The 72,089-nt window shown below is 44.7% G+C and overlaps 1 protein-coding gene across 1 annotated transcript; it reads left to right on the top strand.

Annotated features, from left to right (window-relative positions):
* Positions 1-23,264: 23,264 nt before the first annotated feature.
* Positions 23,265-34,661, top strand: LOC135051155 (protein IWS1 homolog). Its single transcript, XM_063957290.1, has 10 exons — positions 23,265-23,390; positions 23,637-23,739; positions 24,319-24,469; positions 24,792-24,874; positions 25,145-25,274; positions 27,772-27,889; positions 31,498-31,609; positions 31,987-32,055; positions 32,643-32,754; positions 34,387-34,661. Coding segments are annotated over exons 2-10 (864 nt in total). The 5' UTR covers positions 23,265-23,390; positions 23,637-23,737; the 3' UTR covers positions 34,474-34,661.
* The last annotated feature ends 37,428 nt before the right edge of the window (positions 34,662-72,089 follow it).

The raw sequence follows: 72,089 nt of genomic DNA, 5'->3' as shown, positions 1-72,089 counted from the left end.
GCTGTGGCTACCTCTGTGTCGGCAGTCGGCACTCGGCAGGCAGTCCGTCCATCCATAATTGTATAATTATATACCACCTAACCGTGGTATTTTTTTTTCTTTCTTTATACCGTCGTCATAGTCATACTAGTTGTTACGAGTATACTACTATCTCTTTATCAACCAGTGTACAGTGCGGTAGTTCACGGCTGTGGCTACCTCTGTGTCGGCAGTCGGCAGGCAGTCCGTCCATCCATAATTGTATTATTATAATATATACCACCTAACCGTGGTTTTTTTTTCATTCTTTATACCGTCATAGTGTCATACTAGTTGTTACGAGTATACTACTATCTCTTTATCAACCAGTGTACAGTGCGGTAGTTCACGGCTGTGGCTACCTCTGTGTCGGCAGTCGGCAGGCAGTCCGTCCATCCATAATTGTATTATAATATATACCACCTAACCGTGTTTTTTTTTCCATTCTTTATACCGTCATAGTGTCATACTAGTTGTTACGAGTATACTACTATCTCTTTATCAACCAGTGTACAGTGCGGTAGTTCACGGCTGTGGCTACCTCTGTGTCGGCAGTCGGCAGGCAGTCCGTCCATCCATAATTGTATTATAATATATACCACCTAACCGTGGTTTTTTTTTCATTCTTTATACCGTCATAGTCAGTCATACTAGTTGTTACGAGTATACTACTATCTCTTTATCAACCAGTGTACAGTGCGGTAGTTCACGGCTGTGGCTACCTCTGTGTCGGCAGTCGGCAGGCAGTCCGTCCATCCATAATTGTATTATAATATATACCACCTAACCGTGGTTTTTTTTTCATTCTTTATACCGTCATAGTGTCATACTAGTTGTTACGAGTATACTACTATCTCTTTATCAACCAGTGTACAGTGCGGTAGTTCACGGCTGTGGCTACCTCTGTGTCGGCAGTCGGCAGGCAGTCCGTCCATCCATAATTGTATTATAATATATACCACCTAACCGTGGTTTTTTTTTCATTCTTTATACCGTCATAGTGTCATACTAGTTGTTACGAGTATACTACTATCTCTTTATCAACCAGTGTACAGTGCGGTAGTTCACGGCTGTGGCTACCTCTGTGTCGGCAGTCGGCAGGCAGTCCGTCCATCCATAATTGTATTATAATATATACCACCTAACCGTGGTTTTTTTTTCATTCTTTATACCGTCATAGTCAGTCATACTAGTTGTTACGAGTATACTACTATCTCTTTATCAACCAGTGTACAGTGCGGTAGTTCACGGCTGTGGCTACCTCTGTGTCGGAACTCGGCAGGCAGTCCGTCCATCCATAATTGTATTACAATATATACCACCTAACCGTGGTTTTTTTTTCATTCTTTATACCGTCATAGTCAGTCATACTAGTTGTTACGAGTATACTACTATCTCTTTATCAACCAGTGTACAGTGCGGTAGTTCACGGCTGTGGCTACCTCTGTGTCGGAACTCGGCAGGCAGTCCGTCCATCCATAATTGTATTACAATATATACCACCTAACCGTGGTTTTTTTTTCATTCTTTATACCGTCATAGTCAGTCATACTAGTTGTTACGAGTATACTACTATCTCTTTATCAACCAGTGTACAGTGCGGTAGTTCACGGCTGTGGCTACCTCTGTGTCGGAACTCGGCAGGCAGTCCGTCCATCCATAATTGTATTATTATAATATATACCACCTAACCGTGGTTTTTTTTTTCATTCTTTATACCGTCATAGTGTCATACTAGTTGTTACGAGTATACTACTATCTCTTTATCAACCAGTGTACAGTGCGGTAGTTCACGGCTGTGGCTACCTCTGTGTCGGCAGTCGGCAGGCAGTCCGTCCATCCATAATTGTATTATAATATATACCACCTAACCGTGGTTTTTTTTTCATTCTTTATACCGTCATAGTCAGTCATACTAGTTGTTACGAGTATACTACTATCTCTTTATCAACCAGTGTACAGTGCGGTAGTTCACGGCTGTGGCTACCTCTGTGTCGGAACTCGGCAGGCAGTCCGTCCATCCATAATTGTATTACAATATATACCACCTAACCGTGGTTTTTTTTTCATTCTTTATACCGTCATAGTCAGTCATACTAGTTGTTACGAGTATACTACTATCTCTTTATCAACCAGTGTACAGTGCGGTAGTTCACGGCTGTGGCTACCTCTGTGTCGGCACTCGGCAGGCAGTCCGTCCATCCATAATTGTATTACAATATATACCACCTAACCGTGGTTTTTTTATACCACCTAACCGTGGCAGTCCGTCCATAATTGTATACTAGTATCCAATCCATCCATCTCCATTGTTTACCTGAGGTGCCTTTTAGTTCTGCCTATAAAATATGGAGAACAAAAAAGTTGAGGTTCCAAAATTAGGGAAAGATCAAGATCCACTTCCACCTCGTGCTGAAGCTGCTGCCACTAGTCATGGCCGAGACGATGAAATGCCAGCAACGTCGTCTGCCAAGGCCGATGCCCAATGTCATAGTACAGAGCATGTCAAATCCAAAACACCAAATATCAGAAAAAAAAGGACTCCAAAACCTAAAATAAAATTGTCGGAGGAGAAGCGTAAACTTGCCAATATGCCATTTACCACACGGAGTGGCAAGGAACGGCTGAGGCCCTGGCCTATGTTCATGGCTAGTGGTTCAGCTTCACATGAGGATGGAAGCACTCAGCCTCTCGCTAGAAAACTGAAAAGACTCAAGCTGGCAAAAGCACCGCAAAGAACTGTGCGTTCTTTGAAATCCCAAATCCACAAGGAGAGTCCAATTGTGTCGTTTGCGATGCCTGACCTTCCCAACACTGGACGTGAAGAGCATGCGCCTTCCACTATTTGCATGCCCCCTGCAAGTGCTGGAAGGAGCACCCGCAGTCCAGTTCCTGATAGTCAGATTGAAGATGTCAGTGTTGAAGTACACCAGGATGAGGAGGATATGGGTGTTGCTGGCGCTGGGGAGGAAATTGACCATAAGGATTCTGATGGTGAGGTGGTTTGTTTAAGTCAGGCACCCGGGGAGACACCTGTTGTCCGTGGGAGGAATATGGCCGTTGACATGCCAGGTGAAAATACCAAAAAAATCAGCTCTTCGGTGTGGAGGTATTTCACCAGAAATGCGGACAACAGGTGTCAAGCCGTGTGTTCCCTTTGTCAAGCTGTAATAAGTAGGGGTAAGGACGTTAACCACCTCGGAACATCCTCCCTTATACGTCACCTGCAGCGCATTCATAATAAGTCAGTGACAAGTTCAAAAACTTTGGGTGACAGCGGAAGCAGTCCACTGACCAGTAAATCCCTTCCTCTTGTAACCAAGCTCACGCAAACCACCCCACCAACTCCCTCAGTGTCAATTTCCTCCTTCCCCAGGAATGCCAATAGTCCTGCAGGCCATGTCACTGGCAAGTCTGACGAGTCCTCTCCTGCCTGGGATTCCTCCGATGCATCCTTGCGTGTAACGCCTACTGCTGCTGGCGCTGCTGTTGTTGCCGCTGGGAGTCGATGGTCATCCCAGAGGGGAAGTCGTAAGCCCACTTGTACTACTTCCAGTAAGCAATTGACTGTTCAACAGTCCTTTGCGAGGAAGATGAAATATCACAGCAGTCATCCTACTGCAAAGCGGATAACTGAGGCCTTGGCATCCTGGGTGGTGAGAAACGTGGTTCCGGTATCCATCATTACTGCAGAGCCAACTAGAGACTTGTTGGAGGTACTGTGTCCCCGGTACCAAATACCATCTAGGTTCCATTTCTCTAGGCAGGCGATACCGAAAATGTACACAGACCTCAGAAAAAGAGTCACCAGTGTCCTAAAAAATGCAGCTGTACCCAATGTCCACTTAACCACGGACATGTGGACAAGTGGAGCAGGGCAGGGTCAGGACTATATGACTGTGACAGCCCACTGGGTAGATGTATGGACTCCCGCCGCAAGAACAGCAGCGGCGGCACCAGTAGCAGCATCTCGCAAACGCCAACTCTTTCCTAGGCAGGCTACGCTTTGTATCACCGCTTTCCAGAATACGCACACAGCTGAAAACCTCTTACGGCAACTGAGGAAGATCATCGCGGAATGGCTTACCCCAATTGGACTCTCCTGTGGATTTGTGGCATCGGACAACGCCAGCAATATTGTGTGTGCATTAAATCTGGGCCAATTCCAGCACGTCCCATGTTTTGCACATACCTTGAATTTGGTGGTGCAGAATTTTTTAAAAAACGACAGGGGCGTGCAAGAGATGCTGTCGGTGGCCAGAAGAATTGCGGGACACTTTCGGCGTACAGGCACCACGTACAGAAAACTGGAGCACCACCAAAAACTATTGAACCTGCCCTGCCATCATCTGAAGCAAGAAGTGGTAACGAGGTGGAATTCAACCCTCTATATGCTTCAGAGGTTGGAGGAGCAGCAAAAGGCCATTCAAGCCTATACAATTGAGCACGATATAGTAGGTGGAATGCACCTGTCTCAAGTGCAGTGGAGAATGATTTCAACGTTGTGCAAGGTTCTGATGCCCTTTGAACTTGCCACACGTGAAGTCAGTTCAGACACTGCCAGCCTGAGTCAGGTCATTCCCCTCATCAGGCTTTTGCAGAAGAAGCTGGAGGCATTGAAGGAGGAGCTAACACGGAGCGATTCCGCTAGGCATGTGGGACTTGTGGATGCAGCCCTTAATTCGCTTAACAAGGATTCACGGGTGGTCAATCTGTTGAAATCAGAGCACTACATTTTGGCCACCGTGCTCGATCCTAGATTTAAAGCCTACCTTGGATCTCTCTTTCCGGCAGACACAGGTCTGCTGGGGTTGAAAGACCTGCTGGTGACAAAATTGTCAAGTCAAGCGGAACGCGACCTGTCAACATCTCCTCCTTCACATTCTCCCGCAACTGGGGGTGCGAGGAAAAGGCTCAGAATTCCGAGCCCACCCGCTGGCGGTGATGCAGGGCAGTCTGGAGCGACTGCTGATGCTGACATCTGGTCCGGACTGAAGGACCTGACAACGATTACGGACATGTCGTCTACTGTCACTGCATATGATTCTCTCAACATTGATAGAATGGTGGAGGATTATATGAGTGACCGCATCCAAGTAGGCACGTCACACAGTCCGTACTTATACTGGCAGGAAAAAGAGGCAATTTGGAGGCCCTTGCACAAACTGGCTTTATTCTACCTAAGTTGCCCTCCCACAAGTGTGTACTCCGAAAGAGTGTTTAGTGCCGCCGCTCACCTTGTCAGCAATCGGCGTACGAGGTTACATCCAGAAAATGTGGAGAAGATGATGTTCATTAAAATGAATTATAATCAATTCCTCCGCGGAGACATTGACCAGCAGCAATTGCCTCCACAAAGTACACAGGGAGCTGAGATGGTGGATTCCAGTGGGGACGAATTGATAATCTGTGAGGAGGGGGATGTACACGGTGATATATCGGAGGGTGAAGATGAGGTGGACATCTTGCCTCTGTAGAGCCAGTTTGTGCAAGGAGAGATTAATTGCTTCTTTTTTGGGGGGGGTCCAAACCAACCCGTCATATCAGTCACAGTCGTGTGGCAGACCCTGTCACTGAAATGATGGGTTGGTTAAAGTGTGCATGTCCTGTTTTGTTTATACAACATAAGGGTGGGTGGGAGGGCCCAAGGATAATTCCATCTTGCACCTCTTTTTTCTTTTCTTTTTCTTTGCATCATGCGCTGATTGGGGAGGGTTTTTTGGAAGGGACATCCTGCGTGACACTGCAGTGCCACTCCTAGATGGGCCCGGTGTTTGTGTCGGCCACTAGGGTCGCTAATCTTACTCACACAGCTACCTCATTGCGCCTCTTTTTTTCTTTGCGTCATGTGCTGTTTGGGGAGGGTTTTTTGGAAGGGACATCCTGCGTGACACTGCAGTGCCACTCCTAGATGTGCCCGGTGTTTGTGTCGGCCACTAGGGTCGCTAATCTTACTCACACAGCTACCTCATTGCGCCTCTTTTTTTCTTTGCGTCATGTGCTGTTTGGGGAGGGTTTTTTGGAAGGGACATCCTGCGTGACACTGCAGTGCCACTCCTAGATGGGCCCGGTGTTTGTGTCGGCCACTAGGGTCGCTTATCTTACTCACACAGCGACCTCGGTGCAAATTTTAGGACTAAAAATAATATTGTGAGGTGTGAGGTATTCAGAATAGACTGAAAATGAGTGTAAATTATGGTTTTTGAGGTTAATAATACTTTGGGATCAAAATGACCCCCAAATTCTATGATTTAAGCTGTTTTTTAGTGTTTTTGGAAAAAAACACCCGAATCCAAAACACACCCGAATCCGACAAAAATAATTCGGTGAGGTTTTGCCAAAACGCGTTCGAACCCAAAACACGGCCGCGGAACCGAACCCAAAACCAAAACACAAAACCCGAAAAATTTCAGGCGCTCATCTCTACTATATATGTGTACTGCTGGTCACCAAAATGCTGCACTGTCCTACTATATACTGCTCACAATAATGCAGCACAGAGATAGTATACTTGACACAGAGCACAATGCAGCACACTGAGCACAGATATTTGCAGCACACTGAGCACAGATATGGAGCGTTTTCAGGCAGACAACGTAGATATTTTCAGCACACTGAGCACAGATATTTGCAGCACACTGAGCACAGATTACGGAGCTTTTCAGGGAGAGAACGTAGCCATGTCCCCTCCGTTCAATCTCCAATGCACGAGTGAAAAAGGTGACGACGCGCGGCTCTTTATATAGAATATGAATCTTGCGAGAATCCGACAGCGGGATGATGACGTTTGGGCGCGTTCGGGTTAACCGAGCAAGGCGGAAAGATCCGAGGCTGCCACGGAACCGTGTAAAATAGGTGAAGTTCGGGGGGGTTCGGATCTCGGAGAACCGAACCCGCTCATCTCTAATACTAACAGCTCAGTATTATCCCTTTCACATCGCAATGCCAGGTCGCACTCGGGAATCGGAATCGGGTCCTTCCCGGTTGCAACCCGACATTAGACCCTTACACACTGGCTTTGGGGGCGGGGACCACGGCGGCATCGGGGACGGGTGCAGAGGTGGCGCTGGAAGATGAGGTCATCTTCACGCTGCCTCTACCTATACTGTGAATGGGTCTCGGGTCACATCGACTCAGCAACCTGTTCACACTGCACCTGACCCTGTATTAAACCCGGGAATAACCCTTCTTTATTCCCGGGTTGATATACCGGGTCAGACGACCTGGGAATTTTGGGGGTGACCCCTTTCACACTGCACAGCCACCTGCGTCAACCCGGCAATATGCCTGGTCAACACCGGGTTTTATATATATATATAAATATATATATATATAAATATATATATATGCAGGTTGAGTATCCCAGATCCAAATATTCAGAAATATGGAATATTCAGAAATACGGAATTTTTTGATTGTGAGTGAGATAGTGAAACCTTTGTTTTCTGATGGCTCAATGTACGCAAACGTTGTTTAATTCTGAAAGTTATTAAATATATTGTATTAAATGACCTTCAGGCTGGATGTATAAGGTGTATATGAAACATAAATGAAATGTGTGAATGTACACAAACTTTGTTTAATGCACAAACTTATTAAAAGTGTTGGCTAAAATGACCTTCAGGCTGGGTGTATAAGGTGTATATGAAACATAAATGCATTCTGTGCTTAGACTTAGGTCCCATCCCCATGATATCTCATTATGGTATGCAGTTATTCCAAAATACGGAAAAATCCGATATCCAAAATACTTCTGGTCCCAAGAATTTTGGATATGGGATACTCAACCTGTATGTATGTGTATGTGTATATATATATATACCCCATCCTCAGGGCCATTTGTCTGGCCCTGAGGACGGGGTATATCCCCGAAACATGTCGGCCCAATGGCTTAATAAACTGAAACAGTTTTAAGGAACTTTGTACAAGTCTGGTGAGTGCCGCCGTTACCCTACTGCTACATTGTAACCCACAGTCACCTGGAGTGCACCCCAGCCTCTCGTCTATTGGCCCCAGGAGTGCCGGGACTTTGCTTGGTATATATATATATATATATATATATATATGTGGAAAATGGAATGACACAGCGCCACTTGTGGGGTGGGTTCTCAGTATAGTATATAAAAAAACAGAATTGCTGATAAAAACACACGTAACCTCTCTGGAAGGTGTCTGCCAACCCTTAAGAACGCAGTAGTGGTACAGTACTGCTGGGAAAAGTATAGAAATGGGGGGAATAAGGGTACCGGCGACTAGTGTTGTTTAAAATGCAATAGTTAAAAATACTTAAAAATAGATTTTAAAAGCCAAAAGATATGTAATAATACAAGCGAGCTTTAATATCACATAAAAGCGTGTTACAACATAAAACGTACTCCAGAATATTAATAAAAGCATAAAAACATAAACATAAAAGGTCTTTGTAAAAAGGTAAGGAAGTTCTGACTTAACTCTTTAAAAATAGGCAAGGGAGTCACCACAGGGAGCCCAACGCGTTTCGTCACAACTGACTTCTTCTTTGAAGAAGTCAGTTGTGACGAAACGCGTTGGGCTCCCTGTGGTGACTCCCTTGCCTATTTTTAAAGAGTTAAGTCAGAACTTCCTTACCTTTTTACAAAGACCTTTTATGTTTATGTTTTTATGCTTTTATTAATATTCTGGAGTACGTTTTATGTTGTAACACGCTTTTATGTGATATTAAAGCTCGCTTGTATTATTACATATCTTTTGGCTTTTAAAATCTATTTTTAAGTATTTTTAACTATTGCATTTTAAACAACACTAGTCGCCGGTACCCTTATTCCCCCCATTTCTATATATATATATATATATATATATATATATATATATTTTATTTTTTATTTTATTTTAATGTGGTAATTCCCATGTTTTACAGGTATTCTTATAAATTGAAGTTAAAACACTACATACTATAGCCATTAACAGCTTCTAGATCCGTCATTGATGGGAGTAGCTTTTTTGACACACAAAAAAGTGTCCCTGTCTCAAAAATGTATCCATTAGTTAAAGTCAGATGGATTATATGGAGCCCAAGATGTCTCCATTATAATTACATTTAGGAAGAGTCGTCTGATGATAGAGATCCTGACAAGACAGAATCATAACCTCTTTTACCCCTTTCAGTGTATGTTTGATAAAGTAATTTCCAATTTGTTCTTCAGAAATCTAATTGCGGATATTTTTGGAGAATCTGGTGATGAAGAGCAAGAGGAATTTACAGTAGGAAAAGTTTGATTCCTGTACCTAAGTGGGGGTTCTATCTGAAATTCAGTGTAAACTGGTGTGAATAAATGTTTATATAATTTAATTTTAACAAATTAACGTTGACCATATGCTAAATTCTTTCTGTGACACTCAGCTGGCTTGGGAAGTCCACAGCCTATATGTATATACTATAGTATAGCAAGTCAGCTACACTTTCCTTAACACATTGAAACTGATCTTCAACTTTACATCATTATCGCCTCAAGGCCTGATTCATTATAGATCGCTATAGAGGCTGAGATAGCGATGTTCACAAATCTGCTATTGCTAAAATCTGCATGTGCAGAGCCGCCCAGAAAGGATAAAAGATGCCCTTCGATGCATTCACAAATCTGCATAGGCATTAGCAGATTCACAATGCATACGCAAAAAGGGAAACTATTGTCATTTGTTGCTGACCCCAGCATACTGAAATCAATGAGAATTCAGTTGCACTGGGCGCCATGTTTTTGAACGCAGCATTCGCAGTTGATGTCGGATACATGCCCCGAAAATGTCCATGACACGCCTGCGTTTTCCCAACCACTCCTCACAACCGCCATGTTACCACCCACAAATGGTCACTACCTGTCAATCAAAATGCGTTCACTTTACACTTAGGCTGCATACGCAAGGTGATCGTATTTTTCTCTTCACGCACGTGCAATGCAATCGTAGCACATGCGCAGTCTGCCGATAATCGCTCACTGCGTGCACTCTCACATTTGCAATTGGCAATGAATCAAGCCCTCAGACAACAGTACTGTTAAATTACACTCAATGCACTGTTCACGAGGAACTTCTTTTGACATCATTAACTTGTTCAGTTATTTGTAGGAATTATCTAAATTGTGCATTGAGGCATTTGGTTGTAAATTGCTCATTGTGTTTCTATAATGGGTGCAATGTGTGCAGTGCACACGGGACCCTGGGTCCAGGGGGGGGCCACGCCGTACACATTGCACCCATATTTCATACTTACAGGTAGACTACTACTTGCAGCTAGAATCTATTTAGCTCAGGGGTGGGCAATTATTTCAGCTGAGGGGCCGCTTAACACTTCCAGTGAGTATTCGAGGGCCACACACAAAATATCTTGTATAATACAATACAAGACAATTTTACACATAACGACAGCAGAGTCCCCCTTTTTACACATTACGGCAGACAGCGTCCCCCTTTTTACACATTACGGCAGACAGCGTCCCCATTTTTACACATTACGGCAGACAGCGTCCTCCTTATTACACATTTCGGCAGACAGCGTCCCCCTTTTTACACATTACGGCAGGCAGAGTCCCCATTTTTACACATTACGGCAGGCAGAGTCCCCCCTTTTTACACATTAGGCAGGCAGAGTCCACAATCTTACCTGGAGGAGAAGGAGCCCAGCAGAAGGCAGACACAGTCGCGCACAAACAGCCTGCTCTGACCCGGCCTGGGTGCTCCTGCAGGGGATCTGCTAGTGCAGGAGCGCTATAAGGGCAGCCGGGGAGAGTAGAGCACACAGAGGCGCGGGAGCGGCATTAAGGAGGAGCCCCTGAGCAGTGGCATGAACGCTGTCCGACTATGGATGCAGGGAGCCCCGGAACGGGTGCGTGACACAGCGGCGGGCATCTCAAATAATGGTGCCGGTTTGTGAGCCAATCAATGCTCGCGGTCCGGCAGCCAATCAGGAGCTGCCGGTCCGCGAGCTCTGATGGGCTGAGGACTCTGCACCATATTTGAGACTCAGTCTCAAACACTCAGTGGCGGCTGGAAGATATTGTAGCGCATTGACAAGCAGCAGGTCAGGCCGCTTGTCATTGCTCAGTGGTGTGAGGCAGTGGGCCGTAGTTTGCCCACCCCTGATTTAGCTGTTAACATATAGTATATGTTCAATGTGCCATTACTGTGTCACATATATAGAGCACACTTGCCGTTGTTATAAATCCCTCTGCCGGGTTATTATTAATTAGCAGTAGCTTTTAGCAGCCTTACCCTCTTTCATATGCTCAGTCTGTATAGATGTGGAATTACAGATGTAGCCATGCTCATCTTGCTGCAATGCGGTATGCTGCATCACGGCAAGGTCGCAGCCAGCAATCGCTCCATTAATTCCATTATTAATTAGTGGCGTGATTGCCAGCTGCAAATAGTCTCAGACCAGCATGCCACCATGCAGCATTCCGCATCTCAACAAAGATGAGTATGGCTACATCTGTAGCTTAACTTCACTAGCCGGGTTATTTTGAGCCCCTTTGGGTTATATTGGGTAAGTCCCCATCTGATAACCGGACCAGTAATACTTTGTGGACAAAGATGTATCTATTGTCCAGCATTGTTTGGACATCTCCTGCGAGGACTTCTTGCTAAGTAAGGCCCTACAAATCGGCTTTACTATCAACAGGGTAATGTTTATCCACCGACTTGTAGATATACCGGTACAGTTTACCTTGTTGCACCTCATCATATTTACTGGTGCTCACTAACTGTGCTTTAAACCAACCACCAACATTATTTATATCCTGGATAATTATTCGGACATGTTAAGCAACTGCTTACCTCAGAGTCCATGGGCGTAATTCTGAGTTGATCGCAGCAGGATCTTTGTTAGCAGTTGGGCAAAACCATGTGCACTGCAGGGGAGGCAGATATAACATGTGCAGAGAGAGTTAGATTTGGGTGGGGTGTGTTCAATCTAAATTGCAGTGTAAAAATAAAGCAGCCAGTATTTACCCTGCACAGAAACAAAATAACCCACCCAAATCTAACTCTCTCTGCACATGTTATATCTGCCTCCCCTGCAGTGCACATGGTTTTGCCCAACTGCTAACAAAGTTCTTGCTGCGATCAACTCAGAATTACCCCCCATGGCCCTCATTCCGAGTTGTTCGCTCGCTTGCTGCTTTTAGCAGCATTGCACACGCTAGGCCGCCGCCCTCTGGGAGTGTATCTTAGCTTAGCAGAATTGCGAATGAAAGATTAGCAGAACTGCTAATAAATAATTCTTTGCAGTTTCTGAGTAGCTCCAGACCTATTAACAGGTTGCGATCAGCTCAGCCCGTTTAGTTCCTGGTTTGACGTCACAAACACACCCTGCGTTCGGCCAGCCACTCCCCCGTTTCTCCAGACACTCCCGCGTTTTATCCTGACACGCCTGCGTTTTTTAGCACACTCCCGGAAAACGCTCAGTTACCACCTAGAAACGCCCCTTTCATGTCAATCACTCACCGATCAGCAGAGCGACTGAAAGGCGCCGCAGGATCCACAGCAAATCTACTAAGTTTTTAGTTAAATAACTAAGCGCATGCGCCCTGCGTGCCTTGCGCATGCGCATTTTGCAACAATTCGCAGCATAGCGAAAATTGGCAACGAGCGAACAACTCGGAATGAGGGCCCATGTGCATTACTGAGGAATGAGATTGGTTTTATTACACCCTGAGTGCATGACTGGTCTAACTTGCTTATTGCTATTTCTACAAATAAATGGTATTACTAAAATATTGCATTATATCTACTAAGCCATATTGCAAATTTGTTTTTTGTTTTTTAAATGAGAGATTATTTATGCATTGATACTCATACCCGCCAGTGCTGTTCTCCTTTTGTTTGTATTTCACTAGTTGGGTTAGGCTGCTTTACTCCATACAGCAAGGTATTGCATGAATAATAAGATTACTGGCAGGTTTCAGTTAGCTAGTGGTACATGGCAGAGATGTCCGCTTTCACCTGCTTATTGCTTTGGCTATACAACCATTAGGGATAAGAAAATAAATTAGATGGGAAAAGGAAAAAAATATGGAGATAAAAGGTAGGAAAAGAAGAAAAATATGAACAAAAATATGTTTTTGTTCTATTTTGTGTGTGAGCATACTAGGTACTGCCCAGGATGCTGCCGGTGGGGAAAGAGCCTACCGCTGCTGCCAGCAGGTACTACCAGGGACCCACAATCGGCCTGCGGGGTCTGAATCAATTGCTGAGCTGCACAAGGGGGCAAGGAAGACTGCTGCTGCAGACATCCGAGGAGAGGACGGAAGGGAATGGAGACTGATGAATAAAAGTGAAGGAAACAAGGAAACGGTGACTACTGCTGCATAAAAGTGAAGGATTAGGGGACGCAAAGGATAGATAAGTATATGCCCAACTTCATTATTGTATAGTGAGTGTTTTGCCTAGATTGTTTTGCTTCTCTATTTCTTCTTGGGTAACAGGGAGGTAGACCTTACAAAAATATGGGTGGGGCTGGGATTGAGGATTTCACTCAGTGCATGTCGTGCAAGATGTACGCGCACCTGGAGCAACTGTCCCAGTGTGAGTACATCTGCACGAGGTGTGTGCGAACGGTTGCCCTGGAAGCCCAGGTAACTGATCTAAAGCAAACCGTTACGCGACTGAGGGAGATTCACAATCTCGAGCGAAGTTTAGATAGAACGGTGTAGGCAGAGCCGGCCATAGGCATAGGCAAACTAGGCAATTGCCTAGGGCATTTGATATGCCTAGGGGCATCAGCAGCATCTGCTGATTAAAATGATATGCGGCATGCCTATATTCTGTGTGTAGCATTTCTTATGAAGATACAGCCACAGTCTCACACAGTATATAGGCATGCTGCATATCATTTTAATCAGCAGAATCTGCTTGTGCATCCTAGCCACATAGCATTGCAAATAAGATGCATTTTCATTAAAAAAAGTGCCCGACGTTAGCATTGAGACAAGATTTATGAGGACACATCTGTATCCAAGCAGAGGCAGAGGTCACAGTGTTAGCGGCAGTGTGAGTGCTGTGTGCATGTGAGTGGGTTGGTTGTGCAGTAGTGTTCGGAATATGTGTAAGGAGCATTATGTGTGTCATGTAAAAATGCATTAATAATGTGCAATATATGTGTAAGGGGCACTATGTGTGTCATTATGTGTATAAGGGCATTAATAATGTGCGGCATATGTGTAACAGGGTACTACTGTATGTGTGTCATTATGTGTATAGGGGCACTAATAATGTGCAGCAAATGTGTACGGGGCACTATGTGTGTCATTATGTGTATTAGGGCATTAATAATGTGTGGCATATATGAAAGGGACATTATGTGTAAAAGGGCATTAATAAAGGTTGTCATAATGTGTAAGGCGCATTATGTTTATAAGGACATTAATAATGTGTAAGGGGCATTACTGTGTGGAATTATGTGTATAAATGCATTACTAATGTGTGGCATTATGTGTATAAGGTGTCTACTATGTGGCATTGCGTATAGAAAGGGCACTACTGTGTCATTTAATATGAATAAAGAGCAATAGGGTGTGCTGTAATGTGCATAAGGAGCAATTCAGTGTGATGTAATGTGAATAAGGGGCTCTACTGTGAGGAGTAATGTTCATAAGGTAAAGTAATACTACTGTGGGATGTAATATGAATTATGGACACTATTGCATGATCAAATGTGAATAAAGTTGCAGTACTGTGTGGCGTAATTGGAATTGAGGTTACTATTGTTGGGCCATGCCCCTTACCAGCAAAAACACACCCCTTTTTGGGCTGTGCGCCAAATGTGTGAACTGTTCCTATTTAAAATATAGGGGATACAAACCCCAAAATAAGGACTGCTATGGGTAAGGGGTGATCGTGCTGGGAAAGAGGTGCAAGGTCAGAGGCGGAACCAGTGGTGGTGCTAGGGGGCACCAGCCAAAATCTTGCCTAGGGCATCATATTGGTTAGGGCCGGCTCTGGGTGGAGGAGTTGAGGGAGGGGTCACTGGTAGATGAGGATGACCAGGCAGTTAGCTGGGTCACAGTTAGAACTAAGAAAAAGAGGGGAGGCTCGACATCTCTGAACTATCAAACCCGAATAAATTTGCACGACTGGACGAGGAATCGGAGGATGATAGTGAGGAAATGACGGTGCTGGAGGAGACTGTTCCATCTAGCAACCAGAGGAGCGGTCCCTCTGGTGCAGTTGGGATAAAGGTTAGTAAGGTACCTAGTCAGATTGTGATGGTAGGGGATTCCATTATTAGGAAGACAGATAGGACAATCTGCTACCGGGACCGTGATCGCCGTACGGTCTGTTGTCTCCCGGGTGCTCGGGTGCGTCACATCGCGGACCGGGTAGATAGATTGTTGGGAGGGGCTGGGAATGATCCTGCGGTCTTGGTGCACGTTGGCACCAACGACAAAGTTAGTGGAAGTTGGGATGTCCTTAAGAAAGACTGTAGGGAATTAGGCAAGAAACTTAAGGCAAGGACATCTAAGGTAATATTCTCCGAATTATTACCCATGCCACGCGCTAGCCCAGGGAGACAGAGGGAGATTAGGGAGGTAAATGTGTGGTTTAGGGATTGGTGCAGGAAGGAAGGGTTTGTGTTCCTAGAACAATGGGTGGACTTCTCAGTCAGGTGCCATATTTTTTGTCGCGATGGATTGCACCTGCATGAGGAGGGGGCAGCGGTGCTGGGGGGAAGGATGGTTAGAAAATTGGAGGAGATTTTAAACTAGGTGCCTGGGAGGAAGGTTTATCAAGAAATCACGGGTCATTCAGTAAGAATAGCAGGGTTGGCGTTAGTGCACAAACGGGGGGAGGAGTAGGGGGGAGGAAAAGAGCAGACAGCAAGGGTAGTAACATGGGAGCTAAAAAGGGTTTTAGAATAACAGTAACCAATGATGATTACGGGTCATTTTTGCTGCATAAGAATTATGATGTCCATACCATAAGGGGAAATACATATCTCAATTGTATGTATGTAAATGCTAGAAGCCTTACAGGTAAAAAGGGGGAACTAGAAATCCTCGCAGCAAGCAAGGAATATGATATTATAGGCATTACTGAAACGTGGTGGGACAAATCTCAAGATTGGACAGTCAATCTAGAGGGTTACACGCTGTACAGGAGAGACAGACTAAATAAACGGGGTGGAGGGGTATGTCTCTACGTAAAGCCATTTCTGAAACCTGTTATACGGGAAGATATTCAAGAAGGGACTGTAAATACCATTGAGACGTTATGGGTAGAAATTGCATGCGGGGGTAAAGGAATAAAGAAGTTATTACTGGGGTTATGCTACAGGCCGCCTGGTATTAATGTGTCTGACAAGAAATTGTTACTGAATCAAATTGAAAGAGCAGCAGGAGTAGGAGACATAGTAGTGATGGGAGACTTTAACTATCGCGAGATAAACTGGAAAATCAATTAATGTGATACTGCTAGGGGCAATATGTTTTTAAACACGCTAAATGATAATTACTTAGTTCAATTAATCGAGGACTATGTACAATGCAATCTTAGACCTGGTATTAACTAACAATGGGGAATTGGTATCAAATATTGAAGTAGGAGAGCCCATAGGTAACAGCGACCACAATATGGTCACATTCAATATCAGTTTTCGTAAGCAGTCCTATACTGGCTCATCTAGGACTCTAAACTTTAGCAAGGCCAACTTTGACATGATGAAGGAAGCGTTAAGGGACATTGAATGGGAAATTCTGTTTCAAGGAAAAAAATACTACAGAGAAATGGGATGTATTAAAATCACTGCTAATTAATAATACTCGTAAATTTATTCCCACCAGCAGCAAAAAAAGGAATAAAAATCCCAAACCAATGTGGTTTAACAAAAATATTAAGGAATTATGGACAAAAAAGGCGAGCATTTAAAAAATACAAATCTGAGGGGGATGCAGAGGCATTCCAGCACTATAAAGACTGTAACAAAATATGCAAAAAAGGAATAAGAGTGGCTAAAGTAGAAACTGAAAAACTAGTAGCAAAGGAAAGCAAAGCGAATCCCAATTTTTTTTTAAAGTACATCAACAGCAAGAGACTAAAGAAGGAGAGTATAGGCCCTTTAAAGGACAAGTTGGGAGTCTTAATCAAAAATGATAATGACATAGCAAACAAACTAAACAAGTTTTTTTCAACGGTATTTACCAGAGAGGACCAAATGCTGGGTCTAACACAAAATCTCAACAAAGATAATGCCCCACTGCTAAATGCTTATTTATGTGTTATGAGTTAGTCTGTGACCGATTAAAAAAGTAAAAGATTAATAAGTCACCTGGTCCAGATGGAATTCACCCGAGAGTTCTTATGGAGCTGCACGCTGAACTAGCAAGACCTCTATTTTTGATCTTCATGGATTCGGTTAAATCGGGTATGGTTCCCAAAGACTGGCGTATAGCGGAGGTAGTGCCGATATTCAAAAAGGGGAGCAAAGCTTAACCAGGTAATTATAGACCAGTTAGTCTTACATATATAGTGGGGAAAGTATTGGAAGGTATTCTAAGGGACAGTATACAAAAGTTCCTTGAAGCAAATAAGGTCATTACAAGGAACCAACATGGACTTGTGAAGGACAGATCATGTCAAACCAACTTACTTGGCTTTTATGAAACAGTAAGTGCGAACCTTGATCAGGGTAAGGAGGTGGATGTAATCTTTTTAGACTTTGCCAAAGCTTTCGATACTGTACCACACATGCGTCTTATCTATAAGCTACAAGAAATAGTGCTAGGGAGCACAATATGCACTTGGGTTAGTAATTGGTTAGATAATAGGGAGCAGCGCGTTGTTGTCAATGGATCATTTTCATATTAGACTAAAGTACTAAGTGGTGTGCCACAAGGGTCTGTACTTGGACCACTTTTGTTCAACATTTTCATCAACGACCTAACAGTAGGTCTAGAGAGCATGGTGTAAATTTTCGCAGACGACACCAAATTGTGTAAGGTTATAAATATGGAGGGGGATGCTGATTCTCTTCAGAACGACTTAACTAAACTGGAAGCATTGGCGGCAAAATGGAGAATGAAATTCAACACAGACAAGTGTAAGGTAATGCACTGTGGGGGCAAGACCAAAAATAACACCTACATACTAAATGGGATAATATTAGGGGATTCTGTACTGGAAAAAGACTTAGGGGTTCACATAGATAACAAATGAAGCAGCAGTACCCAAAGTAGGAGTGCAGCAAAGAAGGCAAATAAGATATTAGCATGCATAAAATGGGGAATTGATGCAAGGGACGAGAGTATTATACTCCCATTATATAAATCACTAGTGAGGCCTCATCTTGAATACTGTGTGCAATTTTGGGCACCATATTACAAAAAGGATATCCTGGAGCTAGAAAAGGTTCAGAGGCGGCCGACCAAACTAATCAAGGGTATGGAGATACGAGGAAAGGCTTGCAAGGCTAGGCATGTTTACATTGGAAAAGAGGAGACTAAGAGGGGACATGATCAACATCCACAAATATATAAGGGGTCAATACACAGAGCTTGGGAGGGACCTGTTTTCTATAAGATCAGCACAGAGAACATGTGGTCACTCGCTTAGGTTAGAGGAGAGGAGTTTCCGCACATTGGGGTATATTTACTTAAATTCGTATTTTTCCGAATGAGGTTAAAGTTCAATCACGAATGACATTGAAAGTGTAAAATTGCAACTTTTTGAATTTACTACGACTAATTTACTAAGCTGTCGTATTTTTCATTTTCGTATTTACCAATGTCGATGTCATTCGTATTTTTTTGCAGTATTTTACGTGAGTGAATTGTAAAACACTGCCGACTTTAACACAATGAATCTCGGCCGGATCTGTGAGATCCGTGCTGGGCTTCATTGTGCACCTTTCGTAAAAAGTAAAACATTGTTAAAATAAAAAAAAAATAATGCGTGGGGTCCCCCCTCCTAAGTAAAACCAGCCTCGGGCTATTTGAGCCGGTCCAGGTTGAAAAAATATGGGGAAAAAATTGACCGGGGTTCCCCCATATTTAATCAACCAGCACCGGGCTCTGCGCCTGGTCCTGGTTCCAAAAATATGGGGGACAAAAAGCGTAGGGGCCCCCCGTATTTCAGAAACCAGCACCGGGCTCCACTAGCCAGATACATAATGCCACAGCCGGGGGACACTTTTATATTGGTCCCTGCGGCCCTGGCATTACATACCCAACTGGTCACCCCTGGCCGGGGTACCCTGGAGGAGTGGGGGCCCCTTCAATCAAGGGGTCCCCCCCCTCCAGCCACCCAAGGGCCAGGGGTGAAGCCCGAGGCTGTCTACCCCATCCAAGGGCGGCGGATAGGGGGGCTGATAGCCTTTTTGTCAAAATTTGAATATTGTTTTTAGTAGCAGTACTACAAGTCCCAGCAAGCCTCCCCCGCAAGCTGGTACTTGGAGAACCACAAGTACCAGTATGCGGTGGAAACCCGGGCCCGCTGGTACCTGTAGTACTACTACTAAAAAAATACCCCAATAAAAACAGAAGACACACACCTTGAAAGTAAAAGTTTAATTCATACATCCACACCTCCAAACATACATACTTACCTACCTATGTTCACACGAGGGTCGGTCCTCTTCTCCATGTAGAATCCATGGGGTACCTGTTGGAAAAATTATACTCACATAATCCAGTGTAGATCGGTCCTCTTCTGTTCTATTGTAATCCACATACTTTGCAAAATAAAAAAACGGACACCCGACCACGCACTGAAAGGGGCCCCATGTTTTCACATGGGACCCCTTTCCCCGTCTGCCAGGAACCCCCCTTGACTTCTGTCTAAGAGGGTTCCTTCAGCCAATCAGGGAGCGCCACGTCGTGGCACCCTACTGATTGGCTGTGTGCTCCTGTAGTGTATGTCAGGCATCACACGGCAGTGATACAATGTAGCGCCTATGCGCTCCATTGTAACCAATGGTGGGAACTTTGTGGTCAGCGGTTGACCGAAAGTAACCTCACCGCTGACCACAAAGTTCCCACCATTGGTTACAATGGAGCGCATAGGCGCTACATTGTATCACTGCCGTGTGCTGCCTGACATACACTACAGGAGCACACAGCCAATCAGGAGGGTGCCACAACGTGGCGCTCCCTGATTGGCTGAAGGAACCCTCTTAGACAGAAGTCAGGGGGGGTTCCTGGCAGTCGGGGAAAGGAGTCCCATGTGAAAACATGGGGCCCCTTTCAGTGCGTGTCCGTTTTTTTATTTTGCAAAGTACGTGGATTACAAATAGAACAGAAGAGGACCGATCTACACTGGATTATGTGAGTATAATTTTTCCAACAGGTACCCCATGGATTCTACATGGAGAAGAGGACCGACCCTCGTGTGAACATAGGTTAGTATGTATGTTTGGAGGTGTGGATGTATGAATTAAACTTTTACTTTGAAGGTGTGTGTCTTCTGTTTTTATTGGGGTATTTTTTTAGTAGTAGTACTACAGGTACCAGCGGGCCCGGGTTTCCACCGCATACTGGTACTTGTGGTTCTCCAAGTACCAGCTTGCGGGGGAGGCTTGCTGGGACTTGTAGTACTGCTACTAAAAACAATATTCAAATTTTGACAAAAAGGCTATGAGCCCCCCTATCCGCCGCCCTTGGATGGGGTAGACAGCCTCGGGCTTCACCCCTGGCCCTTGGGTGGCTGGAGGGGGGGGACCCCTTGATTGAAGGGGCCCCCACTCCTCCAGGGTACCCCGGCCAGGGGTGACTAGTTGGGTATGTAATGCCAGGGCCGCAGGGACCAATATAAAAGTGTCCCCCGGCTGTGGCATTATGTATCTGGCTAGTGGAGCCCGGTGCTGGTTTCTGAAATATGGGGGACCCCTACCCTCTTTGTCCCCCGTATTTTTGGAACCAGGACCAGGCGCAGAGCCCGGTGCTGGTTGATTAAATATGGGGGATCCCCGGTCAATTTTTTTCACATATTTTTTCAACCAGGACCAGCTCAAAGAGCCCGAGGCTGGTTTTGCTTAGGAGGGGGGACCCTACGCATTTTTTTTTGCCAAATTTAACTCTTTCCCACCCCTTCCCACTGATAAACATGCACGGATCTCATGGATCCGTGCATGCCTATCAGAACACGGTAAAAAAAAGCAAGTCTGTTTTATTTTAGCACTTTTTCACGATTGGTATTTTTTCACGGCAGTGTTTGGCTATTGTGGGCAGTGTTTGTGAATTACACTTTTTAGTAAATGACCGTGTTCTACCAAATTACAGGCGAATTCGACCGATGGTGTGTTCATTCGTATTTTTTTACTTGGACTTCCAAAAAAATACGAATGCCCTCATCACTGCCGTGATTTGAGTTTAGTAATTCCCGAGATGACACTTTGAAGAAAAAACACCATCTCGGTCAAAATCGGGACCTTAGTAAATATACCCCATTGAGGTGAAAAGGTTTTTTCACAGTAAGGACAATACGTGTTTGGAAGTCCCTGCCTGAGAGAGTAGTAACAGCGGACTCAGTCAACACCTTTAAGAATGGAATAGGAATATATACAGCGCTATAAAAACTGGATATGGAAAAATAATAATCACAATTTATTATAAAAAATTGTTGCAACAAATAAATTCATATATATAAAAACATTTCTTTGTCAATTAAAAAAGTGTCAGAATAGGGCAGGCACAGCAGATTTGTTTGGTAAGTTACCACACGAGGAAGCCGGGCATGATACACTGGTACGAGTCCCTGGAATAGTAGCCACAGTCCTGGGTGCAGTTTTCAATTCTAGCAGATGGAGTCCAAGTGCAGAGGCAGACCTTTATGTGCTTAATTCCGGACTGGAATGGGTCCTATTTGAAAGCTGGATCTATTACGCCTTGATGGACTTCTGCAGTTTTCCCAATTTGCTGGTGGACTTCTAGGCTGGTTCCAGGTATCAAGAGTAATTCCAGTGGTGTACGGCTCCTCAGAACCAACGCGTTTCGCTGTATCCACAGCTTTATCAAGGTATATATCATACCTTGATAAAGCTGTGGATACAGCGAAACGCGTTGGCTCTGAGGAGCCGTACACCACTGGAATTACTCTTGATACCTGGAACCAGCCTAGAAGTCCACCAGCAAATTGGGAAAACTGCAGAAGTCCATCAAGGCGTAATAGATCCAGCTTTCAAATAGGACCCATTCCAGTCCGGAATTAAGCACATAAAGGTCTGCCTCTGCACTTGGACTCCATCTGCTAGCATTGAAAACTGCACCCAGGACTGTGGCTACTATTCCAGGGACTCGTACCAGTGTATCATGCCCGGCTTCCTCGTGTGGTAACTTACCAAACAAATCTGCTGTGCCTGCCCTATTCTGACACTTTTTTAATTGACAAAGAAATGTTTTTATATATATGAATTTATTTGTTGCAACAATTTTTTATAATAAATTGTGATTATTATTTTTCCATATCCAGTTTTTATAGCGCTGTATATATTCCTATTTCATTGTCTATCCAGGGACTAACTTATCCCTTTAAACAGCAGCTTAAAGGTCAAGCATATCTTCTTAACAGCGCCGGACAAATTACCTAGGTAATTTTGTCTTCTGCACCTTTAAGAATGGGTTAGATAAATTCCTATTGGATAAAGATATTCAGGGTTATGGTGCGTAGTCACGCATTATAGTTAATATAACTAGTCCTAATAAAAAAATAACTAGTCCTATAGTAGGACTGCATAGGAGACCACAAATAGGTTGAACTCGATGGACAATTGTCTTTTTTCAACCTTAGTTACTATGTTACTATGTTACTATAGCAGGGCAAAGTGAAGAGATGAGAAAAGGAAGAAGGGGGAGAAGAATGTATAATTAGGAGAGAAATCCCTTTCATTAATCCATATCCCCATAACACACTCACTGCAGTGTCACTTATTCACCAATACAACAATGGGATATCGTTCTTTATCTACGGCAATACTCTTTCCCCATTATCACTTTTATACATTTTAAATGTAATTCTTTTTTCTTTCTATCTTATCAGTTATTGACACTATTCCTTTCTCACGTATTTGACCATTGACTCATTCGATATTTTCTTTTTAGCGACATTTCTTTCATTGACCAATGTCCCTAAGTGTCACTTACTGCAATTTCTGTCGGCCCCTAACACTTTGTGATGTCATAATGCAGCTATGGTGTCACCCCATTCTAGTCACTACTGACACTAGACCTCAGATACTGACAGATCATTTAGTACTCAGACTTGTCTGATACAGGACCTTGTCCATTGATTGTTCTTATTTATCATTATTTTGTGATAATATACCTTATTTTTGGTATATCCTCACCATATATCCCTTGGGATACTGCATTCTCCTTACAGAGACTTGGCTAAAAAGAAGGCAGAGAAGAGAGGTAAGAGGAAATTAATTTTCGGTGCCTTGTTTGTCCTTTTCTAGATGTCTTAGGTCTTTGTATTCATATCACAGCAGCCTAGATATGCTCCTCGTGGTGCTATATGTATAGCATATTATTTATCCTGATTTACCAGACTGTTTTATATGCCAGGAGGCAATCTTAAATATGTTCATTTGCAAGGGAAGAGGTTAGCTAGATGAGGGGCACATAAGTATACAGGGCTTTATGTACTTTGTTTTGCAGGGTTTTAACCAAGAAGATCTGGAAGGGGAAAAAACAACGGCCTTAGAACAGCAGCGGCTGCTGCAGAGTCGGGCTCTGATGTTAATGTGAAATCTGGTAAAATGTAAGTAAAAGTCTAATTACTGTAAAGTAACATTATATTAATTCATGAACAAGCATGCAGCTAAAATAGTATACAAAGGGGTCTATTTATTAAGCCTTGAGCAGAGGTAAAGTACCAGGCAACCAGCTCCTTCTTAACTGTCATTTTTCCAAACCCAGCCTGTGACATGCCAGGAGCTGATTGGTTGGTACTTTATCTCCGTCCACCTTATCTTAAACCCCATAATATTTTCTGTAACGGAAAAGTCCACCTTTTTACAATTAGGTATTTGTGGATTGGCATTAAGGGTCATTTTTTATAACCTCTTACTGAGCTGAGTATTATGTTCTAGGTACAAATTCATGTTACATGTATCTAGGTACATATACCTAACCTGACTGTAGTATTCACACTACTAGACAATCTGTAAGCTTACGGCTGCCCGCTACTGTGAAGTCATCAGCTGTGCATCATAGGTCAATTCTCTATACACTTGCTTACTAGTCTGAGATTGGGTAGGCATCTTTGTTTCTCAATAAACAGGATTAGAGTATTGTTACTCATTGCGTGGCACATGTCCCATCCCCCCTTGTCTTTCAGGACTGATTTCAAATCTGACTATGAAATAATGTTAGAGATGAAGAAGAAAATGAGTGGTAAAAGGCAGAGGAACCGGGATGGAGGCACTTTCTTAAGCGACGCAGATGATGCAGTAAATGCTATGATTGTGAAGATGAATGAGGCAGCAGAGGTGAGCTGATTATTTGAAATCTGAACAATGTATGTGAGATTATTCTTTAACATAATACATTTTTTATAACCTTTTATTTCAAAAAGATAATCTTTTTATTGTGCAAAAAAAGAATCCCATATTCTACCAGGACTATAGCTCCAGTACTCTCTCTGATCTGACCTAGGAGAAGAGGATTGGAGCATTCTAGACTGGAGTTTGAATGATATGAAATGCTGCAAGATTTGCCCTGATTATCAGTAGCCCGAATAGCATTTGTATTGGATAATAAGTGTTCATTTTAATTCCACCTACATAGGTTAACTAATTTATTTTGTTACAGGAGGATAGGAATCTCAACTCCAGCAAGAAACCAGCACTGAACAAGATAACCCTCCTCCCCACTGTAGTGATGCATCTCAAAAAGTAAGAAACTCCACATTCAACATTGCATAGTGGTGGAACATAGGGGTTTCCATATAGGACAGTCACCTTGTGAGCTCTAGGGAGCAAAGATAAAGATAAATAGTGGGTTATGTATGAGTCCAGATCAGATGGATCATCTGCTTTAGCTTTTAACTTACTGTAGCATTTCTCGCTAAATGGTGTGTATATTTATAGATTTTATACATTTATTTGGTTATATTATGTACATACACCTAAAACCTTTCTCACTTTTTTTTATCTGTCCATCAGACAAGATTTGAAAGAAACCTTCATTGACTGTGGTGTTATGTCTGCAATTAAAGAGTGGCTCACTCCTCTGCCTGATCGAAGCTTGCCAGCTCTAAAAATCCGAGAGGAACTACTGAAGATACTACAAGAGGTAAGAATGAAAGCCTGAGCATACTCTGCAGAGCAAAAGGAGGGATATCCCCAGGCCTGCGTGCTACCCGCTCAGCAAGGGCTGCAAAGCAGGGAGGCGCCATGTCGGGTAGGTGCTCTTCCTGCTCTGCTACCTTGCTGATGTGTGCTGTCAGCCCCTATCACACTGCAGGACAGGTAGCATCAGCACCAGCAGCATAAAGAACAGCACCCATCTCCCCCTCTTTGGCTCCCTGCCTTCAAGTTCTTTCTGATTGTGCCCATAGACAAATCTAAGGGGTAACCAAGGTGTGTACCATAAATGCGCCGCCTGCCCAGTGAAACCAGGAAGACTAAATTATCAGCTCCTAGTCTTGTCCCGAGCTCCTCCTCCACTGTGGGCTCCTTTAAATCAAGGGATAGCCACAGCACGCAATCACTGAAAGACTTAGCGATAGAGACTAGAGACCCACGTATAACAGGCTGCTGCCTCTCCCTGAAGAAGAGATTAGACACTGTTTATACTGCAATTATCTGGTGACAGTCGCATAGGGCTGTCTTCATAACATATAGTCTGTATATGAAGGTTTAATTGTCAGGAACCCTACACTTGGATTGTTTATTCTAATAAAGCTATTTTTATAGGCCCCTGCCCTATAACTGACCTCTCCGTGCCCCTGCCTTCACCCTCCCTGTAGCTGCCCCCTCACCATCCCTACCCTCACCCTCTTGTAACTCCCTGTCAGTGCCCCTAATCTCACCATCCCTGTAACTCCAAAGTAGCGGGAGTAAGAAGGGGAAAGAGGGGATGAGGAAAGGGGGTGCCAAAAGAGAGGACGATAAAAATAGCCTCAGTCAGTGCTGGGGATAATGGCTCCAAAAAAATAAAAAAAAACTCTACAACGCTGAGCATTACATCTAATTACATCTAGTGTGTGTATATGTATGTATGTATGTATGTATGTATGTATGTATGTATGTTTGTATGTATGTATGTATGTATATATGTATATATATATAGAATTCCAAAGGTAAAGATGGCACTCAGAGACTTAAATATATAGATGCAGAAAGCTGTATTTGAGTTCAACGTTTCGGGGTGCAACCCCCTTTCTCAAGAATACATACAGCACAAAACAGATACACATATATATAATATATATAATATCTGTTTCACTTAAGCTGGCTACACACCTGGCCGACAGATCAGGTGGTTTGATGGTTGGTCTGATCTGCCGACCAATCTGATGACTGGTAAGTGCATACACACTTACAAATCGTCTGCACAATGTGTTGTGTCTAACTTCACAATGGGGCAGGCATTTAAATCTACCCGCCAAGTTGTGATGCCAGTCGCACGTGGTCCCTGCAGCAAGTGTATTTTTGCATACATATCGGCCATCGGCTGTGCTGCACAGCCAACTCGTTATGTCTGACAGACACCATTCACACATGGGTATAACACATTTAAGTTCTATATAACTCTGATTTGCCAGATATATGGTCCACAGTGGAATGTAGCACCCATATATAGGTATAATGAAACACTTAGTTATGCATTGTGCTCCACGACGGAACACAGCATCCGCATATAGGTATATAGGTGGAATGCAGAGTTTATGCGCATGTCCCCTGGAGTGGTGTGGAAGTGTTCCAGTACCTCTATTAATGTAATATGTAATTGCCTAGCACATACGCACTTGTGCAAGTGCATTAATGCAGCATAGTAACGATTGATACCCTTTAGTTTTGATGTTGATTAGTCTTTTATAGATAGAGAAGTGTGACTGCTTATTTTTTTGTTTACATGACACTTTATTAAGATAAGGCTCATTCAGATTGATTAGTTATTTCAGCCCACAGCAGTTATTTAGCCTCTTTTTTTTGGTTAGCGTTTCATGGTGAAATGCAGTATGTTTTGGTGCCATTCTTGAATGTTCTCAAGTACATACTGTATAATAGAAGTTTGCAGGAGGGCGCCAAACACCCTGGCACCAGCCCTGCTTGGTGCTCCCTAATTTTAAACTTTATTATGCATCGCAGCGGACTCACCGTAAACTGGGTGGGTGGATCCGTGGGACAAGACTTGCAGGCTCAGGTCATACTCCAGCGCAGACTTTTCTGGGGAAAGGGATACACTGCACCACGCAGGCACTGAGCCAAATGTAATAGAGTGAGAGTTTCAAAAAGTGAGAGATTTGGTAAGGTTTTGCAGTTTTTTTTTTAAAGTGGCAATCATTTACACAGCAAGATTAACTTGGTTTTGCAGTGTAAATGATTGCCACTCTAAAAAAAACCCTGAAAAACCTTACCAAATCTCTCACTTTCTGAAACTCTCACTCTATTACATTTGGCCCTATATGTGTTTATTACTCAGTAAATTGTGGCAGAATCTACATTGCTCCATTATGGCTTAATGCTAAATTATTGGCATTAACTTTTGAGAGAGGAAATTGTTAACAGGATATTTGTTTGCTGAAATTGATAATTTTAAGGTTTTTTTTTTTTTTTACCTGCAGCTGCCAGGTGTGAGCCAGGAGACTTTAAAATACAGTGGCATTGGCAGAGCGGTTATGTATTTATACAAACACCCCAAAGAGTCTAGACCCAACAAGGATATTGCTGGCAAGCTAATTAGTAAGTCTCTTTTTCTGAGCATTCTGTTTCGTATCATCATATGTATTGTTGTTTTTCCTCTGCTTTGAGCTAGCTGGGGGCCACAGGCTAATATTGTTACATGAAAGAGGGCATTTTTTTTTTAAATAAAATAAAAAATATATATATATCTTTCTTAAGGTGCATACACACGGTGAGATCCTTGCTATGCCCGATTTTGACTATGCAATTTATCTCTAAAGGGGGGTACACACGGAGAGATCCGTGCTTAAAATCTAAGCAATCTTGCTAGATTGCTTAGATTTTAAGCACGGATCTGCCGTGTGTATGCCCTCCAGCGATAGCGATGCGCGGCCCCGCGCATCGCTATCGCCGATGCTAGATTGAGCTGCATGCAGGCTCAATCTAGCGGGTCGCTCACTTCACCGTTGTGTGAAGTGAGCGGCCCCCCATCAGCATTCCCCCTCGCTCAGCACATCGCGCTATGCTGAGCGGGGTGAGAGATGTGTGCTGAGCGGTCTGTGTTAAGATCGCTCAGCACACATCTCTCCCGTGAGTACCCCCCTTAACTCCCCCAGAGCCCAGATAGCACAGAGAGCACAGACTTTTTATTATCTGTTCTTTCAATTTTGTCTATGTGCATTTTTGACTAAGTGCCAATTTTGACTATACTTTGTATACACTATATGGTCAAGATAGACTTGCCTGCACAGTCTATCTAGCCTTGTGATACCGACCCTGTGGGAGTGCGCATCGGGATCAAATCGGTATCACAAGCTGCCTAACACCTTGTGATTTCCACTAACTTTCCTTGTGATTTTGACTATATAGTCAAAATCAAAAGGAGAAATCTCACCATGTGTACACACCTTTACAACATTTATCTCCACGTGGAAGTTTTTTAATGGGAGGGTCATCCTCATATTCTTGTTACAGGAGCGGAGAAGATTTTGCAGATTTATATTAATGCTGTTGGTCATGTCCACCTATTTGGAGTTTTTGGCTCCAGGTCCAAAAAATGTGCTGAGACCTATCTGCTTAACTGTGTACCCAGGGCCGATGCAAGGTTCCTCAGCACCCTAGGCAAATCTTCAGCTGACTCTCCCCCCCCCCCCCCCCCCATACCCAGCCCCTCAGGTTAAAAAGTGCAAAGTCGGCATCTTATAAGTGTCACTTACAATATATATATATATATATATATATATATATATACACATTAATGTTGTGCCACGCTATTTTGGCCATCTACAGCCAGCTGACACCTCTCAGGCACTAGAGAGGGGCTGTTGCTGTAAATCTCCTGCCGGTCACATGAATTACAGCCAGCTGAGGTGCGAGGCACTGATTGTGGTTGTCCTTCTGGCTGATGCTGTGGCTCTGGTGAGGGTGGAAAGTGGGCGGATATTGCCCTTTAAAATGCACTCGTGCACAGGGTAGAGATTGCCTGGCTTGGACTCCCTGTCGCTGGTGCCTGTCAGGGCTGGCTGGGAGGGGGGGGGGGGGGGGGCAGATCATCTGGTGTTTGAAAAAGCCCTTGCCATCCTGGGTGCAGTCGTGGCCTCCTCCTTGGAGTCCAACAGCTCCCCGCAAGGCTGAGGGAGTAGATCTTCTTTCCAGTCATTGGGTTGAGGGAAGGAGGGAACGAACATCGCAGGAGGGGGTGGGAATGGGGGGGGGGGGTGAGGGGCAGACAGGCACCAGACATGCGGCTCCAGATATATATATGTATATATATATATATATGATGTATGCAGTCTAATTTATTTATGCACACCGGTAAATTATCAATATGCTACTCTGATCCGCCAATATGCTGCAAAATATAGCCTGCAATCTAGGGGGGGGGGGGTCTGTTAACATGAGAGAGTCTGCAATATTGGGAGGGGGGGATAGTAACATGCTGGAGTCTGCACTCATGGTGGGGGTGGCGCCGGCACTGAGTATAAGATGTAATACTTAAAAACCATTCTCTAAAATTAATATTGGATGAAATACAGTAAGATTAAAAAAAAAAAAAATCAAATGGGTACCAGGCAAATAACCTAAATAACAGTGCCCATGTATCTCTAATAATACATAAATGCCACAATAGGAATAAGTTATTCAATACAATATCATAGAATTTTCAGTATAAGTTCAGGTTTCAAGGAGGATCTGGCACTTAGCAATAAATTAAACTCCTTTTACTCCAGCAACAATTTAACTTTACATATAACTTATAGATGCTTACGTCATGTTTCATGGGACTCTGTTCTAGAGCCTTTGTATTCAGGTGTAGCCATGTTAGAAGTTATAACACCTGCACGGTTAAACTGCTCCAAGCAGCATTATTCCCAAAACAACACAGATGAGTGTTTCAAAGCACAGAAAGTCCTTTAAGAAATTCTTCAAAGGACTTTGCGCTTTGGAACACTCATCTGGGTTTAATGTGTGGAGAATGTGGTGAGTAACACACTGGAGCGTGCACTCGTGGCGGGTGGGGTTGTGTGTTAATAACACGCTGGAGCGGGGGGGAGGGTTGATACCACGCTGGAGCGGGAGGGGGGAGTGTTAATAGCACGCTGGAGCGGGGGGGGGGGGGGGGTGAGTGTTAATAACAAGCTGGAGTCTGTCATGGAGTGGCTCAGTGGCTGGGAGTAACACGCGGGCGGCGAGAGTCTGCTCTCGCGGCGGAGGCGTAAACTGCGGGAGTCTGCAATCGCGTAGGGGGCGGTGGGTGTCTAACATGCGGGACCCAGTTAGACTTACACACAGAAGACGGCTCATAGCAGTTGAGGGCCTGCGGCATCTCTGCTCCTCGTCTCTTATGAAAGAGGAGGGGCTCGGGTGAATTAAGGGAATAATAAGGAAGGCATTCTTTCATCGGCAGTGTGCGGTGCAGCCCCCCAGTGGCCGGCGCTCAAAGGCAGCTGCCTAAAGCTGCCTAATGGTAGAGCCGGCCCTGTGTGTACCCACCTAAAAGCAGAGTGGGCTATCTTTGGGTTTATGTCATCAGAACTAAGAATCGTTCTGATGGTAGGCGCTTGCTATTAGCAATAAGTGCAGCAGCCTGTAAAACAATCTTGCATGAGTGGATATCCCCACACTCTGTCATTTTTTTTTCATCTATTCCATATGGATTGGATTTAAATAATACTAGATAGGGAATCCAAAGTAGAACATTTTTTCATTGTGTGGGAAAGTTACATTTGGGTTGGTGCTGATATACCGGCGTTTGGGAAGCCGGCGTTCAGAACACAGACTGTGGCATCCCAATGGAGCGATTGCCAGCTGCAAATAGTCTATTCATTTCTGTATGAGACTTCTTGTCAGGGTAATATTCACTTTTGAGGCTGTGCAGTTTTCAAGATTGCACTTTCAGGACTTCCAGAACAACTTTTTTAGACTTTAGAACAAATCTTATCTCTGTCTGTCTCAGTGCATTTGCCTGTTTTCTCATCTCTCACTCACCTGGTGGTTGCTTACCTGGATGTGTTACAATTCCTAGTGGATCCATCCATATTCCTGATGGCATCTCCTACTAAAGCACTTCTAGTGACGTTTGAGCCCAAATGAGCGCATGCGTATAGTATCAATGTGTATAGTATCAATTTAGCTGTAACTGCATCTTTTAAATCTATTACCTTCAGATGAATGGTCACGACCTATTTTTGGATTGAGCTCCAACTTCAAGGGGATGACCAGAGAGGAGAGAGAGCAGAGGGGTCTGGAGCACATCCCAAAGCGTAGAAGACTGAGCAGGTAAAAATGGCCCAGTAACACAATTCTAAGTAGCATATTACAGGTCATTAAAACAGATATTAAGTGGAAACCACAAATATGTCAAAGGATACATTAATTCCTTATAAAATGTTATGAATATAATTATATTGGTTATTTGCTTTAAGAATTAAATAAACTGTGTTAAAAAATAATAATTAGTACATAAAAAATAATATTGAGTACAGAATATCTATGAAATGTTTTTAGGTTGGACTATTAACCACAAATTTAAATACGTGAGTTTTTTTTTTATAGACTGACTACTGTAGCAATTACGTTTGTGAATACTTTAATAGAGGAAAAATTGTGACATTACTCTTTTGAGTGTTTTGATGATTATTGATCTTATTTTGTAGCATCAGCTCTAGTTTTGGAGGTCAGACACTATGCTGGGACATGGAGAAAGTGCTGACAGGAGGAGAGAAGTATGTACCACTGCATCCTTTTACTGCTCTTTCTGATGTGCTTGTTTTCCACAGAATATATAAGAGTTTCCAAAAGTGCTACTGTAGGATGCTGCAATAGTGAAAATATTTGATATTCCTTATACTATACTATGGAATTTCAGCACATTGATTTTTTCCTGCTCCTCTTTTCCATAGTATCACTCCCTCATAATATGTACTTATACAGTCTCAGAAATACTGTATGCAGAAACGCACATGCTTTTGTGTGTGTGTGTGTGTGTGTGTGTGTGTGAGTGTGTGTGTGTGTGTGTATATATATATATATATTTTTATTTTTTATTTTTTTATTTTTATTTCTTCGTTTTTTTGTAGGGTTAAAGAAATATTTGTTGGGTTATTTTATAGTTCTTTAACATAAACTATACATGTATAAAGATATCAGTTTATAGAACTTGCAAACAGCTTATTCCATTTACGTGAACTATACATGTATACAGATATTGGTAAATAGAACTTACTAACAGCTTATTTATTTTTGTGTACTTATCCAAGTTAAGTTGACTTTGGCTGCAGTTTGACTTTAGTTTGGGTTATCTTCTATTTAGGGCATTACGACCAGGTGACCCAGGTTTCTGTGCCCGCGCTCATGCTCCCCTGCCTTCCAACAAAGATTATGTGGTCCGTCCACAGTGGAATGTGGAAATGGAATCCCCACAGGTAAGATCAATGATTATGTTATACTGTTGATTAGATACAATAACCACATCTCACAGTTGTCCTTTTCTTCCCTTTCTTGTAACTCAGGAATGGAGGACCTTTGGCCCTCCAGCTGTTGCTGAACTACACATACCAGCATGCCCTGCAACAGTTTTGCAATTTGGCCATGCTAAAACTGTTACAGGGCATGCTGGGATGTGTAGTTCAACAATAGCTGGAGGGCCAAAGATTCCCCATCCCTGTTATAACTGTTCTGCTTAATTATCTGTGGATTCAGTGGTCTAGTTTTAGTTTGAGTTGGGCTCTTATCTCTGTTTTGAGGAAATTTCTTTCTACTCTATTTCTTTTTCCTTAATACCTTTCTATGCCCTTTTCTTCCTTCCTCTTTTACACTTTCCTTTTACATAATATGGTGGGATCCTGATTCATTTGGAGGTCCCCGGAAAGGCATAATCCGCCTGGAGAAGCACAAGAGACGATTTGCTCAACAGAAAAGACTCAGCATTGAGGGAAACAGGATTCCCCTGTGATGTAGAGCTCTCCATGAGACGTATCCTCACATAACCCCTCTCCCAGTGTCAGCAGGCAATGGGTGTGCTCTGCATCCACCTGATTTTTCTTCTCAAGTCACTAACAGTACTAGGTCAGGCTCTTCCTTTTTAATTCTTGAGGCAAATTAACACATTCTGATTAACACCCAGATTAACAAATAGATAAATTACACCTAACTGTAAGTAAACCACAGCAACTAGTTACTTACAAATGTGCCCTCATATATCTATCCTCAATACACCATGCAGCGGGAGATGCCCGGTTGCCAGTGAGCTGACAGGTCCCATGCAACTCCGCTAGCATCAGGAATCTTTTTTTGCCGAAAATGTGTCTTGGACGCAACATGATACGGCCTTGACACACCAGGGGACTGTGCTGATTAATGTGATGTGCGACACTTGTATATCTGTGTGCAACTGAGTCTGTATTTGAAGCACGACAGAAATTGGTAAGGTAAAAAACAGCGGCCAATGCATAGCAGCATTTCATATGTGGATTCAGAGACTCGGATATACAAGTGTTGCATATCAAATTAATCAGCACAGTCTCATGGTGCATACTAGCCGCATCGTGTTGCGTCTAACGCCTGGTGCTAGCAGATTATCACGGGACCTTGCATGCTAAGAGTGGCTGCTTGGAGCGACTGAAGTGAAGATATATGAGGACGCAACTGTACTACTAACTTTCACCTTCCCGTTACTGAAGACCTGTTTGGCAATCAGCTAAAATGTCAGTGATTGTTAATGATGGACTTTATGTACACCTTTGGGAGTAATGTAGATCCCATCGGTCATTTTTCCTATGTGATTATAATTATAACCATACTACTGATAAGTCTGTTGGGGTAATGGTATATTCATGTAGATATGCAGATTGTTGCTAGAGGCACTATTGGTGCCAGATATTAAGGTGCATGTATAGCTGGCTGTCGTAATAAAAATGCATGCACTACCAGCTGCAATAAGGAGATGCTGACTTGCATGTGTCCTTGATCTCTGAAAAAGCAATTATGCCGTAGTCATTGTTACATTTTGGCTGCAAATGGTAAAAACCCACTTACAAGTTCTCCTCTTTTATCAGTACCAGAGAGGCGCAAAGAAAGGTGTGAGCCGATTGGACAAACTGATGAGGAAGTTTGCAGGCAAACCGTTCTTCCCATGCTGTTAAGCATCCAGATAGTGATTGGGCTCTTAATGAACTTGCTGTAATTTAATTAGATTCTTATGAGCCTTTTGCTATAATACAAAAAAAAAAAAAAAAAAAAATCTTTCCTCTGTAAATGTGTTGCAGGAGACCTTGGCCTCTCCTGCTTACTGACTCTAATTCCTCTCACTAGCCCTTTTGGGTTTTATTCAATGCTGATGTTTGTACAGATCAATTTCTCTTTGTACCTCAGTGTCTGGATTTTGGACAATAAAATTCTGTCTTGTTTTTTCTAACCCTGTTTCAAGACTGTTCAAATCATATTGTTAGGTTTAATATACAGATAAAAGGCTTGAAAATATGTGTGTTATAGAAGTCTGACCTTTCCCCTGGGTCAGTGAATAGACCCGAGACCTAGCCATGCCTAACCAACTGTCTGGTAGATAGTGATAATGAAGGGGATCTTGCAACGCACGACTCTTCATCCTAACATATTCAAGGTATTATTGAATAGGTGATGTTAAAAAATTATATTTGAGTACCATAGATCCAATGGTGATCAAGGAGAAAGGTGTACTGTTCTCTTCTGTGCCATTAGCTCTTCTGACTCACGTATGGTTCTTAGTATTTTGGAATGCCATTGGAATCAGGGAGCTCTGCTTGTTCAGAATCCCGACAATCCTTTCCGGAGGTAAGCACTGTGGTTAGGGTTAGGCACTTGGGGGATTGTTAGTGTTAGGCTTTAAGGGTAGGGGAGGTTAGGGCTAGGCTGCAGTAGGGGGAACCTACAGTTAGGCTGCCAGAGGGGTAGGCTAGGGTAGGGTTAGGGTGAAAATACTTACAGGGTTCTGTCGGAATTGGCCAGTATTTTGTACAAAGCCTAGATGCCAGAGCCCTTCTCTTCCGTCTTATCCTCAATGTGGTATTTTGCTTACAATAGATTTAGCCTAGATATTACAGGAATAGAAGTACGAGAGTGAAATTACAAATCACCCTTTACCTTCTCCATTCCCTACATCTCTTTTTCCACATTTGACTCATACTTGACACATTGGCATATGGTATTAACTATGCCAAGCCAAAAGCCCATCCTCTTACATATGTTTGACAACGATAGATGAGTATTAGTGTAAAATGTAACATTTCCAATATGTACCGCCACGCAAAGAGAGTCTTCCAATTTTGTTTAATTTTATCATAAAGAGTATATGCACACATGGGGGGCTTTTAAATTTCAATCATGCCACGCTCCCCCTGTTGCGTGTCTTCGAATTGGTGTCTATCAGAGCTATTCAATTATTGTCCCGATCAGATGCCTATTAGCCATGGCAGTCACTTTTTTTTGAGTCTCCGGAAGTGGGAGAAAAAATGTGTGATAGCCTTCGTAGTTTTTGCACGCAAATTACCAAACCTGGGCTGTAGACGCTCAATCAAGATCTTTAGATGGGTTTTGCTGCCTTGCCTGGCTAAACCCGAAGCTGCCAGGTGTGTTCACTACTAATAGGGAACAACTGAATAGCTCAGATTCCCATTTGTATAGATGTCCAGCAGGGGGCGCTCAGCACAATTGAATTGCACCCATGGTGTGCAGTATACTATTTCCTGGAGAAGACAAGTTGCAGCAATAAAAATGTATCTTCTCAGTTTCAGAAATACATTATACAGTATGTTTAGATAGCTTTCCTATCTAAGGTTAAAGATCTCCACCCTAGTTAGAACTACATATAGTGGGGCATAGGGCTTCCCGAATAGTATTGCGCTACCCATTTAAGCCAACTTGCGGCCTGCTTTGACAATCCCTTTACGCCTAGCTGCGTAAAGGCTCCAAATTGAAACAACCACTTATGATGTTTCAATGATGTTTGTATTGGGCTAAGGTCATACAGCACTATGGTTGGTCCATAACAGCAGATAGGCAAATTCTGTAGTCTTCCATAGACATAATAAACAAAGATAATTAAATTGACAATATTACTATCTCCCCTAACACCAATATAAGAAGGACTTCATGGGTTTTTTCCCCTGCGTGATTCATCCTCAAATAGTCACCCACAGGAAAAAATTACGGGCCTTAAACTTGTTTATGATTTTATAGATGGTTCACACTGGTGATCCTTAGATATAACCTACATCAACTCTATTTACATTCTCTATCAAGGGAGCAACTTCCTTTTCCCCATCTTGAGTGCGCAATGTTACCAATATCCTCTACAGCAGGCATGTCCAAACTGCGGCCCTCCAGCTGTTGAGAAACTACACATCCCAGCATGCCCTGACACAGCTTTAGCATTCTCTGACAGCAAATCTGTGCCAGGGCATGCTGGGATATGTAGTTTCACAACAGCTGGAGGGCCGCAGTTTGCACATGCCTGCTCTACAGTATGTTGCATTTAACCAATTCAGAACCTCCCCCGAAGCTGGAAGCTAATTGGAAAATGAATGTACTCCTTCTATGAATGATAATACCTGGTGAAACATTAGGCTGATCAAAGAAAATACCCATAAGATATGCATTAGATGTTACCTTCACAGAATTTCCCTTCTCCTCCATCTCTGTGCTGCTGAGGTTTCTATGATGCAATGCTATATCAAATAAAACTTCACCAACGTGTCCCGTAATAAAAATGTCTCAAAAAAGGCTTTCATATATAGAGAATTAAAATATTTATTCCAACAGACAAAAAGTTTTCATTAGAAATGAAGCATGATTCCAAAGTACTCAATACTTATAGTCACATTGGAGGCACCCATATAGATTCACAGCAAATTAAATGAAGGAGAGTTAGCCGGAACTCTGGAAGTCCTATGTGCACAGTGTATTCCACACTGTACAATCCCAGGATTCCCACTCAATTACACCACTGGTTTTCCAGATTTCTGTTGTTTAGCATATAGTCGCGCTTCTAACTACTCTCCCCCAGCAGTTGTTAGACAGGGCTATACCGCAAGCTGATGGCTCTCACCACAGTTAATGGATACGTCTACACCACCGGCTGATGGCTCTTTGTACAGCTATATTATCAACTGCAGTCTCACAGCAGTTTTTAAACGTAGCTGTACTGCTGACTATTGCTTCCCTGATGGCTGTGCTGATGGATGCTCTCACAACAGCTTTCACGCCAAGAAATGCTGTGCTGCCAATCTCCCGCACTGCCTCCAAGTGGACACAAAGATCTGTCTTTATTCTTAGTGACCGCTCCACCAGCCGCTGAGGCGTTTCCACCCTGACACGGACCAAAGAAAAAGGAATCCGTTACCAAGAGGGTGCACTCAATCCCTTCTTAATAAAATGTAAAAAGAACTTTCATTAGACATTTTTTAATATAGTATCAATACCGTAATTTCACACAGTAAATGTTATATATTGCATATACATTGTTCAGTATACCCTATAATAGGGCTCTTGTAAGCGAAATATAAATAAAATAAACAATAAGAATAACGTAATAGAAAAAGAAAGAACATTTTGTGAAATACATATTAATTAAAAACAAGGCTTTGAATTGAAAGGGTAGTGGATAAGTGGAGTAGAGGCTAAGACTGTAGAGTAGAGGCTAAGACTGTAGGGCAATTTAAACATGCTTGGGACAGGCATATGAATATCCTTACAAAGAATTAAGGTTAAAAAAGGGTTGAGATTGCCTAAAGGATAAAATAAAAAAGGGGCAGACTAGATGGGCCAAGTGGTTCTTATCTGCCGTCAAATTCTATGTTTCTATGTTTCTAATTGCTCTCAGATTCTTTGCAACTTTTGAACTGTAACAATTCTTTTATGGTTATGTGGGAGGTTTGCGGTGCCTACTGCCGTGCAGGTATAGTCCTGCTACTTACCTTGCGTCGCACCATCTCACCTTCATGCTGTATGGGTAACAGGCGGTCCTGGTATTCAAAGTGGACATGGAGATGAGGATCTAGACGGAAGGATATAATGTGAGAAACATTCTTCCAGCCAGCAGGCCAACACATCCCCACCGAACCGAGATGTTTCCCAAATAGGGATTTCGACTTAAGTGAAGGTCATCTTCCACACCCTTGGCCTCAGAACCAGAAGCGGCCATTTTCCATGTGATATTTTCAGCTCTGCAACAGCACCGGGCTGACTGAGTGGTAAGTATAATTAAATGGGTGCATGGTGTGCTGTGTGTACACAGCACCTTGCACCCATTATAGATGCGCCAGTGCATGCAGGGCAGAAACTTAACATGGCACACGACTACACTGGCATTCCCCTCAACCTATCACTGCGTGTGTGGTGCTGCATAAACTATAACAACAGTCCTAACAAAACTTCACTGCACCACGGAAATAACATTCACCACAATAATACAAGAATAAGGATCCCAGAGGCAAATGCAGAACTTCTGAAGGGGGTGTTTCCAGATATCTATATGTGTGTGTGTATGTATATATATATATATATATATAAGTCCAAACGAAGTATGTATGTATATATATATATATATATATATGTATATATACAGGGCCGGCGACAAGGGGGGTCAAAGAGGTCAACTGTACCGGGCCCCAAGGATCAGAGGGACACCAAGTATATGCTGGTAAGTACCCAGCAGGGATGTGAGCCGTCTTATCCAAATAGGGCAGCAAGCTGTAGGCGGTGTGGCCACAGCCTCAGAGTGACAAGAGCCTCTCACACACAGTGACTGTGCGGAGCGAGTATGTGTCCGCTCTTCCGGGTTCTGCTATGTTGCAGATCATTACGGGACATGGCAGCAGCTCCTCTGGCCAGGATTCCCTTGCCCTGCATTGTCCACTTCTGGTAGGGTCTGCTGTGCGGTGTTCGGGTCTGATGAGTGCAGCACAGGTGAGTCTCTCCTCGGGGTAAAATTGGATTGGTGAGGGGATACAGGGCTCTGGGATGGGCTAGGGAGCTGGGAATGCAGCATGGAGTCATTGTGGAGAGACAGACTGTGGGCTGTGTGGGAGGAAGGAGAGAGGGAGACGCAGACTGTGGTGTGTGGGGGAGGAAGAACAGATACTGTATACATATTTATATATTTGTATAAATATATATATATACATATATATATATATATATATATATATATAATTTTTTTTTACAGTTTCTTATATAGAGCAAATTCCACTGCACAATATATATATATATATATAGATATATGAGAACAAGCAGTATGAGCGCAAATACCAAGGTAATTTTTTTTTTAAAAAGTCCTGTGGAACTACAAGTCCAAGGCTAGACAAGAAACAATGTTCCTCACAATCACTGACAACCAATATTATTTGGTAGAAGAAACTTGTCAATGCGCACTTCTGGGACTTCCAGCTGTCGCTTCCCCAATGTTACCAGGTCCCGAACGGGTGGTAGTCCTGCCAAGAAATTGAAGAAGCAGGGAGCGCCAATAGTGCATTAAAAGAGTACAGCAATTTTATTTAAAAATCCAAATCGGTAACAAGTGTGAACCCGTACCATAAAAGGCGGTCAAACCACCGCTCGTATAACCAGCATAAGATTTACCCCACTGTGCAAACCAGCATTCTCAGTTCAAAATCCATACGTCAGACCACGCCCACAAGCGTGGTCTGACGTATGGATTTTGAACTGAGAATGCTGGTTTGCACAGTGGGGTAAATCTTATGCTGGTTATACGAGCGGTGGTTTGACCGCCTTTTATGGTACGGGTTCACACTTGTTACCGATTTGGATTTTTAAATAAAATTGATGTACTCTTTTAATGCACTATTGGCGCTCCCTGCTTCTTCAATTTCTTGGTATATATATATATATATATATATATATACATACACACAGTATATTTTATATATATATATATATATATATATATACACACACAGTATATTATATATATACATATATATATTTATTTATATATATATATACACACACACACACACACACACACACACACACACACACACACACACACACACACACACACACACACACACCTCATCTGATGGGTCCCATAGATATCACTGTATGGGGCCCCAAGATTTCTGTTGCCGGCCCTGTATGTATATGTATGTGTGTGTGTGTGTATATATATATATATATATATATATATATAAATATATATATATATTCCCTCCAATGGCGGCATTCAGGGCTCGTAAATAATGACAACAGGACACGGCTCTGAAAGGCAACGTTTCAGTGCTTGTTAGTGCTTTTATCAAGCCACATACAATCACATAACAAAAACACTTACCACTTTTTAAGGCAACCCGCCACCAAACACCTGCCGCACGTCCTCCTCCGTCCTGCGGCAGGTGTTTGGTGGCGGGTAGCTTTAAAAAGTAGTAAATGTTTTTGTTATGTGATTGTATGTGGCTTGATAAAAGCACTGACAAGCGCTGAAACGTTGCCTTTCAGAGCCGTGTCCTGTTGTCATTATTTACGAGACCTGAGTGCCACCATTGGAGGGAATGTACTGCGTGCAGCCGTGGAGGGCACCGGGCAAAGGATCTAATATGTACTCAAGGAGTGCCGGGATTGGAGAAGTATGTGTCTATAAATATACACTGCTCAAAAAAATAAAGGGAACACTTAAACAACACAATGTAACTCCAAGTCAATCACACTTCTGTGAAATCAAACTGTCCACTTAGGAAGCAACACTGATTGACAATCAATTTCACATGCTGTTGTGCAAATGGAATAGACAGCAGGTGGGAATTATAGGCAATTAGCAAGACACCCCCAATAAAGGAGTTGTTCTGCAGATGGTGACCACAGACCACTTCTCAGCTCCTATGCTTTCTGGCTGATGTTTGGTCACTTTTGGAAGCTGGTGGTGCTTTCACTCTAGTGGTAGCATGAGACGGAGTCTACAACCCACACAAGTGGCTCAGGTAGTGCAGCTCATCCAGGATGGCACATCAATGCGAGCTGTGGCAAGAAGGCTTGCTGTGTCTGTCAGCGTAGTGTCCAGAGCATGGAGGCGCTACCAGGAGACAGGCCAGTACATCAGGAGACGTGGAGGAGGCCATAGGAGGGCAACAACCCAGCAGCAGGACCGCTACCTCCGCCTTTGTGCAAGGAGGAACAGGAGGAGCACTGCCAGAGCCCTGCAAAATGACCTCCAGCAAGCCACAAATGTGCATGTGTCTACTCAAACGATCAGAAACAGACTCCATGAGGGTGGTATGAGGGCCCGACGTTCACAGGTGGGGGTTGTGCTTACAGCCTAACACCGTGCAGGTCATTTGGCATTTGCCAGAGAACACCAAGATTGGCAAATTCGCCACTGGCGCCCTGTGCTCTTCACAGATGAAAGCAGGTTCTCACTGAGCACATGTGACAGACGTGACAGAGTCTGGAGACGCCAAGGAGAATGTTCTGCTGCCTGCAACATCCTCCAGCATGACCGGTTTGGCAGTGGGTCAGTAATGGTGTGGGGTGGCATTTCTTTGGGGGGCCGCGCAGCCCTCCATGTGCTCGCCAGAGGTAGCCTGACTGCCATTAGGTACCGAGATGAGATCCTCAGACCCCTTGTGAGACCATATGCTGGTGCGGTTGGCCCTGGGTTCCTCCTAATGCAAGACCATGCTAGATCTCATGTGGCTGGAGTGTGTCAGCAGTTCCTGCAAGACGAAGGCATTGATGCTATGGACTGGCCCGCCCGTTCCCCAGACCTGAATCCAATTGAGCACATCTGGGACATCATGTCTCGCTCCATCCACCAACGCCACGTTGCACCACAGACTGTCCAGGAGTTGGCAGATGCTTTAGTCCAGGTCTGGGAAGAGATCCCTCAGGAGACCATCCGCCACCTCATCAGGAACATGCCCAGGCGTTGTAGGGAGGTCATACAGGCACGTGGAGGCCACACACACTACTGAGCCTCATTTTGACTTGTTTTAAGGAGATTACATCAAAGTTGGATCAGCCTGTAGTGTGTTTTTCCACTTTAATTTTGAGCGTGACTCCAAATCCAGACCTCCATGGGTTAATAAATTTGATTTCCATTGATAATTTTTGTGTGATTTTGTTGTCAGCACATTCAACTATGTGGAGAACAAAGTATTTAATAAGAATATTTCATTCATTCAGATCTAGGGTGTGTTATTTTAGTGTTCCCTTTATTTTTTTTGAGCAGTGTTTATATATATATATATATATATACACAAGAGATGTGCGGCTGGCACTTTTCGTGTTTTGGTTTTGGTTCTAATTCCACTTTCCTGTTTTGGTTTTGGATTGGTTTTGCCAAAACCACCCTTTCGTGTTTTGCTTTTGGATCTGGATGATTTTTGAAAATACAAAACATAAAAACAGCTAAAATCACAGAATTTGGGGGTAATTTTGCTCCTACGGTATTATTAACCTCAATAACATTCATTTCTACTCATTTCCAGTCTATTCTGAACACCTCCCACACCACAATATTATTTTTAGGCCTAAAAGTTGCACCGAGGTGGCTGTATGAGTAAGCTAAGCGACACAAGTGTGCGGCACAAACACCTGGCCCATCTAAGAGTGGCACTGCAGTTGCAGACAAGATGGCACTATTCAATAACTAGTCCCCAACAGCACATAATGCAAAGAAGAAAAAGAATTGCAATGAGGTAGTTGTATGACTAAGCCAAGTGACACAAACAATTGGCCCATCTAGGTGTGGCACTGCAGTGGCAGACAGGAGGGCAGATATGAAAAAAAGGCCCCAAAGAGCACATCATGCAAAGAAGAAAAAGAATTGCAATGAGGTAGTTGTATGACTAAGCCAAGCGACACAAACAATTGGCCCATCTAGGCGTGGCACTGCAGTGGCAGACAGGAGGACAGATATCAAAAAAAGGCCCCTAACAGCACATGATGCAAAGAAAAAAAAAAAAGGTGCACCGAGGTTTGCTGTAGGCCTAAGCTAAGCGACACAACCACCTGGCCCATCTAGTAGTGTCATGCAGTGGCTGAATGTCGAGAGTGGGACGCAATTGTTCGGTCCACTGACAGCATCTCCAGCACGCTCCAGTCACTTTAAAAAAAATCTGCAATTGGTGGACTTATATGGCAGTACTCCTGGACTCATACGGCAGTGTCACACAGGATGGCACTATTCAAAAACTAGGCCCCAAACAGCATCTCATGCAAAGATGTTGAAGAGGTGCAATGAGGTAGCTGTATGACTAAGCCAAGCGACACAAACAATTCCAACTGGAATTATACGTCCAAATCACTGGAATTAATTGGCAAGATCACTGTAATTAATAATTATAAATCACTGAAATTAATTGGCAAAATCACTGTAATTATACGTCCAAATCACTGGAATTAAATGGCAAGATCACTGTAATTAATAATTATAAATCACTGGAATTAATTGGCAAGATCACTGTAATTAATAATTATAAATCACTGAAATTAATTGGCAAAATCACTGTAATTATATGTCCAAATCACTGGAATTAAATGGCAAAATCTCGCTATCGCCTGCCTAGTGAAGTGGAATCTAGATGGGATTTGTTACCACGGACACAATACCTCCATCAATTGTCTAAATCCCACTGCACTAATGGCGGATACCGGACGCACGTCTAACACCAACATAAGTGTCAAGGCCTCAGTTATGAGGGCTTCCATCGTCATGTGAAGCTGAACCACTAGTCATGAACATAGGCCATGGCCTCAGCCATTCCTTGCCACTCCGTGTCGTAAATGGCATATTGGCAAGTTTACGTTTCTCCTCAGACGATTTTAATTTCTTTTTTTGGTTCTTTTTACTGAGCTTTGGCTTTTTGGATTTTACATGCCCTCTACTATCACATTGGGCATCGGCCTTGGCAGACGACGTTGATGGCATTTCATCGTCTATGTCATGGCTAGTGGCAGCAGTTTCAGCACTAGGAGGAAGTGGTTCTTTTTGATCTTTCCCTATTTTCTCCTCAATTTTTTTGTTCTCCATTATTTTTTGGGAGTTATATGAGACAATATGCGTCACAGGAATGACTGGAATTACTGATGACACAGGACACACCCACTGGTCTGATGCAGCCCAACAGGTTGTTATAACTGTTATACTGCAGCAGTGGATATATATATAGCAGCAGCGTATATCGTCACTGGAATTATGGAATGATGACAAAGGACACTACCACTGGTTTGCACAACACAGCACCACTTTATACAGCTACACTGGATATATGGCAGCAGAGAACATCAACACTGTGAATGGCTGGACTGATACAGCACAATACACACTGACTACACTGGACTGGTCTGCACAACACAGCACCACTTTACAGCTACACTGGATATATGGACTGGACTGAGCAGCACAACACTTACCACCCCACTTTCCCGCCCCAATAAACAGACACTGAGCACTCTGAAGACACGTCCTCTCACTCTCCGAGACTGGAGTGAAAATGGCGGGGATGCGCGGCTCCTTATATGGAATCCAAATCCCGTGAGAATCCGACAGCGGGATGATGACGTTTTGCCGAGTTCGGGTTTCCGAGCCAGGAGGGAAAATCTGAGCCCGGCTCGGATCCAGACTCGGAAGGCAAAGTCCAGTAGGGTTCGGTTCTCTGAGAACCGAACCCGCTCATCTCTAATATATATATATATATGTATAGCAACAATGTTGGCAGGCACTCCTGCGGGTTGCTGTTTGTGCTCCGGTGCCCTCTTTAATGAAGCTTGTGCAGTAGAACAAAATGCGGCGGCACTCAGAGTCTGGTATCAGGCAGTTTACATTTATTTAAAACACATGCTAAAGCACCAACATTTCGGGGCCAAGCATGCCCCTTTGTCAAGGTGAGTGAACTTTGATAAAGGGGCTCACCTTGACAATTAGGCACACTTGGCCCCGAAACGTTGGTGCTTTTATCATGTGTTTTAAATACTGTACACGTAAACTGCCTGATACTTGACTCTGAGTGCTGCCGCATTTTGTTCGAATATATATATATTCGAAATGAGCGGGTTCGGGTTACCTCAGAACCAAACTCCCCCGAACTTCATGCTCTGAGCCCGGTTCCGAGTCTGACTCTGGACTTCCCGCCAGACTCAGAAACCAGAACTAGGCAAAACGTCATCATCCCGCTGTCAGAATTTCACGGGTTTTGGACTCCATATAAATAGCCACGCTTGGAGAGTGAGGGAGACAGACCTCTGTCTCTCTCTGTGGGTGGTGGCGTTGGGTGGGGTTAGTATTTGCTCTGTAGGGGTGCTGCTGCAATCACTGTGGTGTACCTCTGCTGTGTTAGTGGTGCTGTCCTGGCTGTCACTGGTGTTTCATGTGCTGCAGCTGTACATGGGTGTTGCTGTCCTGGCTGTCACTGTGTTGTGCAGGGGTGCTGTCTTCCTTTATGCTGGAAAATATAGGGGTGCTGCTGGCCCTGTATGTTGTAATAATTCAGGGGTGCAGTTACAAATTAAAAGCACACTGCTGTATGCTGTAAGATATAGGGCTGTTGCTGTTCAAATAACATTACACTGGCCCTGTATGCTATAAAAATTCAGTGGTGCAGTTGTTAAAATTTAAAAACACACTGCTCATGTCTGCTTTAAAATATAGGGGTGCTGCTGGCCCTGTATTTTGTAATAATTAAGGGGTGCAGTTAAAAATTAAAAGCACACTGCTGTATGCTGTAAACTGTAGGGGTGTTGCAGTTCAAATACCATTACACTGACCCTGTATGCTATAAAAATTCAGGGGCGCAGTAGTTACAAATTAAAAGCACACTGCTGTATGCTGTAAAATATAGGGGTGCTGCTGGCCCTGTATGTTGTATAAATTTAGAGGAGCAGTTGTTAAAAGCACACTGCTGTATTCTGTAAAATATTGGGGTGTTGCTGTTCAAATAACATTACACTGGCCCTGTATGTTGTACAAATTCAGGGGTGCAGTGAAACCCAATGTACTCTGGCCCTGTCTTGTATGCTGTAATTATTCTAGGGTGCAGTCAGGCCCGGCGCTACCCGCTCAGCGAAGGGATGCAGTGCAGGGAGGCGCTGGGACGGAGAGGCACTCCCCCTGCTCTGCATTCCTTCCCTGCTGCGCCATCCTGTCCCCCGTGCTGCTGCTGCTGTGCCTGTCAGCGGCGCTTGTGGCATTAGAATCCTCCTCCCTCCGCTCCCCACCCCTCACCTGTGTGACAGGACAGCGCTGTGTATGGGACAAAAGGGGGCGGAGCTACACGGAACGGAAGGGGGCTGGGCTAAACGGGGCCGAAGGGGGCGGAGCTACACGGACCAGGCTGCTATAGTGTACAGACTCAGAGGGAGACTGGCTTAGGTAAGTGAAGGGTGAGAGGGAAGTGTGTGTGTATTGTGTATGTGTGTGTTTGTGGTATGTCTGTGTGCGTTTATGTGTGCTTTAAGGATGCTACTACTACAGGGGGGTCATTACGTGTAACGTCGCTACTAATGGGGGGGCCATTACGTGTAACGTCGCTACTAATGGGGGGGCCATTACGTGTAACAACGCTACTAATGGGGGGGGGCATTACGTGTAACAACGCTACTAATGGGGGGGCCATTATGTGTAACAATGCTACTACTGGGGGGTCATTACGTATAAGGACGATACTACTACTTGGGGGGGGGGCATTATGTATAGGATGCTACTATTACTTGGGGGGCATTACATATAACAATAATACTACTACTTGGGGGGCCTTACGTATAAGGACGCTACTACTACTGGGGGTGCACTATGTATAAGGATGCTACTACTACTGGGGGGGCATTATACATAGGGATGCTACTACTACTGGGGTGCATTACATATAAGGACGCTACTACTACTTGTGGGGCATTACGTATAAGATGAATAAGATTGTGCTACATTGTGGCGTAATTTTGAATGGGGGTACTATTGTGTGGCTATGCCCCTTTCTTGTGAGACCACACCCCTTTTCCCGGTGCGCGCCAAAGGAATATGGGAGGGCGCAAATTTATAGTTTGCAGGGGGGCGCCGAACACCCTAGCACCGGCCCTGGGTGCAGTGAAAATCAATGTACACTGGCCCTGTCTTGTATGCTGTAATTATTCTAGGGTGCAGTGAAAATCAATGTACACTGGCCCTGTCATGTATGTTGTAATTATTCTAGGGTGCAGTGAAAATCAATGTACACTGACCCTGTCATGTATGCTGTATTTATTCTAGGGTGCAGTGAAAATCAATGTACATTGGCCCTGTCTTGTATGCTGTAATTATTCTAGGGTGCAGTGAAAATCAATGTACACTGGCCCTGTCTTGTATGTTGTAATTATTCCAGGGTGCAGTGAAAATAATGTACATTGGCCCTGTCTTGTATGCTGTAAAATTACAGGGGTGTTGTGAAAATACAGGGGTGCTGGCACTGTCTGCGGTTGCGATATCTAGGCCTGACCTTCACAACACTGTATGGGAAGAGGAGGCTCCTATCACCATTTGCACACCCCTGCAAGTGCTGGGAGGAGCACCGCCAGTTCAGTTGCTGATATTGAGATTGAGGATGTCATTGTAGAAGTACACCAGGATGAGGAGGATATGGGTGTAGCTGGCGCTGTGGAGGAAGTTGACGATGAGGATTCTGATGGTGCTGCGGTTTGTTTGAATAAGGCACCAGTGGAGACAGTTGTTGGCCATGGATGGAAAAAGACCATTGTCATGCCTGGTCAAAATACCAAAAAATGCCACCTCTTTAGTGTGGAATTATTTCTCCACAAATCCGGACAACAGGTGTCAAGCCATCTGTTGCCTTTGTCAATCCATAATAAGTAGGGGTAAGGACGTTATCCACCTAGGAACATCCTCCCTTATACATCACTTGCAGTGCATTCATCATAAGTCATTGTCAAGTTCAGAAACTTTGGATAATAGCGTAAGCAGTCCACTGACACCTAAATTATGTGGTTTTGTTTGAATATTATTTCTCTGTGAGGATGAGGATTTAAACACTGAAGGGAGGGGGAATCTGAGGATGAGCATAGCCAGATTAAGAGGAGGATGCAGGGCATACTGTACCCTGGGCCCCCTTTGTCAGAGGACCCCCTGGCCAGATCACACTAACATCACTAGCTTTCCTCTTGAGCAGTAGCAGAATCAACAGCCAGAATGAGAGCAGGACAGTACACAGTGCAAGCAGAGACACATGTTTCATGAGATACCGATGGCGCTTTCTGACCAGAGGAGAGATAGGAGGGTGGAGAGAGCTGTAAGTGACACAGGGATCCCAGCTTCTCCTCCTCCCCACCTGGGTGTCTGAGTCCTGTGTAAACTGTTATGCTACTAAACCACTTGGATCTAGAGATAGAGACACACACAAGGAGTCCTCCTGAGTCCTGTCTCAGTGTGTAAGTAATACAAAGGATGATGCTATTCTTGCATAATAAATTATTTTATTTTTCTGTGTGTATTTTAAGGTTATGTTGTCTATATTCCACTACAAGAAAAGCTTATAAAATAGTTGTCTTTCAGTTAGGTGAAGCTATAAACAGTACCTAGACATTATTACACTATTAGTTAAAACTAATATACACCATTGGTTTAAATTTAATATACACAATATATACCTATAACCATGACCCATTCCAGGAGGGACAAAATGCTCTCTACCTGTACTTCCTTCTTAATTTATGATTGCAATCAACTGTGGTGAAACATCTTTCTTATCAATTAAATAGTACAACACAGGCGACGCCAATCATATATTAAGTGGGTAGTCCAGGTAGAGAGCATTGTGTCCCTCCTTGAATGGGACATGTTGGGAAGTATGCACAATCTAATATACATCCCCCACCTTCCACCGGTGCCCCCCTGTCTTAAGTGCCCCGGCACCCCCAAGGCTTAATCCGGCCCTGATGATGAGGACGACATCTTGCCACTGTAGAGCCAGTTTGTGCAAGGAGAGATTAATTGCTTCTTTTTTGTTGGGGGCCCAAACAAACCAATCATTTCAGCCACAGTCATGTAGCTTAAATGATTGGTTTTTTAAAGTGAGCATGTCCTGTTTATACAACATAAGTGTGGGTGGGAGGTCCCAAGGACAATTCCATCTTACACCTTTTTTTTCTCTCTTTGCATTATGTGCACTTTGGGGCCTAGTGTTTAAAACTGCCATCCTGTCTGCCACTGCAATGCCACTCCTAGATGGGCCAGGTGTTTGTGCCACCCTTATGTGCCACCCTTAGGGGTTGTGCAACACTTGTGTTGCTTAGCTTAGTCATCCAGCTACCTCGTTGCCCTTCTTTTTTTTCTTTGCATTATGTTCTCTTTGGGGCCTAGTTTTTAAAAGTGCCATCCTGTCTGCCACTGCAGTGCCACTCCTAGATGGGCCAGGTGTTTGTGCCACCCACTTGCCTCGCTTAACTTAGTCATCTAGCGACCTCGGTGCACCTCTTTTTTTCTTTGCATTATGTACTCTTTGGGGCCTAGGTTTTAAAACTGCCATCCTGTCTGACACTGCAGTGCCACTCCGATATGGGCCAGGTGTTTGTGCCGCCCACTTGTGTCACTTAGCTTAGTCATCCAGCTACCTCTGTGCAACCTTTTGGCCTAAAAACAATATTGTGAGGTGTGAGGGGTTTAGAATAGTCTGGAAATGAGTAGAAATGAATGTTATTGAGGTTAATAATACCGTGGGATGAAAATTACCCCCAAACTCTGTGATTTTAGCTGTTTTTTTTTTTTTTTTAAATCATCCAGATCCAAAACCAAAACCCGAAAGGGTGGTTTTGGCAAAACCAATCCAGATTTAAAACCAAAACCCAAAACCCGAAAAGTGTCCGCCGCACATCTCTAATTTTGATTAGGCTGAATATTTGTAACCGTGATTTCTAGTTGTACAGTTGAGTCCACAATACCATTTTTTAGCAGTATTTTGTATATTCTGATTTATTTTATTATTATATTTTTTATTTATATGTTATTATTATTTTAGTAATACATCCTAATTTACTAAAATGATTAAGCAGATTTCTACATGATATTAAAATATGCTATGGACCATTATATTTATAACTGCAAAAATGCATTTACAAAGTGCAAACATTTTTGTAGTGCCATCCAGTTGGGTTAGAAACAAGTTGTCAAATAGTTTAAACAAAGGTACTAAGGGCCTTTGTGTAGTAAAAACTAGGAATATAGGAGGAAAAATAATGTGTCTCTCGTGTATAGATGTGTAAATAATTGAAACAAGCTCTGTTGTTCTGTGGATGTGAGTAGACAACTGGGATTTACAAATGGAGTGGGCTATAAATAGGCTTTAATGACAGTGCTGGAAATCTAGTGAGACCAGTGAGTTGCATGAGATATTTTCGGTTTTGGTGGAAACATCAATTTACAATTTATATTTGCTGGATAAAAAATAGCTATGGACATTGCTGTCCTAATGGTTATGGGATAGAGTAAAAGACTAACAGACACCTCTTCTGTACTTATAGGGTTAAAAGTACAAATAAATAACAAAAAATGTATATAAACACAAAGTTAATGTATTGATATTGACATGCACAATTGTTTCGGAAAGGATGGATGTATGGTAGACTCCTGTAAAAACATCTTAAATAAGCATTTAAAAATATATTTGCTAATCATGTGACAGGGCAAACTCGTGCATGTTTAAGACCTGATGGGCTCCAATCTAAATTTCTATTTAGAAAGAAATCGCAGTTTTATATGAGTTATGAAAATGTTATAAGAAATCATGAAAGAGCATAAAACAACTGTGCATGCTGTACAATTGCCTTAGATGACCTCCTTCCTATGTCACCTTCCCCATGTTTTGCAGGGGTATACGATTAATGTGGCGGCTGACAGAATCCCGGTGGTCAGGATACAGATGCCGGAACCTTGACAGCTGGCAATGCCGCCAGCCAGAATAGCAGCGCTACAGGACTATTCCCACACCCATAGAGTGGGAATAGAACCTGTGGTGAGTGTAGTGAGCGTCCAAGCCTGCAAGGGGACTCTTTGCGCAATCCCCACTGCCGGCATATGTGTGGCTGGGATGCCACTGTCGGTATATTGACGGCTGCCGGTAAATCATACTGAGGGGCAGATTTATTAGGCCTGGTGAAGTGATAAAGTGGAAGGTGATAAAGCACCATCCAATCAGCTCCTAAGTGTCATTATTATAAACCCAGCCTGTGACATGGTAGCCAGGAGCTGATTGGCTGGTGCTTTATCACCTTCCACTTTATCACTTTTCCAGGCTTAATAAATCTGCTCCTGAATCCTTTGCAGGCCCCTGTGAGGCATAAGCCTGGAGGGAGTATAAGGCTGTATTTTCCACCTTGGAAGTGTTTACAGCAACTAAAAATTGCTAAATACGCCTCTTATACCCAGGGGCAATGGAGACACCTGTCTCTGGGTGCCAAACCCGAAGGGGCACCTGTGTGGTTCACAGCGGGATTTAAGTTTGACCGTTGCCCTTCCAACAGAGCTCTGTGATGCAACCGCTGCTGCTGCAGAGTTAATCGTCTCTGTCCCAGGAGCAAGTAATAGTGCACCCACCGCTCCTGCTGGACTGTGAGATGGAACCCGCCACTGAAAGCTGACTCTGCATGCTGCAGATGACTGAATCACAGCATAGCTGGAGCCTTGCTAATTCACTGCAGGTTCTGATCCCTGTCGACCGGCTGAGAGCACTATCTATATACTGTAGTTATGGAAGTTGTGTGTGTTTATACACACACGCACACATTAACACACACACACACACACACACACACACACACACACACACACACACACACACACACACACACACACACACACACACACCATGTTTGTTTTCCCCCTTTTTTTTAAAGGGGGGGGGGGGGGCACCAAACTCCAACTTGCCTCTGAGCGACTAGAGTGAATTTACGCCCTTGCTTACACACCTTTCATGCAGAGAAAAGACCCAGTAATTTTCCAGGGAAGCCAGGTCAACCCATGTGAAAGGGTTCACCTGGGTCAAAATTGCCGGTCGTGTCCAGGGCTGTTATCCCGCTATTTAAAAATTTGTATAACCAGTTAATTTTTAAAGCAATCTGAGGATCACCAACTAATTTTCTCAGCCCAAACCAAATAGTCAAGTGCAGGCTGTTAGGAAATCCTCCTACGTACTGGGAGAGATAACGTGGCAAAGTAGCTCTCCCAAACATCAAAAAATGGACCCACTCTTCTCACTTTTCAAACATGGTCTTCACCCAATCCATCCTAAAAATGTGATAAATCAGGATGTACCCAATTCAGCAAAATAGTTTGGCTGCAGAGCTTATGGCTACAAAAAGTTTCTTACCACCTTTAGTAACTTATTGGGCGGTATTCAATTCTTTTCACCCCTTTCCACACGTGTTCTGTCTCTGCTAACTGGCGTGGTATCATCATTTCAGCTTGCTATCCCCGTGGTAGCAATGCGCCCTAACCCTTTATGCAGCTAAACCTGATTACTTTGGGCTTGATATGTGCGATAACGGGGATCACTTTAGAAAGGAGATTAGGTGTGATATATCGTTTGAATATCACCCACTGAGTCTTTGGGGGGAACCCAAATATAGCCCATTCAGATGACAAAGGAACATAACATGTTTTCTGCATTCCACTTTAATCTCATCCAGAACCCCCTAATACAGATGTGTCCTCACACATCTTGTTTGAAAACAGTACCATGGCGCGGCATTCCAGCGATGCGAACGCACTGTTAACAGCCCTTTCAGATGCTAATATTTGCAGATGTGTGCATATACTATAAGGTGCGTGCATATACTATAAGGTGCGTGCCACCGCTGTAAGAACCACCATAGCTATGGGTAGTGGGTGCATTACTACCCACTACCCACTCCAGTTTGCTGCCGCCTTGTCCCCCTCTGTATACAACCAGCGGGAGCATTCTTACCCCGCTGACTGTGACCGCTGACCACCAGTGTCCTGGGGAGCTGCAGGGGAGCAAGCATTACGCAGCGGCCGTGTGTGTAAGAACGCACCATGCGAATGCCATGTTATACTCCGTTCTTCATCCCACGGTACGTTCGCACCACTGGCAAAATTGCGAGAGGACACATCTGTAATTGGACAATCCCAAAAGGAATGCTACAAGTCCGCCAATTCCAGATGGCATTTGGGACATCTATCCGGGGAGGTTAGACCTTTGAGAAATTGTCTATTAGGATAAAGATAAGTTCTATGTATCATATTGTAGAACAATTCTTGATACATGCTAGACGAAAGAAGTTTACAAGAGACATTTAGGAAATGCAGGATATCTTGGGTTAAGAAAGCGGGGAAATGAACCAACCACTGTCCCATCCCTGACTGTGAGGTAGCAGTTTTTTTTACCACGCCTTATGAGCTTATCCAAAAGGTTATTCCAATCTAGGTCTCCAAATTCCCTAATTACAGTGGAAATATAGAGTTGAGAATGTAAGAGTGCCACTGGGTAAGCATGAAGAATCTCAAATTTAGCCACAGCCCCCGAGTATAGAAGAGACTTTTTGTCTTCCAAGTGGACCAAATGCCCTATAGCAGTGGTTCTCAAACTCTGGGGCAGATGTATTAACCTGGAGATGGCATAAGGAAGTGATAAACCAGTGATAAATGCAAGGTGATACACGCACCAGCCAATCACCTCCTAACTGTTAATTTACATATTGGAGCTTATTGGTTGTAGAGATGAGCGGGTTCGGTTTCTCTGAAACCGAACCCGCACGAACTTCATGTTTTTTTCACGGGTCCGAGCAGACTCGGATCCTCCCGCCTTGCTCGGTTAACCCGAGCGCGCCCGAACGTCATCATGACGCTGTCGGATTCTCGCGAGACTCGGATTCTATATAAGGAGCCGCGCGTCGCCGCCATTTTCACACGTGCATTGAGATTGATAGGGAGAGGACGTGGCTGGCGTCCTCTCCATTAGAAATTAGATTAGAAGAGAGAGAGAGATTGTGCAGAGTCAGACAGAGTTTACCACAGTGACCAGTGCAGTTGTTGTTAGTTAACTTTTATTTATTTTAATATAATATATCCGTTCTCTGCTATATCCGTTCTCTGCCTGAAAAAAAACGATACACAGCAGCAGCCAGTCACACAGTGTGACTCAGTCTGTGTGCACTCAGCTCAGCCCAGTGTGCTGCACATCAATGTATAAAAGGCAAAGCTTATAATAATTGTGGGGGAGACTGGGGAGCACTGCAGGTTGTTATAGCAGGAGCCCCCAGGAGTACATAATATTATATTAATTTAAAATTAAACAGTGCACACTTTTGCTGCAGGAGTGCCACTGCCAGTGTGACTAGTGGTGACCAGTGCCTGACCACCAGTATAGTAGTATATTGTTGTATGTATTGTATACTATCTCTTTATCAACCAGTCTATATTAGCAGCAGACACAGTACAGTGCGGTAGTTCACGGCTGTGGCTACCTCTGTGTCGGCAGTCGGAACTCGGCAGGCAGTCCGTCCATCCATAATTGTATTACAATATATACCACCTAACCGTGGTATTTTTTTTTCTTTCTTTATACCGTCGTCATAGTGTCATACTAGTTGTTACGAGTATACTACTATCTCTTTATCAACCAGTGTACAGTGCGGTAGTTCACGGCTGTGGCTACCTCTGTGTCGGCAGTCGGCAGGCAGTCCGTCCATCCATAATTGTATTATTATTATAATATATACCACCTAACTGTGGTATTTTTTTTTCTTTCTTTATACCGTCGTCATAGTGTCATACTAGTTGTTACGAGTATACTACTATCTCTTTATCAACCAGTGTACAGTGCGGTAGTTCACGGCTGTGGCTACCTCTGTGTCGGCAGTCGGCAGGCAGTCCGTCCATCCATAATTGTATTATTATTATAATATATACCACCTAACCGTGGTTTTTTTTTCATTCTTTATACCGTCGTCATAGTGTCATACTAGTTGTTACGAGTATACTACTATCTCTTTATCAACCAGTGTACAGTGCGGTAGTTCACGGCTGTGGCTACCTCTGTGTCGGCAGTCGGCAGGCAGTCCGTCCATCCATAATTGTATTATTATTATAATATATACCACCTAACCGTGGTTTTTTTTTCATTCTTTATACCGTCGTCATAGTGTCATACTAGTTGTTACGAGTATACTACTATCTCTTTATCAACCAGTGTACAGTGCGGTAGTTCACGGCTGTGGCTACCTCTGTGTCGGCAGTCGGCAGGCAGTCCGTCCATCCATAATTGTATTATTATTATAATATATACCACCTAACTGTGGTATTTTTTTTTCTTTCTTTATACCGTCGTCATAGTGTCATACTAGTTGTTACGAGTATACTACTATCTCTTTATCAACCAGTGTACAGTGCGGTAGTTCACGGCTGTGGCTACCTCTGTGTCGGCAGTCGGCAGGCAGTCCGTCCATCCATAATTGTATTATTATTATAATATATACCACCTAACTGTGGTATTTTTTTTTCTTTCTTTATACCGTCGTCATAGTGTCATACTAGTTGTTACGAGTATACTACTATCTCTTTATCAACCAGTGTACAGTGCGGTAGTTCACGGCTGTGGCTACCTCTGTGTCGGCAGTCGGCAGGCAGTCCGTCCATCCATAATTGTATTATTATTATAATATATACCACCTAACCGTGGTTTTTTTTTCATTCTTTATACCGTCGTCATAGTGTCATACTAGTTGTTACGAGTATACTACTATCTCTTTATCAACCAGTGTACAGTGCGGTAGTTCACGGCTGTGGCTACCTCTGTGTCGGCAGTCGGCAGGCAGTCCGTCCATCCATAATTGTATTATTATTATAATATATACCACCTAACCGTGGTTTTTTTATACCACCTAACCGTGGCAGTCCGTCCATAATTGTATACTAGTATCCAATCCATCCATCTCCATTGTTTACCTGAGGTGCCTTTTAGTTCTGCCTATAAAATATGGAGAACAAAAAAGTTGAGGTTCCAAAATTAGGGAAAGATCAAGATCCACTTCCACCTCGTGCTGAAGCTGCTGCCACTAGTCATGGCCGAGACGATGAAATGCCAGCAACGTCGTCTGCCAAGGCCGATGCCCAATGTCATAGTACAGAGCATGTCAAATCCAAAACACCAAATATCAGAAAAAAAAGGACTCCAAAACATAAAATAAAATTGTCGGAGGAGAAGCGTAAACTTGCCAATATGCCATTTACCACACGGAGTGGCAAGGAACGGCTGAGGCCCTGGCCTATGTTCATGGCTAGTGGTTCAGCTTCACATGAGGATGGAAGCACTCAGCCTCTCGCTAGAAAACTGAAAAGACTCAAGCTGGCAAAAGCACCGCAAAGAACTGTGCGTTCTTTGAAATCCCAAATCCACAAGGAGAGTCCAATTGTGTCGTTTGCGATGCCTGACCTTCCCAACACTGGACGTGAAGAGCATGCGCCTTCCACTATTTGCATGCCCCCTGCAAGTGCTGGAAGGAGCACCCGCAGTCCAGTTCCTGATAGTCAGATTGAAGATGTCAGTGTTGAAGTACACCAGGATGAGGAGGATATGGGTGTTGCTGGCGCTGGGGAGGAAATTGACCAGGAGGATTCTGATGGTGAGGTGGTTTGTTTAAGTCAGGCACCCGGGGAGACACCTGTTGTCCGTGGGAGGAATATGGCCGTTGACATGCCAGGTGAAAATACCAAAAAAATCAGCTCTTCGGTGTGGAGGTATTTCACCAGAAATGCGGACAACAGGTGTCAAGCCGTGTGTTCCCTTTGTCAAGCTGTAATAAGTAGGGGTAAGGACGTTAACCACCTCGGAACATCCTCCCTTATACGTCACCTGCAGCGCATTCATAATAAGTCAGTGACAAGTTCAAAAACTTTGGGTGACAGCGGAAGCAGTCCACTGACCAGTAAATCCCTTCCTCTTGTAACCAAGCTCACGCAAACCACCCCACCAACTCCCTCAGTGTCAATTTCCTCCTTCCCCAGGAATGCCAATAGTCCTGCAGGCCATGTCACTGGCAAGTCTGACGAGTCCTCTCCTGCCTGGGATTCCTCCGATGCATCCTTGCGTGTAACGCCTACTGCTGCTGGCGCTGCTGTTGTTGCCGCTGGGAGTCGATGGTCATCCCAGAGGGGAAGTCGTAAGCCCACTTGTACTACTTCCAGTAAGCAATTGACTGTTCAACAGTCCTTTGCGAGGAAGATGAAATATCACAGCAGTCATCCTACTGCAAAGCGGATAACTGAGTCCTTGACAACTATGTTGGTGTTAGACGTGCGTCCGGTATCCGCCGTTAGTTCACAGGGAACTAGACAATTTATTGAGGCAGTGTGCCCCCGTTACCAAATACCATCTAGGTTCCACTTCTCTAGGCAGGCGATACCGAGAATGTACACGGACGTCAGAAAAAGACTCACCAGTGTCCTAAAAAATGCAGTTGTACCCAATGTCCACTTAACCACGGACATGTGGACAAGTGGAGCAGGGCAGGGTCAGGACTATATGACTGTGACAGCCCACTGGGTAGATGTATGGACTCCCGCCGCAAGAACAGCAGCGGCGGCACCAGTAGCAGCATCTCGCAAACGCCAACTCTTTCCTAGGCAGGCTACGCTTTGTATCACCGCTTTCCAGAATACGCACACAGCTGAAAACCTCTTACGGCAACTGAGGAAGATCATCGCGGAATGGCTTACCCCAATTGGACTCTCCTGTGGATTTGTGGCATCGGACAACACCAGCAATATTGTGTGTGCATTAAATATGGGCAAATTCCAGCACGTCCCATGTTTTGCACATACCTTGAATTTGGTGGTGCAGAATTTTTTAAAAAACGACAGGGGCGTGCAAGAGATGCTGTCGGTGGCCAGAAAAATTGCGGGACACTTTCGGCGTACAGGCACCACGTACAGAAGACTGGAGCACCACCAAAAACTACTGAACCTGCCCTGCCATCATCTGAAGCAAGAAGTGGTAACGAGGTGGAATTCAACCCTCTATATGCTTCAGAGGTTGGAGGAGCAGCAAAAGGCCATTCAAGCCTATACAATTGAGCACGATATAGGAGATGGAATGCACCTGTCTCAAGTGCAGTGGAGAATGATTTCAACGTTGTGCAAGGTTCTGATGCCCTTTGAACTTGCCACACGTGAAGTCAGTTCAGACACTGCCAGCCTGAGTCAGGTCATTCCCCTCATCAGGCTTTTGCAGAAGAAGCTGGAGGCATTGAAGAAGGAGCTAACACGGAGCGATTCCGCTAGGCATGTGGGACTTGTGGATGCAGCCCTTAATTCGCTTAACAAGGATTCACGGGTGGTCAATCTGTTGAAATCAGAGCACTACATTTTGGCCACCGTGCTCGATCCTAGATTTAAAGCCTACCTTGGATCTCTCTTTCCGGCAGACACAGGTCTGCTGGGGTTGAAAGACCTGCTGGTGACAAAATTGTCAAGTCAAGCGGAACGCGACCTGTCAACATCTCCTCCTTCACATTCTCCCGCAACTGGGGGTGCGAGGAAAAGGCTCAGAATTCCGAGCCCACCCGCTGGCGGTGATGCAGGGCAGTCTGGAGCGACTGCTGATGCTGACATCTGGTCCGGACTGAAGGACCTGACAACGATTACGGACATGTCGTCTACTGTCACTGCATATGATTCTCTCAACATTGATAGAATGGTGGAGGATTATATGAGTGACCGCATCCAAGTAGGCACGTCACACAGTCCGTACTTATACTGGCAGGAAAAAGAGGCAATTTGGAGGCCCTTGCACAAACTGGCTTTATTCTACCTAAGTTGCCCTCCCACAAGTGTGTACTCCGAAAGAGTGTTTAGTGCCGCCGCTCACCTTGTCAGCAATCGGCGTACGAGGTTACATCCAGAAAATGTGGAGAAGATGATGTTCATTAAAATGAATTATAATCAATTCCTCCGCGGAGACATTGACCAGCAGCAATTGCCTCCACAAAGTACACAGGGAGCTGAGATGGTGGATTCCAGTGGGGACGAATTGATAATCTGTGAGGAGGGGGATGTACACGGTGATATATCGGAGGGTGAAGATGAGGTGGACATCTTGCCTCTGTAGAGCCAGTTTGTGCAAGGAGAGATTAATTGCTTCTTTTTTGGGGGGGGGTCCAAACCAACCCGTCATATCAGTCACAGTCGTGTGGCAGACCCTGTCACTGAAATGATGGGTTGGTTAAAGTGTGCATGTCCTGTTTTGTTTATACAACATAAGGGTGGGTGGGAGGGCCCAAGGATAATTCCATCTTGCACCTCTTTTTTCTTTTCTTTTTCTTTGCATCATGTGCTGATTGGGGAGGGTTTTTTGGAAGGGACATCCTGCGTGACACTGCAGTGCCACTCCTAGATGGGCCCGGTGTTTGTGTCGGCCACTAGGGTCGCTAATCTTACTCACACAGCTACCTCATTGCGCCTCTTTTTTTCTTTGCGTCATGTGCTGTTTGGGGAGGGTTTTTTGGAAGGGACATCCTGCGTGACACTGCAGTGCCACTCCTAGATGGGCCCGGTGTTTGTGTCGGCCACTAGGGTCGCTAATCTTACTCACACAGTCAGCTACCTCATTGCGCCTCTTTTTTTCTTTGCGTCATGTGCTGTTTGGGGAGGGTTTTTTGGAAGGGCCATCCTGCGTGACACTGCAGTGCCACTCCTAGATGGGCCCGGTGTTTGTGTCGGCCACTAGGGTCGCTAATCTTACTCACACAGCTACCTCATTGCGCCTCTTTTTTTCTTTGCGTCATGTGCTGTTTGGGGAGGGTTTTTTGGAAGGGACATCCTGCGTGACACTGCAGTGCCACTCCTAGATGGGCCCGGTGTTTGTGTCGGCCACTAGGGTCGCTTATCTTTCTCACACAGCTACCTCATTGCGCCTCTTTTTTTCTTTGCGTCATGTGCTGTTTGGGGAGGGTTTTTTGGAAGGGACATCCTGCGTGACACTGCAGTGCCACTCCTAGATGGGCCCGGTGTTTGTGTCGGCCACTAGGGTCGCTTATCTTTCTCACACAGTCAGCTACCTCATTGCGCCTCTTTTTTTCTTTGCGTCATGTGCTGTTTGGGGAGGGTTTTTTGGAAGGGACATCCTGCGTGACACTGCAGTGCCACTCCTAGATGGGCCCGGTGTTTGTGTCGGCCACTAGGGTCGCTTATCTTTCTCACACAGTCAGCTACCTCATTGCGCCTCTTTTTTTCTTTGCGTCATGTGCTGTTTGGGGAGGGTTTTTTGGAAGGGACATCCTGCGTGACACTGCAGTGCCACTCCTAGATGGGCCCGGTGTTTGTGTCGGCCACTAGGGTCGCTTATCTTTCTCACACAGTCAGCTACCTCATTGCGCCTCTTTTTTTCTTTGCGTCATGTGCTGTTTGGGGAGGGTTTTTTGGAAGGGACATCCTGCGTGACACTGCAGTGCCACTCCTAGATGGGCCCGGTGTTTGTGTCGGCCACTAGGGTCGCTAATCTTACTCACACAGCTACCTCATTGCGCCTCTTTTTTTCTTTGCGTCATGTGCTGTTTGGGGAGGGTTTTTTGGAAGGGACATCCTGCGTGACACTGCAGTGCCACTCCTAGATGGGCCCGGTGTTTGTGTCGGCCACTAGGGTCGCTTATCTTACTCACACAGCGACCTCGGTGCAAATTTTAGGACTAAAAATAATATTGTGAGGTGTGATGTGTTCAGAATAGGCTGAAAATGAGTGGAAATTATGGTTTTTGAGGTTAATAATACTTTGGGATCAAAATTACCCCCAAATTCTATGATTTAAGCTGTTTTTTAGGGTTTTTTGAAAAAAACACCCGAATCCAAAACACACCCGAATCCGACAAAAAAAATTCGGTGAGGTTTTGCCAAAACGCGGTCGAACCCAAAACACGGCCGCGGAACCGAACCCAAAACCAAAACACAAAACCCGAAAAATTTCCGGCGCTCATCTCTAATTGGTTGGTACGTGTATCACCTTGCATTTATCTCTGGTTTATCACTTCCTTATGCCTTCTCCAGGTTAATACATCTGCCCCTCTGTCCTCAGGACCCCACACAGTTCACGTTTTCCATGTCACCCAGCAGCTGCACTGTGTATCACCAACTGTCACATTTTAAAAATCTACAGGGGACCTGCAAAACAAAAACCGTGTGGGGTCCTGAGGACCGAGTTTGAGAACCTGTGCCCTATAGCATAGATTCTCAAACTCTGTCCTCAGGACCCCACACAGTGCATGTTTTGCAGGTAACCCAGCAAGGGCACAGGTGTATTCATTAATCACTGACACATTTTAAAAGATCCACAGGTGAAGCTAATTATTTCACTTGCGATTCTACAATGAGACCTGCAAAACATGCACTGTGTGGGGTCCTGAGGACCAAGTTTGAGAAGCTGTGACCTATAGAATCAATCCCTCCTGTCCTCCATATAGTGAAGGGGTCCATCTCCATGCCGCCCTGAAATCCCGGGTTTCAACAGACTTTATTTCAGCTGAGTAGCGGTGTCCATGTGAATATTCAAAGTGTAAATGATGGCATAAGCTCTGCTTCCCAAACATCAGCTGTAGTGGGGAGAAAGACAGAAGAACTGAAGGGGGCCCAAAATACCTGACAGCCTAGGGGCCTGGCCAGGCCCGGCGCTACCCGCTCAGCGAAGGGATGCAAAGCAGGTAGGCGCCAGGCAGGAGAGGCGCTCTACCTGCCTTGCATCCCTGCTGCTGCGCCTGACGCATGTTCCCTGCTGCTGCCGGCTTCTGTGCCTGTCATTGCATGACAGGCAGCGGTGCCGGCAGCTTGTAGCCTCCTCCTCCTCCCTGTGAAGCGGCTGGGGCTGTGTGCAGTGCGGGCTGTGGGTCCCGAAAAGGGGGGCGGAGCTACCAGTCATGAGGGGCAGGGCTACATAACATGGAGGGGCGGAGCTACACAGTGTGGAGGGGCGGAGCTACATGGGACCAGGCTGCTGTACAGGGGCAACGTCAACAGTGGTGGCCTGTCAGACTTGGTAAGAGAAAAATGTGTGTGTATATGGTGGGGGTGTGTATGTGTGTGTGTGTGTATGGTGGGGGTGTGGGGGTGTTTGTGTGTAGGGAGTGTATGGTGGGTGTGTGTATATGTGTATGTGTGGAGTGTATGGTGTGTGTGTGTGTGTGTGTATGGTGGGGGTATGTGTGTGTGAGGTGTGTATGTGTGCGCGCATTATAGATGCTACCACTGGGGGGCATTACTTATAAGGACGTTACTACTGGGGGGCATTACTTATAAGGACGCTACTACTGGGGGGCATTACTTATAAGGACGCTATGACTGGGGGGGCATTACGGATAAAGACGCTACTACTGGCGGGCATTACGGATAAGGACGCTACTAGTGGTGGGCATTACGGATAAGGATGCTACTACTGGGGGGTATTACGGATAAGGATGCTACTACTGGCGGGCATTACGTATAAGGACGCTATTACTGGCGGGCATTACGGATAAGGACGCTACTACTGGCGGGCATTACGGATAAGGACGCTACTAGTGGCGGGCATTACGGATAAGGACTCTACTACTGGCCGGCATTACGGATAAGGATGCTACTACTGGCGGGCATTACGTATAAGGACGCCTCTAATGGCGGGCATTACAGATAAGGACTCTACTACTGGCGGGCATTACGGATAAGGATGCTACTACTGGGGGGCATTTCGTATAAGGACACTACTACTGGGGGGCATTACGTATAAGGACGCTACTACTGGGGGGCATTACTTATAAGGACACTACTACTGCCGGGCATTACGTATAAGGACGCTACAACTGGTGGGCATTACGGATAAGGACGCTACTAGTGGCGGGCATTACGTATAAGGACGCTACTAGTGGCGGGTATTATGTATAATGACGCTGCTATTGGGGGGCATTATGTGAATGAGCAGCACTACTGTGTGCGGTGTAATGTGAATAAGATTGTGCTACGGTGTGCGGAAATTCAAATGGGGGTACTATTGTGTGACCATGCCGCTTCCTTGTGAGACTACACCCCTTTTCCTGACACAGTCGAAGGTGCGCGCTGACCTTTTGTGAAGTATGGGAGGGTGCAAATTTATAGTTTGCAGGGGGTCGCCGAACACCCTAGCACTGGCCCTGGCACTGCATATACCTCTTAAGAATCATACTCTGCTTTTACCACCAGATGTTTATTCAATTATTTAAACATAATCATTATTCTGTGAAGTCAGTTTAGTTATAAAGTCAATATTTTGTTTTCCAGACAACGTAAAAAAATATTGCAAAAACTACATTTGACTCCAAAAGCTCTCATTTTCTCATATTCCCTGTATAGTCCCAATAAACTTTATCAGAGAGCAGCAGCTGTTTATCTTCTAGAAGCACACTTTTCCCTTTTTCTCAGCTTTCTACCATCATGACGGGAGAACACTGTGTCCGGTCTCTAGAAAGGTAATTATCCTTCTTCACCACTTCAAATGAAGGAACTTGTAGCTGGACTTCAAAGAAATCACAGATCACCAACCCTGCAATGGGACTATGCAGCCAGCCAGGCATATGAGAATATAACACTAGTATGGTTCTACTGCCGTGCAGTAACAAAACCTTTTATGACAAAATGCTAACAGCTTATTCCACTTTTGGTTTTGTAAAAATACAACACATGATCAAACAGTATATCAGTGAGAGAATGCATCTATTTCACTTTGCATAACTTAAAGTATTGGTACTTAACTTTAAAAGCAAGTAATGCCGCCATTTTGACATGCAGATGGAAGCTGCACATTAGCTCAAGTCAAATCTGTGCCCTACCTCTCATTTTTTCTTATTCTCTCAAAAATAAAGCACAGGACATTTGTGTGTTGTGAATCCTCTATCTTCACCACCTTGGGCTATTTCACATTGTGATGTGTTACAACATACTGTAGCATAAGGATGGGCAACATGCGGCCAGTGGACCGATCCTGTCTGGCCCGCTGTGCCCCATCAGAGTGCAATGACAAGCGGCCCGACAGGCTGAGCCGCTTGTCATTGCGCTACACTGCTCCCAGACACGGCACCGCTGAGGAAATCCCGGTCACGTCACAGGGTCAGCTGACCGGGATTTCCTCTGTTGTCATGCGCTGGGCAGCACCTGGGGCGGCCAGTGAGCAGGAGCGGCGGGCAGTGAGCGGGAGCAGGAGCGGGCAGAAACCACAGCAGCAGTGACTCCGGGCAGCAGCAGTAGCGTGGATCATCAGGCAGTGGGGATCGTCTGCCACTGTGAAAAACAGGTAAACCCCCTGTCCAGCCAGCCCCTGAAACGGATCAGTGCTTAATCTGCCATATAGGTTCAGGGGAGGGGAGGGAGGGGAGTTAAAAACTGCTATATGGGTTTAGGGGAGGGGGGTAGGGACTGCTATATAGGTTCAGGAGAGAGGGGAGGATAGACTGCTATATGGGTCCAGGGGATGGGGGGGAGGGGGTAGAGGCTGCTATATGGGTCCGGAGGAGGGAGCTAGTAACTGTGCCCAGTGAGAGACAGGAGCTGTGAATAGCAGCATTACACAGGATGCTGTTTGTTTGTTTTCAGCACTGTGTTTTTTATTTATTTTTTTATTACTGGATTACTGTGTTTTTTAGACATTTGTATTTTGCCTGTAAAAAAACTATGTATGCAACGTAATATATATTGTGGTGTGTGTTTTTATAGTTATATATACTAGATGTCACAACTGAGGGCCTGAGCTGACGGGAGGCAGCCTCAGTTGTAGGGGCTGAGATGTAACGGAACCTGGGAGGTTGTATCAGACCCCTGGACATGTAAGTAACATGTAGAATAACTGCCCGAAGGCGTGACCACGACAACCAGGATAAAAGTCAATGATGTTTATTATGACAAACTCCGTAACACAGCAGCAGTAAAAGGAAACATAAAAGTCAACAGAGGATAAATACAATTCCTGGGTACTACAGGGTGGCAAGGGCCACAGGCACTGGTAGTGTGAGACAGTTCTTATAATCTTCTAGTTGGAAAGTCCTTACCAGGCCTGACTGTAGCAATGGAGAGAACCCAGGATCGTACCAGCTGATGTTCCAGGAAAGGCTGGGCTGCTGAAGGTAAAACGGCTGCTGTGGATACTGGCTGGAACCAGACTGTTGTTGGTACGGAGTGGATACTGGCTGGAACCAGTTAAATAATAAACGTACTTGAGAGCGATGAAATAATAATGAAGTTTGGAGTTTGAGAGCGGTGAAATAATAATACCGGTGGAGAGTGGTAAACTGCAGAAAAGGACACCGGCCCTTTAAGAGAAGCTGTACACTGCTGGAAGCTGGGCTGGAAGCAGGTGATTGTTGTAGCTGGAAACAGGTGAGTCCAGAATGGATCGGAGAGTCAGGCTACACCGCAGATGGAATGCTGGTGCGGGTCTCTATAGCAGAAGTCTGGAGACAGGAGCTGGAACCTGGAAGACAACCACAGGAGAGAGACAAACTGGAACTAGGTTAGACAACCAAAGCACTGACGCCTTCCTTGCTCAGGTACAGCTTACTTATACCTGCAGCAAGGAAGGGGTTGGCTAGGCAATTATGCAAATCAACAATACAGACAGCAGATTGGTGGAAATGATCAGATGACAAAATCCAAGATGGCTGCGCCCATGCAGACACTTGGAGGGAAGTTTGGTTTGTAATCCATGTGAGAATTGAAACAGTAATGGCGACGCCGGCCACAGGAGACAGGAGACGCCAGACTGACAAGCGCACATTTAACCACGCGGGCACAGCGGAGGCCGCGGCTGATGAAATCACCGCTCTGACATTCTGCATGTGGAAACTCAGGAACAGCGGGATCCGGTCCTGGAACGCTGAGCCAGCCTTAGGAGGCATCTGAAGGGTAAGTAATGGCGTCCAGATACCCGGATCGTGACAGCACCCCCCCCTTTAGGAGTGGTCCCAGGACACTTCTTAGGCTTTAAAGGAAACTTTGCGTGGAAATTTCGGACCAAGGCAGGAGCACGGACGTCTGAGGCATTGGTCCAAGAGCGTTCTTCAGGACCATAGCCCTTCCAGTCAATGAGGTATTGTAACTGACCGTAACGGAAACGTGAGTCCAAAATCTTGGCCACCTCGTACTCGACTCCCCGTTGAGTCTGAACTTTGGGAGCTGGAGGAAGTGCGGAATGAAACCGATTCAGGATCAGCGGTTTCAACAAAGAAACATGAAATGTCCTGGGTATTTTCAAGAAGGATGGTAACTGTAACCTGTAGGCAACAGGATTGATGACTTGTTCAATCTTGAAGGGTCCGATGTAGCGAGGTGCAAATTTCATGCTGGGAACTCTCAACCTCAAATTCTTCGTGGACAGCCACACACGATCACCCACCTTGAGAGCAGGAACCGCTCTACGCTTTCTATCGGCAAACTTCTTATACCTGAATGAGGCTTTAAGCAGGGCTGCGCGGACGTTCCTCCAGTTATTTGAAAACTGACGCAAGGTGACATCCACTGCTGGAACAGAAGTTGCGGGAAGCGGTTGGAATTCTGGGACTTTAGGGTGGAATCCATAATTAATGAAGAATGGTGTAGAAGAAGATGAGGAATGGTATTGATTGTTGTGGCTGAACTCGGCCCAAGGAAGGAGTTGAACCCAGTCATCTTGAGAGGAAGACACATATATACGGAGGAAGGCCTCCAAGTCCTGATTCACCCTCTCGGTTTGACCATTGGTCTGAGGATGGTAAGCCGTGGAAAACTTTAACTTGACTTGGAGGGCTTGACACAAACTTCGCCAAAATTTGGCTACAAATTGTACTCCACGATCCGAGATGATCTCTTCAGGAAGACCGTGAAGTCGGAAGATCTCTTGTATAAACACTTGAGCCAACTTGGAAGCTGACGGAAGACCGGTGAGAGGGATGAAATGTGCCATCTTGGTGAACCGGTCAACTACCACCCAGATGGTATTAAACTTGTTGCAGATAGGTAGATCGGAAACAAAGTCCATCGACAAATGGGTCCAAGGTCGACGGGGAACAGATAATGGAACCAGTTGCCCCGCAGGCGACTGGCGGGAGACTTTGTGTTGGGCACACTTTGGGCAGGAGGCAATAAATTCCATAACGTCCTTCTTCAGAGTTGGCCACCAGTAGGACCTAGAAATAAATTCAAGGGTTTTCTGAATGCCTGTATGTCCAGCAAAACGGGAAGCATGGGCCCAATGCATGAGCTTCTTCCTTAGAACTGGCTTAACAAAACTTTTCCCTGGTGGAGGCGTAGAGTCCATCCCTACCGTGGAGAATGCCAACGGATTAATAATAGGATGCTTGTCTGCAGACTCGGACTCATTTTCTTGCTCCCATGAGCGGGAAAGGGCATCGGCCTTACGATTCTGAGAACCCGGACAGAACTGGAGTTTAAAGTAAAACCTAGAGAAGAAAAGTGCCCATCTGGCCTGACGAGGATTCAGACATTGTGCGCCTTTGAGATATAAAAGATTTTTGTGGTCGGTAAGTATGGTGATTGAGTGGGAAGCTCCCTCCAACAGGTATCTCCACTCCTCCAGAGCAAGCTTGATGGCTAGCAACTCCTGATCGCCAATGGCATAGTTGCGCTCAGCTGGGGAGAACTTCCGGGAGAAGAAACTGCAAGGATGTAGATGTCCATCTTTGGCCCTCTGGGATAACACTGCTCCTACTCCAACGGAGGAGGCATCTACCTCTAAGATAAAAGGAGAGTCGGTGTCGGGCTGTTTCAGAACTGGTGCAGAGATGAACCGTTGCTTCAGAAGGTGAAAGGCCTGTGTAGCTTCCTCGGACCACTTGGACGGATTAGCACCTTTCTTGGTTAATGCAGTGATAGGCGCCACAATGGTGGAAAAGTCTCGTATAAATTTTCTATAATAATTGGCGAACCCTAAGAACCTCTGGACCCCTTTGAGGCTTAAGGGTATAGGCCAATTCTGGATTGCTTGGAGTTTCTCAGGATCCATCTCTAGTCCGGAACCGGACACAATGTAACCTAGAAACGGAATGGTTTTAACTTCAAACACACACTTCTCCAATTTACAATAGAGGTGATTGACACGGAGACGGGAAAGAACCTCTTTTACCCAGAAACGATGATCTTCGAGATTATTAGCAAAGATGAGGATGTCGTCTAGATAAACCACGACATGGCGGTACAAGATGTCCCTGAAAATCTCATTCACGAAGTGCTGGAAGACTGCTGGAGCGTTGCTCAATCCGAAGGGCATGACGAGGTACTCATAATGTCCGTCACGGGTGTTAAAGGCGGTCTTCCACTCGTCACCCTCACGGATTCGGATGAGATTGTAGGCACCCCTCAAGTCCAGCTTTGTGAAAATAGTTGCACCACTAACTCTATCAAAGAGCTCGGTAATCAGGGGTAAAGGGTATCGGTTCTTGACGGTAATATCGTTCAGACCTCTGTAGTCGATGCACGGACGCAGACCACCGTCTTTCTGCTTAACGAAGAAGAAACCTGCGCCGGCTGGAGAAGAAGATGGTCGGATGAAACCCTTCACCAGGTTCTCTTTGATGTACTCTTCCATGGAGTGTGTCTCAGGCAGAGACAACGGATAAGTTCGGCCTCGCGGTGGAACCTTCCCTGGAATGAGGTCGATTGGGCAGTCCCATTCTCTATGGGGAGGAAGGATATCAGCAGAGGCTTTACTGAACACGTCCGTGAAGTCTTGATATGGAGGAGGCGGAACATCAGATGACCTGGGGAAGGAAGAACAAACAGGAAGAACTTTGGCTAAACAAGTCTCAGCACAGGAGGGACCCCATGCCAGTATTTGCGTAGTCGTCCAGTCAATTGATGGGTTGTGGAGACGGAGCCATGGAAGGCCTAAAACCACTGGATGTGTGGCTCTTGGAATCACTAAAAAAGAAATATACTCAGAATGAAGAACTCCCACTCTCAGACGAACTGGAAGAGTCCTTAAGGAAATGACTGCGTCAAAAATCTTGCTGCCATCCACGGCAGTCAAAGAGATGGACGAGGACAGTCTCTCGGTGGGTAGGGACCACCGTTTAACATAAGCTTCGGTTATGAAATTCCCAGCTGCTCCGGAATCAAGGAGGGCAATGACGTTCCTGTAACGTTGAGCAATTTGGAGCGACACTGGGAGGTTACAGTCATGAGGAGATGGAGAGGAGATCATCACTCCTAGCCGGCCCTCTCCTTGGCGAGCTAGGATCTGGAGTTTCCCGGACGTTTGGGACAGGCATTGATAGTGTGCGACGGAGCTGCACAGTAGAGACAGAGAGACTCAGAGAGACGTCTTCGGCGCTCAGCGGGAGATAGACGGGAACGACTAATTTGCATAGGCTCATCCTTGGATGGAGATGGTTGACGAGGAGGAGGAGCAGAAGATTTAGGAGTAGATGATCTTCCTCGCTCGGTTGCTCTCTCTCTGAAACGTAGATCAACCTTCGTGCAAAGAGAAATTAGCTCATCCAACTTAGAGGGCAAGTCTCTGGTAGCTAACTCATCCTTGATGCGTTCTGATAAGCCATGCCAGAATGCAGCATACAGGGCCTCGTCGTTCCATGCCAGTTCGGATGCCAGGATTTTAAACTGTATAAGATACTGTTCCACAGTACGTGTTCCCTGGTGTAAACGGAGAATCTCAGATGAAGCAGATGTTATCCGGCCTGGCTCGTCGAAGATGCGCCTGAATGTAGCTACAAAGTCAGTATAGGAGGATAGCAGGGGATCAGACTTCTCCCATAAAGGTGATGCCCAGTCAAGGGCTGAGCCACTGAGAAGGGAGATGATATAGGCAATTTTGGTACGGTCACTGAAGAAATTGCCAGGTAGAAGCTCAAAGTGGATTTCACATTGATTGAGAAATCCCCTGCAGAACCTTGGAGATCCATCAAATTTTGCTGGCGTTGGAAGATGAAGATGTGGACTGGAAATGGGTAAGGTGGGTGGGGTTACAGCTGGTGTCACTGTAGTGGACGCACCGGACGTGCCAGGTCCACGGAGGGTCGTTTGAATCCCATCCAGCCGTGTAGAGAGATCCTGGAGACAGCGGATGATGTGGCCCTGTGCAGCCTCCTGATGTTCAAGTCGGGCTGCCAGTTCTTGCATTGGCCTGGCCGCTTGATCCTGGTCTCCGGCTGGATTCATTAGGTCAGTGCTTACTGTCACAACTGAGGGCCTGAGCTGACGGGAGGCAGCCTCAGTTGTAGGGGCTGAGATGTAACGGAACCTGGGAGGTTGTATCAGACCCCTAGACATGTAAGTAACATGTAGAATAACTGCCCGAAGGCGTGACCACGACAACCAGGATAAAAGTCAATGATGTTTATTATGACAAACTCCGTAACACAGCAGCAGTAAAAGGAAACATAAAAGTCAAAAGAGGATAAATACAATTCCTGGGTACTACAGGGTGGCAAGGGCCACAGGCACTGGTAGTGTGAGACAGTTCTTATAATCTTCTAGTTGGAAAGTCCTTACCAGGCCTGACTGTAGCAATGGAGAGAACCCAGGATCGTACCAGCTGATGTTCCAGGAAAGGCTGGGCTGCTGAAGGTAAAACGGCTGCTGTGGACACTGGCTGGAACCAGACTGTTGTTGGTACGGAGTGGATACTGGCTGGAACCAGTTAAATAATAAACGAACTTGAGAGCGATGAAATAATAATGAAGTTTGGAGTTTGAGAGCGGTGAAATAATAATACCGGTGGAGAGTGGTAAACTGCAGAAAAGGACACCGGCCCTTTAAGAGAAGCTGTACACTGCTGGAAGCTGGGCTGGAAGCAGGTGACTGTTTGAGAGCGGTGAAATAATAATACCGGTGGAGAGTGGTAAACTGCAGAAAGGACACCGGCCCTTTAAGAGAAGCTGTACACTGCTGGAAGCTGGGCTGGAAGCAGGTGATTGTTGTAGCTGGAAACAGGTGAGTCCAGAATGGATCGGAGAGTCAGGCTACACCGCAGATGGAATGCTGGTGCGGGTCTCTATAGCAGAAGTCTGGAGACAGGAGCTGGAACCTGGAAGACAACCACAGGAGAGAGACAAACTGGAACTAGGTTAGACAACCAAAGCACTGACGCCTTCCTTGCTCAGGTACAGCTTACTTATACCTGCAGCAAGGAAGGGGTTGGCTAGGCAATTATGCAAATCGACAATACAGACAGCAGATTGGTGGAAATGATCAGATGACAAAATCCAAGATGGCTGCGCCCATGCAGACACTTGGAGGGAAGTTTGGTTTGTAATCCATGTGAGAATTGAAACAGTAATGGCGACGCCGGCCACAGGAGACAGGAGACGCCAGACTGACAAGCGCACATTTAACCACGCGGGCACAGCGGAGGCCGCGGCTGATGAAATCACCGCTCTGACATTCTGCATGTGGAAACTCAGGAACAGCGGGATCCGGTCCTGGAACGCTGAGCCAGCCTTAGGAGGCATCTGAAGGGTAAGTAATGGCGTCCAGATACCCGGATCGTGACACTAGAGATGTGCACCGGAAATTTTTTCGGGTTTTGTGTTTTGGTTTTGGATTCGGTTCCGCGGCCGTGTTTTGGATTCGGACGCGTTTTGCCAAAACCTCCCTGAAAATTTTTTGTCGGATTCGGGTGTGTTTTGGATTCGGGTGTTTTTTTACAAAAAACCCTCAAAAACAGCTTAAATCATAGAATTTGGGGGTCATTTTGATCCCAAGTATTATTAACCTCAATAACCATAATTTCCACTCATTTCCAGTCTATTCTGAACACCTCACACCTCACAATATTATTTTTAG

Source organism: Pseudophryne corroboree, chromosome 2 (genome assembly GCF_028390025.1).
Source record: "Pseudophryne corroboree isolate aPseCor3 chromosome 2, aPseCor3.hap2, whole genome shotgun sequence".
Classification (NCBI taxonomy): domain Eukaryota; kingdom Metazoa; phylum Chordata; class Amphibia; order Anura; family Myobatrachidae; genus Pseudophryne; species Pseudophryne corroboree.
Note: the sequence above shows the minus strand (reverse complement) of the source record. Positions and strands in the feature narration are given on the sequence as shown.

Coding starts and splice junctions, on each gene's coding strand:
- LOC135051155 (XM_063957290.1), top strand. Junction 32,056..32,642: donor GTGCTGACAGGAGGAGAGAA/GTATGTACCACT, acceptor TCTTCTATTTAG/GGCATTACGACCAGGTGACC. Junction 32,755..34,386: donor TGGAAATGGAATCCCCACAG/GTAAGATCAATG, acceptor CTCTTTTATCAG/TACCAGAGAGGCGCAAAGAA.